Raw genomic sequence first — 58,446 nt, 5'->3', positions numbered from 1 at the left:
GGTGACATGAGGCGGCTGTCATGCAGCACACACCTGCTGACTCAGGGGTACCTGTAGCACAAGCTCTGTCTCCACGAAGAGGAACAGACATGGAACCATTAGCCAGAGTGGGGTCAGAACTGTCCCATTGTCATATCACCGAGCACAGGACTTTGCAGATCCCACTGACTCCTCAAGTAGGCAGCATCAAGGAGGCAGATACGTGAGCAGGGCAATACCCAATTTTTATTAAGCCCATTGTTTTTCATTTCCACTGATGTCCCTTCCTTTCCTGGTCCATATGGTGGGTTAATCATATTCCTCAGTCGCGATTTTCCTCATTAGTCACTGGAAGGCTCATGGGCAGAGGATGGGCACACGGGAAGACAGACTTCCTAGCCTCCCTTGCAGTTGGTAGGGTATGTGGCTGAGCCTAGCCACTCGTCTTTCACCTGGACTATCTATTGTCCACTCACCTTTTCTTCCCTCTGGATCTTTCTAAAGGAAATTCTAGACATCTTATCATTTTACCCTAAGATGAGGACTTTTAAAAAAACATTACCACAATACCATTATCACACTCAATAAAATTATAAAATTATGCTAATTTCTTAAAATCACCTAATACTCAATCCATGTTCATGTTTCCCCAATTGTCTTAAAATGTCTTTTTGTATCAGTTTGTTGAAACCAGAATCCAATTATGTTCCTTTTGCACATGGCTTATCTATCTTAGTGTCTTCTAAGTTTATTTTAATCTATAATAATAGCCTCCTTCACTCTTTACCCCACATCATTTATTTATTGGGGAAACAGTCATTTATCCTGTAGAAGTTCCAACATTCTGGCCTTGGAGGATCGTATCCTCACAGTGTTTCTTAACATGTGCCTCTGTCCCTTGTATTTTCTGTAAAGTGCTGGGAGGCTCTATAGGCGTGGTTTGACTCAGGTTCAAATTTTTTTGGCAAGAATACCTCCCAGTGGTGCTGGGTGTTTCCTATAGTGTCACAGCTGGAGGTGCATCCCATCTGGGTGCTACACTTTGAGTGATGTTCAAACTGATCGGGGTTCAGGCGCCAACCTGAGCGTCCATCATACAGCACCTTCTTCTTTCCCCTCACGGTGTTAGCAGTGTTGATGATTGTGGCTTAGATCCAGCATTTCATTAGGGCTTACAAAACGGTGGTTTTCTGGATCAATCATGTTTCTTTCTTATTTTTAATTTATTTTATTTTTTTTGCTGAGGAAGATTAACCCTGAGCTAACATCTAGTTGCCAATCTTCCTCTTTTTTTTCCTTTTTATGTGGGTTGCTGCCACAGCATGGCCACTAACAGGTGAGCAGTGTGGGGAACCAAACCCAGGCCACCAAAGTGGAGTGTGCCGAACTTAGCCACTAGGCCACCGAGGATAGCCCCATGTTTCTTGCTTTTATTAGCCATGATTCTTCTATAAAGATAAACTTTTCCCTATCAACTATTTTTTGGAAGATTTATCCTGAGCTAACATCCATCCCAATCTTCCACCGCTTTTTGTATGTGGGTCACCACCACAGCATGGCTGACGAGTGGTGTAGGTCTGCACCCAGGATCTGAACCTGCAAACCCAGGCCACCAAAGCAGAGTGCGCCAAACTTAACTGCTACGCCATGGGGCTGGCCTCCCTATCAACTATTTGATTACTCTGAAATATAGCCCATCTAGTAAAGAAAGAATAAACGGTTATTTCTTTCCTTTTATTTACTTATTTTCAGAATAATGACTTATTCCCTACCAAACTTAAACAAAAAACCCCAATAACTTTTTAAATGGATGTCATTTAAAGTGGATTTAAAGTATATGTGATATTTCAATAAATTGTAATCATTATTCTTTTATTTACTTATTTATTTTTTGCTGAGGAAGATTAGCCCTGAGCTAACATCTGTGCCAGTCTTCCTCTGTTGTATATGTGGGATGCCTCCACAACATGGCTAGTGAGTAGAGTAGGTCTGCATTCAGGATCCTAACCTGTGAACCAGGGCTGCTAAAGTGGAACAGGCCAAACTTAACCACCAGGCCATGGGGCCAGGCCTGTAATCACTACTCTTTTTGATTCTCAAACTGTCTTCCCTTTGGCCACCGAGAGCCCCTTCAAGTTGGACTCGACAGCCTTATATCCTTTCCGCAGGATCCAGGAGTCCTGATAGCTTCCGTGCTTTCTGGCACGAGATGTCCAAGGCTTATCTTGTCCATATCCTGCCCAGCCCTGAAGTCAGTCCTTTCTCCAAGGAGCCCTGACTCCTTTCGGTAGTAAATGGTGCTTAAAATAACACCATCATTTTAAAAGCCCTTCCCCTGTGGAAGTGAAGCAGACAAGCAGTTCCCGCCGCCACTGGTCAGATCTTGTCTGGTGCAGCCACGGAAGACAGATGCTGCAAAGCAACCTCACTGCATTCGAGATTCTGGCCTCTGGCTGGCCCTGCCGGAAAGGACCATGGAGAAAAGCCCAGAAAAACCAAGCCCAGCTGTCTTTGCATCCTTTCCGCAGAGCAACTGGCCAAGAGCTGACAGGTGTGAGGCGGTGTTTTCCTGGAGACCTGCTTCCTCTGTTCACCAAGCTGATATCTGAAACAGAGTGTGCCAGGCTTCCTCAGAGGACCCAGGGGTGCTGCTGCTGAGGCTGTAATTGTGTATGTTTCGGGGGGGTGGAGAGTGAGTGTTCCTAAGGGCTTTTGGTAAAAACTTTATAAACAATTTGTACCTCACAACCACCCTGGGGCTAAGTACCATTTCTATCCCCGTTGTAGAGATCCGGAAAATGAGGCTTCAAGAGGTTAAGTCACACAGTTAAGGTCACCACATAATGAGTAAGTGCATGCAGTACAGTGTGACCAGGGTCCCTCGGAACTCCACAGTAATGAAGCTCCCTAAGCTGGGGGAGGGAGGTCCTTCTCCAACATCAAAAACACTAGCAGCAGCAACAGCAACTGAAATTGCTAAATGCCACCCCAATATCCGTTCTCCCTTTCTTTCTTGTGATCAGAATTCTGCTTTTATTCTGGAGAACAATGTGCACAGCTGAAAAACTACATTTCCCAGCCTCCCTTGCAGTTCAGGGCAGCCAATGAGATGTAAGCAGAAGTTGTTGGATGGGACTTCTGGGTAAGATCCTTATAAGGCGACAGACAGCTGCAGGGTACCCCATTGCCCTCTTTTCATTCCTAGCTTCCTGCTTACATTGTGACCAAGATGACTGGAGCTCCAGTGTCATCTTGGATCATAAAACAGCTTTGAAAATGGAAGCGTGGCACCAAAGATAAGGGAACAGAAAGCTAGAAGGAGCCTGGGTCCCTGATGACCAAGGAATTGCCGTGCCAGCTGGACTGCCTTGTTCAAACTCTCAGCAGGCTCCCTGAACTCTCTTTTCAATTAGGCTCTGACTCGAGCTTCTGTGGTCATCTCCGCACAGTCCAACTTTAGCAAGAATCCTACTAAGTCAGTTTAGCCAGAAGCACCTCATTCTCAATATCTGATCACCTTTGATATCTGAGCAGCTTCCCCGACCTCCCCATCCTCTAGGTGGTGTCTGATCACCCTGGCCTGCCTTCAGCAAGAATCTTGTTGGGTCAGTTTAGCCAGAATCCTCCTCACCTGTGATGTTTGCTCTTAGTGATTTTCCATCCACTGAATCCCACCCTGCTCCTTGGCTGTACGTCCCCACTTGGCCGAGTTGTACTGGGAGTTGGGCCTGATCTCTGTCCCTACTCCAAAACCCCATTCTACTAGGCCCCCTCGAATAGAGTCTTCCTTACCGTCTTTAACAAGCGTCATGCATAGTTTTTTCTTTGACACCCATCTTTGGACTTCATTTATGGGAGAGAGAAACAGACCTCTGTCTTTTTAAGCCATTTACTTGGGTATTTGGTTCAGGGTAGATGAGCTTAATCCAAATAGATATAAACAACAACATCAAAAGTGGAAGCAGTGCAGAATTCTGGATCTTCAGCGATGCCCTAGTTCAGAGGCTATCAGCCTTCCTGATAAAACTTATCAAATGTCAAATATTTTGCAGGGACCCCTTCATCATCTTGAAATAAAATTTACACGTAATATACCCAAGTCAATGTAATGTCCCAATTCTAATATAAAGGCGAAATAAAAAGAAAGTAATTTGTAAAAATAGGTATTTCAGTATATAAATGCCTGGGCACAATTACCCCAGCAGACACACTGAAGCAGTCAATGCTAATACCTATGAAACCACTGTGTGGGCGGCAGCTTCCGATGCAGCCTGACAGGTACGTTTTATCAGTGACTCAAATACAGCAGGCTATTGTCCTTGGTGTTGTGATTTTCTGAAACGGCAAACAACTCTTGGGGAAGTTTCAATCATAATGAAACAAAACATAATCTTACCTTGATTTACAGAGTTAGATGCATTTCTAGGAAACACATTATTAAAACTACACACAAATACTTTGTGTTTATATATAAAACTGAGAGTTGTAGGATGAGCTAATTATGACCAGGTTTCTCATCTACATGAATTTCTGGTAGGACACTGAGAATTCACGTGGGGCGCAGGACAGTTTTGTAGTTGGGACTGTCTTACACAGGGCAGGGGACACACCTGCCTGGACGCTCTCCTCTCCAGTCAACCTGAGCCCCAAGGGCACCGCTCAAACTTCCTAAGCGCCCCCTAGCGTGTGGTCCTGCCCTCTCTGAAAGCAGCCGGCAGAGTGCGGCTCTCTGAAACGCACGCGTCAGCTCTGCAGCTTCAGAATGACAGCAAAGTCGCCACAATGAGAGTAGGCTTCTACTTCCATGCTCCTCCTTGCCCCCAAGGGCGTCTCGGGGCATGGGTATCATTGTCCCCATGTGCCAGATGAAGAAGCAGAAGACGCTGGGAAATTACTGATGCTAAAAGCGCTGTGCCTTGAGCCCCTCAATGACTTAAATTCCAAATCTCTAAGAGCCCTAACAAAGAATAAGGAAAGATAACAGTCAACACGACTCTCTCTGTTTTACAGACTAACACCTAGCCAAGGCTGCACATTTTCTCATAAGACATTTGCTGATTAACTTGGGTTGGCTAATCAACCCTCGGATGATATGAAATTATAATCTAAGGATGCTTTGCTTGCATGGAAAGAAGAGAGAGGAAATGGCTTTGTGGCAGATTTCTGCTAACGACCACTCGGCCTGAAATGCAGCGTGGATGAGCAGGAACCCTCTGTCAACTCCCAGGCCCACAGCCAGCCCTTGGCTGCTATTCAGCTGCAAGAAGGACCTTATTATAGGAGCTCCCAAGAACAGTGACATGAGAGGACTCAAAGCGAAATACACAAAAATTTGTATTTTTTCTACGAAAGTGCTCACCAACCTTTTCATAGCCCGGCCCCAGCTTGGTCCGGCAGCGATGTGGGCACGGCGCACGTCTGTGCTGGTCTCTCCTTCTCCCTGAGGCCCTGGGGGAACACCCAACTGACTGACATGTCCCTCTCATTTTCAGATATATTTTTCCTTTTAAAATAAAGAAAAATGCTTTCTTCACTGAATTCTTCCCTTTCCAACAAGTTTTTGCCTTTTTTTTCTTGAAACAACAAAGATGGAGGCAGGCAGGAGTTTCTCAAAGTCTGGGTCAGGCAGATACCAGGTTTCCTGAAGGCGCAGTTCACTGGGTGGAAGGGAGGCCCTGAAGGACAGTGCAGGGGTTGGCCTTCTGCTGTGTGACAGGACGTCTCACACGTGTTTGTGACATTAGTGCTTAAAGCAGCCCTGTGCAGTAGCTCTCAGGGTCTTCTTTTTGTGTGTGTGAGGAAGATCATCACTGAGCTAACATCTCTCCAGTCTTCCTCTATTTTGTATGTGGGATGCCCCCACAGCGTGGCTGGACAAGCAATGAGCAGGTCCGCCCCAGGATTCAACCTGGGAACCCGGCAGAGCACAGGAACTTAACCACTACACCACCAGGTGGCCCCCAGACCCTCCTTTTACAGTTGGGAAAAATAGAAGACTTGCTCACGTTCCCAGAGCGGAGATGCCCGACGCAGGATTTGAACTAAGATCTGTCTGGACTAGGAACCCACGGTGATGCCATCACATCCTTTGATAACTACCTGTCTGAACAACCCTGCCCTCCCCCACCGCCTCTCCCGGAGCTCGACGTTCACTGCCCAGCGCGAGATTCCTTGCTGGGCGCATGGCGCTGGACACCCTGCCCTTGGAATCCGCCTCAGTCCCCAAGTCTGAAACTCCAGGAGCCCGACTGTAAATGCAAATTCTATCTAGACAGTCCTTTGGAGAGTGGTTCTGGCTCCCAGTTCTGTCTCTCTCACAAATGTCACAGAGTACAGTTGTATTGGTCTTTCACGATAAACAATGAAGAACTGTTGCACGATGTTCCAAATTCTAGCGAGCTCCGCCAGGATTTCTCTCTATTTCCATAAACATTTGCTGAGTATTAATAAACGAGTAAACAAGAAAACTGATGAATGTGCTCTGTGCTTCCGTACACTGGGAGTCCTTCTCAGCGATGGGGACTGAGGGAGCGGCTGTGCCGGCCTCCTGCAGTCATTGGCTCTTCTCCGCATCCCACCTGCTTTAAAAAGTGAGACCCTCCAGGAACGAAGAGGAAATTGCACCAATAAACACAATCTGACTCTAAATCCTTGATTTCCTGTATGACGTGGCCGTGTATTTAATGCCCACTCAAGTCACGTGAAATCCCAGAGGAGAAGGGCCAGAGGGAGAGAAACAGGGCGTTCATCACAACTGCAGCTAGAATCAGGACCACAGCGTTTTAAAGATACAGCGTCAATATTTTGCAGACTATTCCCTTTGAGTTGGAGAATCTGATCCCCAGCTGCCGTTTTCAACTTCATAATCTCATTCTGCCTAAATTATACCATTAAATCATAAAATTACTAATATGCAGCCCACATTTGGACATATACAACGGTACCAAATAGTATCTTAGAGGACAAGTATATTTATTCAAATATATTTATACAAATATATGTATTCAAAGTACACTTAATTTGCCCTCTATCATCGCAGAAGACTATAAAACCATTCTTTATGTCTCTTCGTGTTTCAATGTTGGTAATTTATCAGGCCCTTAGGCATCTCCCAGATTTTCCTAAAATGTTAATGTAAGGACTTTTGGGGGTGCTCCTCTGTGAGTGGCTGCTGTTTCCAGGTTCTGAGGGTTCTGAGTCCCAGCTCCTGGACTCAGAGCCGAAGAAGCTACTGCGGAACCAGGAGAAAGCTGAGCTCTACAGCGGCTGCTGGGCGCCCCCTAGGGCTTTGGAAGGGGCAGGATGCCTTATTTCTGTTTAAAACATACTAATTCTGTTCCTAAAGTCTTTTCAATTAGGAACATGTTTAGATTGAGAGAAACGTTGGGGTGGTTTTTTTTTCTATTTTTCACATAAATTAAGAACTGGGTTGCATGGTAATCATTTTCTAGTTGTTTCAGGAATAGAACTATCAGCTCGTTAAACGCCGGGCAACAATACAGTATCCTTTCCATGGTGTTCCTTCCCAAAGTGCATAACCTCGATTGAATGACATGGAGAAAATAAGGCAAACTCAAATGATGGGTCATTCCGCAAAAGAATTGGTCTGTACTTTGAAAAATATTGGTTTCTTGAGAGTGAAAAACTGAGAATTGCTCCAGAGCGAATGAGACTAAAGAGACACAACCACCAAATGCAGTGTGTGATTCTCAACTGGATCTTTTTGCCATAAAGGGCAGCATTGGCATAACCGGCAATATCTGAATATGTGCCATACGTTAGACAACAGTATTGTGCAAATGTTACTTTTCCTGACTTTGGTAATTGCACCATCGTTATATAAGAGAATGTCTTTGATGTAGGAAACTTACTCTTAACTGAAAAACCTAAACTGAAAAAAGATTTTTGAATGAGAATGTGTATATAATATACACGCTGTATTAATTTCCTATTGTTACTTTAACAAATTACCACAAACTTCGTGGCTTTAAATAACACGGATTTGTTATCTTACAGTTCTGGACCCCAGAAGTCTGCCGTGTGTCTTACGGGGCTAAAATCAAGGTGTCTGCAGGACGGCGTTCCTTTCTGGGGGGTGTAGGGGAGAATGCGTTTTCTTGCCTTTTCCAGCTCCCAGAAGTTGCCTGCATTTCTCGGCTCATGGCCCCTTCCATCTTCAAAGCCTGCTGTGGCGGATCACGTCTTGTCACGAGGCCAGCTCTTTGGTTCTGACTCTTACCTCCCTTTTCCCCATTTATAAGGCTTCTTGTGACTACATTGGACCAACCTGGCTAATCCAGGAGAATCTCTTTATCTCTAAGTTGGCTAATTTGCAACCCTAACTTCATCTGCAACCTTAATTGCCCCTTGCCATGTAACATAAGACATTCACAGACCCCAGGGATTGGGATGTGACATCTTTGGGGGCCATTATTCTGCCTAACACACACACACACACACACACACACACATACATAAGAGAAACAGACAGACAGAGCAAATGTGTTAAGATCTTACCAAGTTAACAATAAATGAAGAGTATACAGAAATGAATTGTAATATTCTTGTGACTTTTTGTGGGTTTGGAATTTTTTCAAAATAAAAAATTTAATTTAAAAAACCCCTCCCTTACAACAGTACTGGATATTTAAAGCAACACAAACGCACAACCCCTTATGTGAAATTTAAAACTCTGAAAACTGACCATTTTGTCCTAACTCCTTTGGCTTCAAAGCTGCCCCGGACTTCACAGGGCTCTTCACCGCCTCCGTTGACTCCTTGTCCATTGACTGTTCCTCAGCATCCGTTCCCCGCCTCTGCACTGTTGCATCTGGGGTGGCTCATGGGTCGGGCTTTGGGCGAGGTCCTGGGAGGCAAACAGGGGGTAGGGCCCCCCAACTGCCCAGAGTTGACAAGGCCCAAGCTACCGTGAGATCAGCAGAACCCAAGCTGGGCGTGCAGCGGGGAGCAGAGGAGGGGGAACAGAGATCGCTTTTGGGGGAGGTGATGCATGTTAGTAAAAGAGTGGAGAAGATCAGTGGGGAGCAGACACCCTCCACGGGGAACAGTGCGGGAACATGCTTGGAGACTGGAGGGCACGCGGCCTGTTTAGAAAATCAAGTCAATGAGTCTGATGGGAGAGACAGTGGAGGTTGGAGCGCACACAAGTCCAGGCCATGGAGGAGGGCTTCTTAGCATCGGATTACCACGGTAAGGAAATTATTTTGACCCTGAAGTTCCTGGGGAGCTGCCATAGGGATTTTTATTATGGAATATTTAATAAAGGACACACGCATACTCAAACACATGTGGTAGGCAGCTTTTTAAATGGCTGTCAGTGGTTCCCGCCTCCTCGTGTTCACACTCTCGTGTAATTCCTCTCCTTGAGTGTGGGCTGCACCTGTGACTTGCTTCTAATGAATAGAATGTGGCAAAAGCGATGGGCCATCGCTTCTGACATTAGTTTATAAAGACCCTGAGTTCCCTCTCACTCACCTCTTTCACTGCCTTTCACTCTGATGAAGCCAGCTGCCATGCTTGAACTGCTCTATGGAGGGGTCCACGTGGCAAGGAACTAAGGGCGACCTTTGGCCATGAGCTATCGAGGATCTGAGGCCCTCAGTCCAACAGCTCGTGAGGAACTGAATCCTGCCGACAACCACACGAGTGAGCTTGGAAGCAGACCGTTCCCCAGTGAAGCCTTGAGTTAACCGCAGCCCCAGCTGACACCTTGCGGCCTCTGAGAGTCCCTGAGATGGAGGACTCAGATCCACGGAAACTGCGAGGCAGTTAGTATTTGTGGCTTTATTAAGTTTTGGGGTTATTTGTTATGCAGGGATAGATAAGAAACAGTTTAGGAATCACCTGACCCACCAGCTGCTCGAAGAACCAGAGTATCCTTTCCTTCGAAGCCTCCTGCGTGCCATTCCTCCATCCCACCCTACCCCACTTCTCCTGCCAGAGGGAGGGAACCACCATCCAGAATTGTTGTTCATCGTTCTCTTGCTTTTGTCATTTTAACACATTCATATTTGCTTAAACAAATTTGAGTTTTGCAGGTTTTTGAACTTTATATAAATGGAACCTTGCTACACATACGCTTCTGTGATTTGTTTTTCTTATTTAAAATTAAGTCCCTAAGATTGAGCCACGTTGATCTTCTGGTTCATTCATTTCCAGTGATGTGCGTTTCTCCATTCTCCTGTCTTTGGACACTTATTTTCAGTATTTTTCTTTTGCAACCAGGCTGCTATGAACATTCTTGTGCATGACTCCTGGATCATATGAGCCAGGATTTCTCTGGGGTGTAGACCTAGGAGCGCAAGCGCCAGTTTATATGGTATAAGCATCTTCAACTTTCGCATATAATGCAAAATTTTTCCAAAGTGATGGATACTGCTTTACACTCTAACTGGAGTGCATAGGAATTCCTTTGTTCTGCATGCATTTGGGATTGTCTGATTTATTCAATTTTGCCTTTTTGAGGTTGTAAAGTGACATCTCATGATGTTCATTTGCAGCTTCCTGATTACTACTGAGATGCACTTTTTTTCACACGCTTACTGCACATTAGGTTTTATTCTCCTGTGAAATGCTTCTTTATGACCTTTGTCCAGGTTTTATTGGGTCTTTGATTGATTCGCAGGTGTTCTTCATATATTTTGATTCTATACCTTGTCAGTTATATGTGTTGCAAATATATCCTTCTAGTTTTCGGATGATCTTTTCATTCTTTTTGAAGTATTTTTGAGGAAAGGAAGTTATAAGTTTAATGTAGTCTAATTTATTCATCATTTCCTGTATGATGTGCACTTTTCATATCTTGCTTAAGAAAGCCTTTTTCTCCCACTAGTTTATAAAGACTTTCTCTTACATTTTCCTCTTAAAGTTGTGAAAGTTTGCCCTCTCACATTTGAGTCTAATCCATTTGAAATGGTATGATGTATGGTGTATGGCATGGTGTAAGGTATCCACCTTATATGACTATTCAGTTTCATACTTTTTCACATGGATAACCTTGAACCAGCACCATGTTGAATGGTCCATCCAGCCCTCGCTGGTTTGCGGTGCTATCTCGACTACAGTCAAGCGTCTGTGTCCGTGTGTGTCAGTGTCTGGTCTCTGTCTTCTGTTCCATTGTTCTAATTGTAGATCCCTGTACCAATACCATATGTCGTAATGACTCCAACTTTATAATAATAGTGTCACCTTATGCTCCTTCTTTAGGAATATCTGTGTTATTCTGGCCCTTTGTTTTACTATGTACATTTTGCAATAATTTTAATTAAATTCTAAGAAAAATGCTGTTGAGATTAAATTGTGTAGATTGCCACAGGTCTAGTAGAGGCAACTGGTGTTGTTCTAACACTAAGTTTTCCTGCTCAGGACGTGTTGAATCTCTCCAATTATTTGGGACTTCTTTAATAGGTTTCCAAAAGAGCTTTATCATTTTCTCCATATTTGCTTCATATATTTTCTGAGCTTTATGTCCAGGTAGGTTACTTTTCACTGTTGCTATTGTAAATGTATTATTTTAAATTTACATTTTGTTTGTTACTGCTATAAAACACAATTATTTCTATATATCCAGCAACACTGTTCAATATACATCTTAGCTCTGATAATTTATCTATAGATGCTCTCGAGTTTTCCATGTGGATAATCCTAACAGCTTAGTTCTTTCCTTTCTAATCATTTCAGGCTAGGCTCTTAAGCACAGTGTTGAATAAAAGAGGTAATAGCAGGCATTCTTGACTTGTTCTTGATTTTAAAGGAACTACTTTAATGTTTCACTTATAAGTATGATGTTCACTGTAGGTTTATTGGCGATATTTTTTTATCAAGTTAAAAAATCTATATCCTGGGGCTGGCCCCGTGGCCGAGTGGTTAAGTTCACACGCTCCGCTTCAGCGGCCCAGGGTTTTGCTGGTTCAGATCCTGGGCACGGACATGGCACCGCTCATCAGGCCACGCTGAGGCAGTGTCCTGCATACCACAACTGGAAGGACCCACAACTGAAAATACACAACTATGTACCGGGGGGCCTTGGGGAGAAAAAGGAAAAATAAAAAATCTTTTTTAAAAAAATCTATACCCTATTTCGAGCTTGTGATGAGTTTTATCATGACTGAATATTCAATTTCCCTGGATGTTTTTCCATATCTGTGACGATCATATGGTTTTTCTTCGCTAATTTGCTGATGTGAATACGTTTACATTAATAAATTAGTTAATATTGAACTAACCTTGTATTGTTGGGATTAACCCAATTTGGTTATAGTCTACTATCTTTTAGGAAAAAATACTTTCAATTAATTTACTTTGAGTTTAAGTCTGAGTGAGATTGGCCTGCAATTTTTCTTACTATACTCTTGTTGCCAGCTTTTGCAAACAAGATATACTGACTCAAAAAATGAATTAGAGAGTATACCCTCATTTCCTTTTCTCTGAAAAAATACAAGTAAATTTGAAGTTATCTGCTCCATAAGTGGTTGGTAAGAGTTGAGATTAAAACCTTCCAGGATTTGTGTGTCTGCTATGAAAAATTTTTAACTACAGATTAAATTTTGTTTCAAAGTCAGTTTGGAAAGTTTTGGTAAGTGATTTTTATTACAAATTTGTTAATTTCATTTAATTTACAAATTTATTAGCATAACATTTTCATAATCATACAGTTAAGAATTGCATTTATCTGTGTCGATGCAGATAATCCATAACCAATCTATAAATCAAAATTGGGTGAGTTTATTCTGAACCAGATCTGAGGACCACATAGCTTGGGGCCTTCCTTCCCAGAGGAAGGAAAGGAACCAAAAACTGGGGTGAACAGAGTAGTTTTACACTGTCTTGGAACAAAGAGCATACCTCACATATGACAGGAATGTCCCTTTTACAATTGTCCCAAGATGCTTAGCTGGCACAGCAGGTCGGTGGTCAGCAGGTCAGTGGTCACAAGGTGAGCTCAGCAGGTCAGTAATCAATCCTTAGTTTCCAGGAAAAGATGCTTATCCTTAAAGAAATGCTGATACGTGGGGAAGCCACATCCCTATCTTTAAAGGCATCATTCTTGTCTTTGGGTCATAGTAACTGTTTCAAGCAGATGTACAATGCATGCTGGACAGGCCGCGTCAGGCCCTTTTGGAAAAACAAGGTCAGGCTGAATTAGTTTTACACCAAATGGCTTCCTCATACACTGCAGTATATCCTATTGCTTGTCATTTATTTATCATCTGTAACAGAAATGCAATATCTAGTGGTTTAATCAGGTTTTATTTTTCTCATGTAATGGGAAGATCACAGGTTGGTGGTCCAGAGTGGGATGACAGCTCCACAGTGCCATCTGGGACCCAGATTCCTTTGTGTTTCTGCTGTCACATTCTGTATGCTTCTAACTGCCTTGTCACAAGCTGGTTGGCCTCAAGGATGATGACTGCATTCCAGGCAGGATGAAGTGAAAAGGTAGCAGGAATAAGACATGGGCTGCATGGAGATAGACGCCTGGCACAAGGTTTCTAGCCATTGTTAAAACCATAGAAGCGAATGCACTAAGTGGTGTAATATATCATGTATTTGAAAACTACGAGTGGGGGAGGGACTAGTGACCACAAGGAAATGGAATTGAGTGGCTATTGCTAAGCTCTATTGCAGCTCTAGAAAAAAAAAGTCAATAAAAGGCCAAGAGTGATTAACATGCAATTGAAAGCCACTGTGAAAGCGAGAGGACTTCCTCGGCAGCACAAAGAAGGACTCCTCTCTGGGGGAAGGCAGAGAGAGCTGAGGCCCAGGCCCAGGCCCGAAGCATCAGAGTAGTCAAGCTCCATAGAAGGGTGAACTCTCAACCAAGGCAGGTCTGCTATGCCCAGGGCAGGGCTGTGGTTGGGAAAGAACGGGACATTGACACAGGTGATAGAGTGGTCACTCTAGTGCTGACAAAGGGCACAAGAGCAAAGTAACCAGAGCACTAGAGAGGGAGGCTCTGACTGGACCCAGCAACATGGGCTCCCTCTTAGTAAGGCCGACCCAGCTAACGCTGCTGCCAAGGGTCCTGCCTGCCAGTAACAGACACCAAGACTCAGCACCCAACATGGCAGCATTGCTTGAGAGGACCAAGCAACCACTGAGAAGGAAGTTGAATATAATTGGCCTCTTGCATTTGAGAAGGGCCAGTAATTTGTTCTGACAGGACTAGACACATATTTCAGGTGTGGGTTTGCCTTTCCTGTCTACAGAGCCTCACCATCTGAGAACTCAGAGTCTGATCCACTGGCACATCACGTCAGATCAGGGGGCCCACTTTCCAGTGAAGGAGGTGAGGGAGTGGGCCTGCAATCATGGGATTTACTGGTTGTACCATATGCTGCACCATCCAGAAGCTTCTGACCTAATAGAGCATTGCAATGGCCTGCTGAAGGCACAGCGCCTGCTCCAGTTCACGGGTGATACTCAATTAAGATGGGCTGCCATCCTCTAGGATGTTGTATATAAACCAAAGACCATTACAGGGTTCTGCATTCCCAATGGGAAGAATGTGTGGGTCCAAAGGGGAGACCCCACTTAACATCACTCCAGCTGGTGAGATTCATCTTCTCGCAACTTTGGGCTCTGCAGATTTAGAGGTCCTGGTCCCCAAAGGGAGGAAAACTTCCGTCAGCACATACAGCAAGACTCCATTTGAACTAGAAGCTGCATCTGCCATCTGAGCATTTCAAGATCTTTGTGTTCAGGGACCAGCAGGCAAAAAGAGGAGTCACCATTTTGTCAAGGGGAATTGACCTCAATCATTAGGAGAAAGTTAGGGTTTCTGTTGCACAATGAGGGCAGGGAGGAATATGAGTGGTACCCAGGAGATCCACTGGGGAATGCCTCTTGGTTCTCCCTTGTCCAGGTTCAATGGTAACTGGACAAGTCCAGCAACCTGTGCTGAAAAGGGCATGGGGACCAGAGACTCGGGCCCTGCAGAGATGAGCATCTGGGTCACGCCACCACATAAGCCACTGAGATCGACATAATTGTGACTTCAAACTGAGGGAAATCTAGAATGGACAGTGGAACAGGTGAACAATGAGTATTGGTTGCAGCTCCGAGACCAGCTACAGTGCTGGGGGTTCTGGTTCATCTCGCTAACCTTCCTCTTAAGTTTTCCCGAGGAAGAGGGGCCCACTGCTTTCAGCCTGGAGCTGCTTTCAGATCACTTGGGAAGAGGTGGGTCTGACTGGTGGGGGGGGGGTAGACTGTAATGTCTGGGGAGACGCATCACACAGGAAGCTCTGTACGCTGAAAATGACGACACTTTGATGAAAAAAAACTGAAGAAGACACAAACAAATGGAAAGATATCCTGTTTCATGGATCAGAAGAGCTAATATTATTAAAATGTCCATACTACCCAAAGCTATCTATAGATTCAATGCAATCCCAATCAAAATTCCAAAGGCATTTTTCATAGAAACAGAAAATCAATCCTAGAATTCATATGGAACTACAAAAATCCCTGGACAGCCACAGCAACTTTGAGAAAGAAGAACAAAGCTGGAGGAAGCACACTTCCTGATTTCAAACTATATTACAAAGCTGTAGTTATCAAAACAGTACAGTAGTGGCATAAAAACAGGTACATAGCCCAATGGAATAGAATAGAGAGCCCAGAAATAAACCCACACATATGCTGTCAACTAATACTTGTCAAGGGACCAAGAATACTCAATGGGGAAAAGATTGTCTCTTCAATAAACGGTGTTTGGAAAATTAGATATTTACATGCAAAAGAATGAAATTGGACCCCTATCTTACACAACTCATGAAGTCAAAATGGATTATAGACTTAAATGTAGGACCTGAAGTTGTAAAACTCCTAGAAGAAAACAGAGGGGAAAAGCTCCCGGACATTGGTCTTGGCAATGATCTTTTGGATATGACACCAAAAGCGAAAATTACTAAGTGGGACTACATCAAACCAAAAAAAGGTTCTGCAGCAAAAGAAAAAATCAACAAAATGAAAAGGCAACCTACTGAATGGGAGAAAACATTTGCAAACCATACATCTGATAAGGGGTTTAATATTGAAAAATATGTAATGAGGGACTGGCCCCAGGGCGGAGTGGTTAAGATCTTGCGCTCCGCTTCGGAAGCCCAGGGTTTCACCGGTTTGGATCTTGAGCACGAACATGGCACTGCTCGTTAGGCCAGGTTGAGGTGGTGTCCCACATGCCACAACTAGAAGGACCCACAACTAAAATATACAACTATGTACTTCGGCGACTTGGGGAGAAAAAGCAGGAAAAAAAGAAAAGAAGATTGGCAACAGTTGTTAGCTCAGGTGACAATCTTTAAAGAAAAAAAAATATATATATATACAATGAATTCAAACAGCTCAGTAACAACAAACAAATAATCCGATTAAAAAATCAGCAGAGGAGGGGGGGTGGGGGGTGGGCACAAAGGGTGAAGTGGTGCACCTACAACACGACTGACAAACGATAATGTACAACTGAAATTTCACAAGATTGTAAACCATCATAATCTCAAAAAAAGCTAAAAAACAATCAGCAGAGGAACTAGTTTTGTTGTGGTGGTTGTTTTAAAATCCAGTCTTTAAACTGGAGTATTTGGTCCATTTCCACTTAATGTAACTACTGATATATTTGGATTTAAACTGTATTATTTCATGCTGTTTGTCTCTCCTTTCTGGCCACCTTTTTAACAGATTTTTTAAAAGAATAATTTCATATTTTCTCCTTCTGCTAGGACGGAAGTGGTCCTCTTCCCATTCATTGGTTATCCTCCATGTTACAATTATCCTACATGTTACAGTGCTTACTTAAAGTGAATCAAAACCTTCCTCCTCCTCCGGGCTGACATACACTTCCTAGAACACTTTATCGGCTTGTCTCCTACCCTACTTTCATAAAAGTGTACTGCGCTGTATTTTCCTATCATGTTTTTTTTTAAATCCCATTATTATTACTCTTTTACATGGCAAATCACCTTTTGCATTTGCCCACCTAACTTATTGCTTTTTTGTTTACCATTTTTTCTTGCATCGTAGGCCTCCCGTCTGGAATCACATTCTTTCTGCCTAAAGTACAGCTTCTAGGCTCTCCTTTGGTGAGCTTCTGCTGACAGCAAACTCCCAGTTTTAATTCTGAAATTCGATTTCTGAAATTTCTTTATTCTATCTTCATTCCTGAAAGATTTTTACTGGGTGTAAAATTCTAGTTTGGCAGTAGCTGGAGGAAATTGCTTCATTGTTTCCTGTTATAAATGTTGTTAGTCATCAGGCTAAGCTGCCACTGTTCAAAGTTCCGTCAGAGGAGAAAGTCTGGATGCCTTTATGCCCAAATTTTCTCTTTGCCTTTGGTTATCTAGTTTCCCGATACTGTGTCCAGATGTGGATTCATTTTTATTTATTCTGTTTGGGATTATCTGTGGAGTAGTGTTCTTCACTAGTTTTGCAAAATTCTCAGCCTTTATAGCTTCAGATGCTCTCTGATCCCTTCTTTCCTTCTTCTCTGGGATGCCAGTCAAACCTGGATTGGACGTGCATATCCGCTCTGCTCTGCCCTTTCCTCTGTACTTTCTCTTTCCTCTTCGCTCCATTCTGCATTTCTTCTGCTCCATCATTCAGTTAAACAGTTCTCTTCAGCTTCATCCTACTGTGCTTTACATTTTTTCATTTCTACAAGTTATATTTGGCTTTCAAATCTGCTCTACCATTTTTTAGTGTCCCATGCTGCTATTTTCAAGCATGCCTTATATTTTGAAAAGGTACTAATTTGCATTTTACAATCTATATTTGACAACTCCAGAATCTGCTGTGTTTTGGGGAGAGTGGGCTGTCTTTGCTTCTATTTTGCAGTTGTCTCCAGGTGTGTGGTCTCCTTGTGTACTCACCGTTGTCTGTGTGCTGCTCAGTCCTTGAGAAAACCATCAATGTGGTTTCACCGTGACTGGGCCGAGGACTGATTTCCCAGCAGTGAATGGGAGCTGCTTCTACCATGCACTTGGGATTCTATGTCTGCAACCACTTAAATTCATGACCCGAGGCCCCTCCCCACTCCAGCGATGCAAATCTGGGCTTTGATTTTGCTCGAGGGCCGGTACTTGATCTACCGGCTCAGGGATGGGCTCTCTTCCTTTTATTTTTCTTCTCCTCTCTTGTGCTCAGCACCAAGGAAACTTTGTCCAGTCCCATGGAGGTGGAACAAAGAATCCAAACTTATTCCTGGGGTCTCAACTTAATGGGTAGGGTCTACCAGACTCCTCAGCTTAGGTGGGGCCTGACCTTCTACTTGTCTTCCTCATCCCGAAAGGTTAGCAAAATCATAGTTCAATCAGCGAATGCGTCTAGGTCTTAAGTGGCTTTCTAGGTTCTTATCATGTCAGATTTTGAGCTGCTCATCCCTCATTATGATGTTACTCCTGGATGTTAAGATTTTTAGACTATTTTATCGAGCATTTTAATTGCACTCTTTAGGAGCACTGATCTGAAAACCTAGCCCTCCACGCAGGTAGCAGAAATCAAGATCTTCACTTTGCTTTGATGTCGCTCAGTTCTACTACGTTCACAGGCATGTTTAATCCTACTTCGGATGCACTGTGGTTCACGGAGCTATGGATTCATGTTTATCAATCCTGGGAATCTTCCGGCGACCTTTTAAAATACTGCCTCTTCTCCATTCTCTTCATTTACTTAACGAAGTACAGTAGACATCCTCATTCCATCTTCCACGTCTCCTAACTTATCTTTAATACAGTGCTTCTCTTTCTCTCTGCTGTCTTCCAGGTAAATTATTTAGATATATCTTCAAGTGTAAACCACTTCAGTTATGTCTAGCCCATTTCTGACTTATCTATTGGGTTCTTGATTTCAGTCTATCACTTTTCATTTTTACTGTTAACTTTTAAAGTTTATTTCTGAGTTTCTTATTGTATGCTCATCTGTGTAATTATCACGACTCTGCATTTTATCTCTGACAACTGGAACACATTAAGTCCTTGCTGGCATAAATCTGTTGTTTCCATCTTTCTGTAATCACTCATAGTTGTTGGTGTGTTTGGGAACGATCCAGTAATGCTACGGGAGTTCTGTAGGCCTAATTGGAAAGTTTCCTTCCACAGATTTGATCCTGCTTCCACTGATATGCGGCGAGCATCCCCATGCCGGAAGCACCTCAGCCTGCTCTGACCGCCCTACTCTTCAGCCTCACCCCAGCCGTCTACACCTCAGCACCAGTCTCTGCCCGGATTAATTCAGATTCTGGTCTGTTTAGCTTTGGGCTTGGAGTGGGGAAGGAAAGAGGAAAAAGTCCTTGGGGAATCCTTCTACTTTTTGTGAGCAATGTCTTGAAAAGCATGTTCTGAGATTTAGTTGTCATGGAGCTGCTCAGAGGTCCTGCTGAGTTCATGATGTCAAAACCAGACATTCATTTTAAAACCCCCATGTTATTTCTTAAAATATATTAAGCGTGCCCATTTTATGAACAGTACTTTGGATAATTCCACAATCTCAAGTCTTCATGAATTTCATTCTACAGCTTTCACTTAAATTCATTCTATTTTTCAAGTATTTTGTATTTTGCATTATTAGAGTTTGAAAAAACATGTTTAAAGTGAACAAATCCTAAATGTACAAGCTCATGAATTTTCATATTATGTACACACCTGTTTAACCACTCCCCAGATAAACACGTGGGACATTTCCATTACTCCAGAAAGTTCCACCAGGACCCTTGTCGGTCCACTCTCCCTTCCCACCTCCAGGTAAACTCTAATTTGAGTTCTATCAGGTTGACTAGTTTGGCCTGTTCTGGACCCTCACATAATTGGAATAGAGTATATACCATTCTGTGCCAGGCTTCTTGCATCTAAGACGTTTTTGGTACTCATTCATGTTACTGCATGTTTCATTAATTCATATTTTGCTTTTTGTTATGCTGTGTAGTATTCCATTGTATGAATAGACTACAAGTGACCTTCTCTTGATGACCACCTTTAGTAACAAAGCTGCTATGAACATGTGGACACACTTTCACTTCTCTTGGGAAGCCCTTACTCTCTCTACCTGCTCTCCCCGGCTCCATCAAGTAATAATTCTGGGTTATGGAGTAGACGTGGTTTTTTCTTTTTAAATAAATGCTCTCCTTTTTTGTTCATGAAAGATTGGCACTCGAGCTAACAGCCGTTGCCAATCTTTTTTTTCTTTTCTCCCCAAAGCCCCTCAGCATAGTTGCGCTACGAGGGACGCCGCCTCAGCAGGGCCTGATGAGCATCAGCATGGCCTGATGAGTGGTGCCATGTCTGCAGCAAGAACCCGAACGGGCAAAACCCTGGGCCGCTGAAGTGGAGCACGTGGACTTAACCACTTGGCCACGGGGCCAGCCCCTGGAGTGGATACGGTTTTACCTTCCTTAGAAACCATAATTTCCAAAGTAGCCGTACCATTTCACACTCTCAACAGCAATGTGAGTCCCAGTTGTCTGTATGTGTCTACTGATCGTTACACTGTTGGCACTGCGGTGTTATCTTATTTTCAGTTCTAATTTGTATTACTAGTCATACTAAGCATCTTTTCATATGCTCACTCTTTTTGTAAAGTGACTGTTCAGGTCTTCGCCTCACATATATTGTGAATATCTTCTCCCAGTCTGTGGCTATTCTTAGTTTTTAGTGGTATCTTTTTAATTTTGATTTTTAAAAAATCCTTAGTGAATTCTAATCCTTGCCTACTCCAAGACTGCAAAGATTACTGTTTCCTTCTAGGTTTGCAATTTTAGTTTTTACCTTTAGACCTATCATCCATGTTCTGTGTCTGGCGAGGTAAATGGTTCATTTTTATTCATATTGATGTCTAGTCACTTTAGCACACTTACTGGGGGTAGGGGAGACAAAAAACAAAACCAAAAATCAGTACATGATTTAGTAGGGTATAGCTCAAGTAGCATAGGCCACTAAGACACTTCAGTTAAGCTCATAAAATTGAAATCAGTCCTACTGGGTAATCTTGAGCTCCAATTCAGAAGCAGCAGTTGAAAACGGGCTATTTACTCTCGACAACAGAAGAGTCAAGGAGGAATGATGAGGTGCTTTGGAAGAACAGGGGATGGGAAACAGCAAACAGGGGTCTCACACTTTATTTTGTTAGGCTGGATGTGAGGAGCTCCTTTGAGTTAGACTAGGTTTAGAATCCTGGGTCCAACACTAGTTTCAAAACCTCAAGGCAGTTACTTTTTTTTTTTTTCACTCAATTCCCAGGAGAGTAAAAGAAAATGGGTTATTTCTCCTAATGCACTGCTAAAACACTTGGATCTTTGTTTCAACAAGGAATGCCCCTCCCTGTATCAGCCTGTCAAATCTCTCCTTGTTTCAAAGCCTGGTTAAAACAGTTTTCTCCAGGCAACCTTTCCAGATCTTTCTAAAAGAATTAACCACCGTAACACTTCCAGAGACACAGGAAGTCCCTGAGGCTCAAAGGTAGTAATTGAGAGCAGCTTACATAGGACAGACTGAACCAGGGGCTGGCCCCGTGGCCAAGTGGTTGAGTTGGCGGGCTCCGCTTCGGCAGCCTGGGGTTTCACCAGTTCCGATCTGGGCGCAGAGTGGCACTGCTCATCAGGCCATGCTGAGGTGGTGTCCCACATAGCACAACCAGAAGGACCCACAACTAGAATATACAACTATGTACTGAGAGGCTTTGGAGAGAAGAAGGAGGAAAAAAAGATCTTAGGTCAGGTGACAATCTAAACAAAAAAAGACAAACTGAACCTACAGTTTGTTAAATCTGACTTTCTACATCACTATGATGCTTTGGAAAAAAAAATCCAGTGGTTCCCCAATAGCCTCAGGATATAATCTAAACTCTGTACAGCTCAGCTTCAAAGACAATTCATACTGTTCCAATTTTCATACTTAGCTCCATTTCTCATTACTCCCCAGTATGTTTCATTCTGAGCGCATCCTCATAGGTCTTTCCTTTAAATGAAGAGGCTTTTTTTTTTAACCATCTCAGTGTCATCCCAAGTGCTGATGAATAATGTAGTAAGTAAACACAAGACTAAGGTTCAGAACACTCAAGTCACAAAAGCCCAGTTGTGACTAATATCCTTCTAAATGTCACTCGTCTATTCCCGCAACCTATAAGCTATTGGGAAACACATAAAATCATATGAATTAATTACTGAATTGATTCCATATATACATCACGGTAGCCAGCCAGTCTGTGCAAAAATTAAAAAATAAAATCATTTATACTTTGCTCACTTGCCTGAGTTTCCTCAGTTGTGTAGAGGTCACACTTGAAACTTCAGAAATCATAAACTCACAAATTCCTCCATCACAGCTCCTGACATCCAGTCTGGAACACACACACACACAACCTAAACTGGGACACTTGAGTTGAGCCGGGCCAACCTCCACCATTATTTTGCCACTGTCTTCACTCTACCCACTATTTCAGTCTTCCGTGGAAAAAGGACTGTTAGTAGACCAAATGATTGAGGTTTACCTTAAACTTCAAGAAACGGAACACGACAAATTTCTCCTGGTTTCCTTACCTACAAAACCGGGTGATGCACAACCAGAGGCACTCACAACTAGAATATACAACTATATACTGGGGGGATTTGGGGGCGATAAAGCAGGAAAAAAACCAAAAACACAAAAACAGGGTGATGTTTGATAACAGGTACAATTTGAGAAAACTTAAGACAGGGGCCAGCCCCGTGGCTGGGTGGTTAAGTTCACACACTCAGCTTCAGTGGCCCAGGGTTTCACCAGTTTGGATCCTGGGCACAGACCCAGTACTGTTCACCAAGCCATGCTGAGGCAGTGTCCCACACAGAACTAGAACGACTTACAGTTAGAATACACAACTATGTACTGGGGGGTCCTTGGGGAGAAGGAGGAAAAAAAAGACAAAATGGGTAAAGTGGGTAGGCACTACCTAACACATCTGTTTCAACTTGTATTTCAACCCAGCATATGTGGATCCATTTGGTTATCCAAACAAGTTTCCAGCTCTTTACTAAATATTCTTAGCTTTCCTAAAGGCCAACATTAAAACAAAAAAAGCTCCTAATGTTAAAAAACCATTACAACCTTAGGAGGTATCAATCAAATAACCTATTCAGGCTAAAAATTTCTCAGATGTCCTTTCCCAGGTGGATGTTTTGATACATGAAAAGTACTGGACATAAGGTTCAACCAGCCTGTGGAGAACAGAGAAGAGGAGAAATTTCTCAGCGAACTAGGAGGGAGTTAGGTTATTTGACCTTCTGCGTCCTAGAGATATCTAGACCTGTCTGCTAGTACTTCTGTTCTACACATAATCCTAAGAGTGTGATTATATTCTCACCATATTAATATTAAAACACATTATAGGAAATATAGCAAAATATTAAAATACATTATAGGAAAAAAAATCCCATGTTTTCATAAGCGTATTTTATTTTTCTGAATTTTAACAATTCAAATAAAATTCAGCTAGTTAACATAAATACAGAGTAAATGCATATAATTTACAGCCATGTACATAAATGCAAGAATAGCAAACCTCACATAAATGGTCAAAAGATAATCAACTCTTTTGAAGTTGATTATTTAGTTATGACTGACAGGTCATAATTTAATTATTCACATATGCAGGGGTACACATTCACAACATTAACACAAAAACTGAGTGAAACTAGAATTTTCAGTTTCTAAAAGGAGTAGCATAAAAGCAGTGTATGGATTAACAAGAAATATAGGGGCATGATGGAGAAGAGATCTGAGTGGAGAGAAAATTAGTACATTAGATTAAACACTTTTATTTAATTAAAATTCCTTCCAATTTAAATCAGAAATGTTTGTATTCTTAGGAATGTTAAAGTCATGAACAATATTAAAGGAGAAAAAGGCTGAACTATTTATCAGCCCAAAGTACTAACCGTCTGGGCAGAAGAGCATGAAAGCAACAAAAGACGAGCACAAACAATGCTAGAGGAGGAAAAGGATAGACATCTGATTTCCAGCACTTACATTCTTCAAGTTCAAGTCAAAATTTTTTTGATTTAAAACAAATCTAAAAACACTGACATGTTTACACTCTAGAGAGTAAAAACATTCATTATCTCTAACCACCTGAACTCTGCTGGTCCTAATACAACAACGCTATTACACAATGGGCACGAGGCCTTAGGAGACAAAGCCTGGGTTAAATCATCTAATGATGTTCTCTATCTTGGTTTCAGGTACAAATCAATTACTCGTGGGCCCCATCTAGTAAGGTCAGGTCCACAAAGTTACAGACACAACGAAAATTAAGACAAAGCTTTGGTGATTGTTTCCTGGGTTTCAAAGCACTGTATGGTATCCCACAATCACAGGGTTGGTAATTCTTAGATTTGGACTTGAAATTTAGGAAACTGCTTCTATAAGCTACAGGTACTAGAACTCTATCTGCCACTCTAGGAGAGTATGCTCTTTCAGTATTTACTGCTTTTAAGTTCAGTTCAATTTTCTGAGAAGATTCTATCATAAAAGCACATACCAATCTGAAGAATGCTGACTACCTCTATACCAGAAAAAAAAGTTATCTGATAGAAAACAGATGAAAACAGTTAAAAAAAAAAAGTCCAATGCTTTCAGTATGTTTTTCTTTTTAATTATGTGTATCAATTAAAAAAAACTCCAAATAAATGTTTCAGAGATAAGCTTTATATACAATTTATACACATAGTTTTCTTTTTTAAATTATCTCTGTCACACACAAAGTAAACTACAGCAGATTGTGCTTTGGGGAAAACTTCAACTTCGTTTCCATTTGTGCACAAAGAAAGTCTAAGAGTCTAAGGTCTCTTCCTTCTACTACATACGTAATACTCACTTTTAAAAGTTGAATATAATGCACTAAAGGCCAACGTAAGTTTTACTTGCTAAATACAAACAGGAATAGAATACATCCTCATCCTTGAAGGACACTTGTTATAATTTGCTACAACTAAATAATAAAATGTTCCTTAGCTGCTGGTTTTCATATCATCTTTAGTCATTTGTGGAGTACTGAGATCGTTAAGATTAGGAGAGTCTGTCCTACATTCAACACAACTAATGTTTACGAGTCTTCACAAGGCAAATGGCACTGTATTAGGCAGTGTAAGTGGCAGGTGAAAAGGCAAACACTATAGATTGAGACTTTCTCTACAGATTTAAGTTAAAACCCCTGTTACTGTTTTTTTTTTTTGGCATGTTCCTCATAATAAATATCAAAGCTGAAATTCACCATAAAAGGTACGAATAATTCCAAAGGTAATGAAACTAAATTTGCCTTTGGTCTCCTAACAGATTGGAATATTTTTAATTCCAATCGAAGCACCTCAAAAACATCCAGTTCCTGCTGATTACAAGTTAAGAAGGTGGAGGAATTTAAGAGGGCACTATGTTTCATTGGTGACAGCAGAGAAAGCTTGCAATGACATGCTAAAATGTCTACGTTAGGGGCACTACAGTGTACACAGAATACTTAAAACATTTATATTAAAGATCTCCAAAATAACAACCCTAAAACCCAGAAAAATGTTACGAACACTATTTCTGCCTAATACATGACCAATGTTTAAAAAAAACAATCTTAACATGGAGTTCTCTCCACTCTCATCCACCAAAAAAAGGCCACAAAGTGCATCCACAGAGTCATTCTTAAGATACAGCCATTGCACAAAATGTACGGGTCACACATACTGAAATGAGTACCACACTGGAGCTTAACTAGAAATTTTATACATCAGTATAGCAACATCCATAAGCAAACGTCTCTTAACAGAGTTACAGCAAATATCTTTATAAGGGCCATACATATAATACATTTAAAGTATTAAATGGTGCAGTTTAACTCAATAGCAAAATGTAAAAGCTATATCCTGTTAGCACACTTACTCTGAATTAACGTGACTTTCTATGAGTTACCATTCAAGAAATTAGGACAGAATAAATTTCTTGTCAAAGCAGTCTGTTCATTTACAAAACTTTACGTCAATTACGATCTCTACCTGCTTACTCAGACAGGAGAGGGCCCTTGTTCTGTTTATATTGCCCCAGATATTTATGTTGCCTTAAAACAACAAAAAAACCACAAAAACTTGCAATGGCATAGCTGAAAATTACCATTTTCTCTACAAAATAAAGGCAATCTATACAGATCTTCTAGAAACAATTCAAAGATTCAAATTCTTAACGTGAAAGCAAATAGAGAAAGATTCGTTAAGTGGTAAATTTTTTCCACTTTAAGAAAATTCTACCTAGATGATAGGTGATAATTCGAGTTCGTAACTAATAAATCACTGAAGACAACTGCACTCATTCATGTATCATAACGTTAAACAAGATACGAGGACATGCTCAAGTTACTGAAAGGACTGCGAATCAACATTTTACTGGTTTATTTTGTCCCAAATGATTACAATTTGACTTTGATATGTTAACAAACAATCTAAGTGTCCACATTATGCTAAACATCAAGCATCTGTAAGCAGTGAAAACCAAAACATTTTAAAGCTAAAAACATACAAGATATTTATACACTATTTCATTGCTTGTCAAAAACATTGACTACTAATTAACTTTAAATAATTAACTTTAAAATATTGTGCCAGAGCCTCTGAAGGAAACATGAACGCCGAGGCTCTCACTATTATTGGTGTTATTTTACAATTTTACACGAATTAAACAGCAGCCTGAAGTTAGAAACTTATGACTGTCAATACTATCTTTGGATACTTACAGTATAGTATATAATTAGGGATGGCTTTGTTTAGAAGATCGGAAAAGCGCTCATGGAATAAACACTACTCTGACTGCCACAGATCAATAAAATGCAACTGTGTCCCACGGACATGGTAGAGAAAATGGCAATTTTGAGGAAGGAGTGCTTCTGAAGGCTCTTTCTTGGAGGCAGCTGAGATTTTTTTTACATTACTGAAAAGGCCAAGTAATGTGGTTGTGATCACTTTAATTCCTACAACCAAACTTCCACCTAGGCATAGTTACATGTTCCCAACTATTCTTCTGTCCACCACGCTGCTTCGATACTCCATGGTCCACTGTCATCTTTTGGTCTTCCCTTTTTATATCATGGCAGCCCGAGGCTGCTATCCATTGAGTAGGTAGACCACCAGTTCATAGGTGGCCATCATAATGGCTGTGTTTGGAATCTGTCTCACCAGATGAGTCGTTAGACCGCGGTAAAGAGACCCGTAACCTTCTTCTTGAACAAGCAAAGATAGTGTCTGAAAAAAAGATCTGTATTTTGTTCCCTCTTCACGTAGTCTCGTTCTTACAACTTCTGTTTAGGAAAAAAATAAAGTCATTTTATTTAAACATCAGTGATATCTTTATGCCTTCCCAATACTGAACACATCCCGTCTATCAGTCTGTAAGTGTATGCTTAGGATAAAAAAGGAGAGATTTTTAATGTGTAACTTATTGAAACCAGTCACCGTATAACATCAAATTTCTAAGATAGCTGGCTAAAATCATGTAAACTGATTATAAAATTCCATAGATCTCTGAATGGTAAAAGAGAATAAAACAGGAGTATAAGTTGCATACTCGATACAGATCCAAGGGAGAACAGATATAAGAAAAGGTGAAGAAGTAGGAAAGGGAACGGAGTTGGCATCAAAGATGAATACAGAAAGATGCAGCGAGAAACAAGTAGAAAAGATTAAAGAAAAGTGGACAGAACAATGAAAAAAGAGAATTATTAATCTATTCACAATGGTCCACATATACCAACATGAAATTTCACATGGATAAGGCTGAAAATGTTTAGTGCACCAGCTGTCAGGTAAAAGGCCCCATTTGGGAGGGAACTAAGCAAAAATCATAAAGTTTTAGAGCTGCAAGGAATCTTAAGGGTTACAGTTAGTCCATCTGTTCTTTATTTTAAAAGGTGAGGAAATCAGGGCACTGAGAGGTTTAGTCGGGGTAGAGGCCGGGACCAGAATTCAGAGCTTACTATTAAGAGTCTGTTCTTTTCGCACCCATTATTTCCAAAATTTCTCACCAGAGTACTTGGGATGGGCCTGAGGGAAATGCCCTAAAGCCATTTTCACTGCAAATGTTAATATATTTGAAATGTCTTGTGTCCTCTCTTGAAAAATTCATGCCATTTATACATTCCACTTCAAAACACTGCTTCTAAGCTCTAACTCTTCTCATAAGGACGTGATCTCACCGGAAGGAAGAGTGCTTAGACTCCACACTCTCACTCCCCTTAGCACCAGCCTCGTCCTCCCACAGGAGGTCGGAGCCTAAACAGTACGGCTGATCCTGTCCTCTTCTGCCTTGTCTTACACAAGTGCGCAAGTTCCCCCAGGAAACTGGTTAAAGAGCTGCTTTTACTCATAAATTCCATTTTAGAGCAAATACTCATTTCCCGGTCCTGTTTCATTTTTCCTGATACAGCTTTACCGGCAGAGCCTTAGCTTTCCAAGGTGAATGAAAATGGTAATCAGCGTAACAACCAGCCTCAAACATACCAAAATCAAAGGCTGCATTTAAAACAACAAAAGCTACAAAAAACCTTCCACATGCTATAGCCAAATTCTTAAGTGATTTCCTTAGCTATTAATGAAATAGGCCAATACTGTAAAACTTAAAGACAGAAATAAGAGAAATTACTCATATATGCTTACTTGCTAACGTGAAATAATATAGAATAGCTTGGTTTTGGGCTTACACACTTCAATCCAAATTTGGGCTCCACCACTGAGTAAGCTATGTGACCTTGAGCCAGTTATTTAATTTTCAGATTCCTTCTTTCCCATTTGAACATGAAAACAATTCGGTGATGTTCTAGCACATCTTGACTTAAAGAGAAGATGAGTACTTTGTAGGATTTTTATGTAGATTAGCAATAATGCATATAAAGTACCTAGTATAGCACCTACATCCATACCTTGTTTTTAAAAAAACAAAACTTGCCCAAAGGTCACATGGCCGGAACCTGACTGCTCCTGGGCTGAAATCTAACTGTCCAGAGCACACGCTAATCCACCACCATGCTCCTACAGCACATACTGAGTATTAAAACAGCCTTATGTTACTTATACAGATTGAATCCCATTGTGAGGAACTCCTAAGTAGCTGTATTTTGTTAGACTAGAATTCAGTAAAATTTCTAAATGCTCTAATAGGTGGGGAAAATATTCCTGAATTAACAGATTATTACTCGTATAAACTCAACTCCTCTTACCATGTGGATATGCTATAGTTGTGGCACAAGTTTTTGAGGTGGCAGCAGCTAGCATCATTCCCACAAAATCTGAAGCTTCTTTTACAGACTCTTCATCATTTTCCACCGTAGAAGGAGCCTTATAGTCCAGTAGTTTTTGCTTAATACTTTCATAAATAACAAAATGGATAACAGTCTCTGATATGCCAGCATATGAAGCAGACATGCCCCTATAAAATCCTCTAAGTCCATCTGTCTGATACACTTTACGAACACATTCAAAAGCCCCCATTCGCTTTTCCCCACGGTTCCTGAAAAGCAAAAAGGAAAAATCTTATTAATCTAAATAAAACAGTACAGGTTTTTAACTAAAGTAAATAAAATATAGTAGAAGTATGTCATTCCCCTCTCTAAATCATGAAGAAGTCAAAACAGAATTTTAAAATGCTCATTTTAGAAATCCTATTCTTTTGTACCAATTTGTCATATTAGATGGGTAACATTTAAGTAATTTATTTTACTAAATGCAAAATACACTGCATCAAATCTTCAATGTCACATCTGCACTGAAGCTTGCATTGCAGGATAAACAAAGGAATCCCTTAGGCCAAATACACTGCAACCGCGGTTCAAGACAAAAACAAAATAAACAAAAAACCCTCATTATATTAAATCTAGTTCTAACACAACAGAGAAGATTTTTTAAATTTAATAATGCATAAAAAAGAATAACAGACACAACAATGATAGCACATCACAAAGCAAGCAGTATGATTAGCCTAATTTCTGTGCACCTGAAGGAATCTTTCAACTCTACTCAATTTCTCCCAAAAAGTGACTGGGTGAATTTAAGTCAAACTTCCTATGATCCTTTAAAGTCAACAGCCATATCTTTCGTCTCCGCATCCTGCTGGACACTGAATGAGGCCTTCTACAGTTAGAAGCATTCATTAAGCACTGTGCTCAAGAACACTTCTTCAGTGCTCCCTAAGGGTGCAGCATCTACTTTTATACAAGTATATAATTTTGAGTTTGTAAAAATATTTATTACACCTCACACTATGATCCCCCCAATAGAACCTTATCCATAAGAACCGGGTTTAAATGCTACCCACAGGGGAAAAAAATAGAAAACTTACCTATTTATAAATTATACATAACCTATTTCTCACATAAGATAAAACCACAACTAAGACACCTACCCAATAACCTACGGATTCCTCTGGTTTTATGAACTAATGATTGTCTTGAAGTAATAACTGTCCTCAACTAATGATATTGAATAAATAAATAGCTTTTTAGTTGAATGATCCATGCAACCAACTGAAATTAGTTTCTGCCATCAGATCCTTCCTCACAAGAAAGTTAAAAGAACTACAAGTCCCAAAAGTAAGAGGCAAACATTTCACCCTGCTCTTGATCTCAGTGTCAGAAATTAGCATCCTCAAATCAACCTTTCACTATACTCCAACCCCATCCCATTCCCCATCTCCAAGCCTAAAAAACTGTGCTGGCTTGAGTTACAATGATAAGTGAAAAAATACCATTAAAGAGTTGCAAGCCACGCTTTTCCTGGATCCCTTATAGGTCCGTCCTGTAACATACTGAAACATGCCCCCATTGACAGTACACTAACTGGCACCTTGCATTTTTTTTAACCTTTGGGTGAAGTCTTACTTTTCAGATCTTTGACTTTAAAAAATAAACTCTGAGTTTTGCTAAAACACTTATGATTTCATTAAAAATTATTCCAGATCAAACAAGAATCAGACAGTTGAAGTCCCCAAATAGCGCACAGTTCAACATGATAGAATGTGGAAAACAGATATTTAAGCAGGCATAATTGTAATGATTTCTTAGGTCAGTTTTATCTCTAGTTTACAAGATATAACACTACTTCCCAAACTCTAAACTAAAAACCAGTGGAAATCTGTTATAGTCTACTCCACACTGAAAGGCTCAAACAGTTCCAAAACCAGCAACATTACTATTATTATCATACACCAGATAAAAGCATTACCTTCTCCCATCCTCCAGTTAAAGGCCAACAGGAGTTGAGACGGTCAGACTCTAAGCTGCACTACTCCTGGCCTTCTCTCAGCTCCCAGAACATGCCAAAGGCCCTAATCTTAGGACCTGTGAGGTTTGCACTGACTGTTGCCACTGCTTGAAATGGGCTCAAGAAACCACTCCCTGACTGTGCCATTTCAAGCTGGTCCCCACTGCTTCCTGGTGTATCTCTAGAGCCTAGCAGTACCTCCTCAATATAGAGTTATTGAGTCACTGAATTCTGCTGCTGTAAGGTGGTCAGTGCTAACAGATGAAGTCTACAACCACATGAGCTAAATCCCACGCCAGGACTCTCTGCAATGATCTGCAAAGATCCAGTCTAGACTAGTACATCATTGGGCTACTTTGCTATCGGGAGGCTGATTACAATCATCCATGCAGTCAGTATCACTTCTTGGGCTGGGTTAATACATCCTTTTTTTTTTAAAGAAACCCCCACAACACATAATACACCCTCTTTCCTGGAAAGTCTCATACTGCCAACTACTATATTACTTTTGCTTCTGACAGTGGACCCAAGTTTTGGGGAAAAAATTAAAAAACAAACTCAGCACCAAAAGAGGGGGAAAACACGGTTAGACACCTGGCACTGAATCTCAATGATATGAATATATAGAAAAAAACTAATTGAAACCAACTTTAATTCTGTTTTAATGAATTAACATACCTTGCATCAAGCTGTAAGCGGGTCTTTATAAGCCAAATGGGGTTGGTCGCTGTGATTGCAGTAAAACCTAAACAAACATGTTTAAAATGAACTCTGGTAAAAATGAAGAACACACTAGTAACTTTAAGGTTTTTAATATTATATAAATCTATATTAAAGAAAATGCATATAAATATTTAAACTATTAACTGATGTATGCTTTACATTTTTATTTTACAAATCCATACAGCCATGAACATTTGTACTTTGTTTCCAATCTACATTCTTGAATTCTGACCATAACTAAAAGATTCTTTTAAAAGCAAAATCTGAAACTCCTCTCCCAACATATTCAGAATATCCTCAGGGGCGCCCTCTACTCTCTAAGCTGAATTCTGAAACCCATTTCTACAAACATACAGAAATGTTGTGTATTCCAGGGCTTTTTAGCATGCAAACTCGTCTACAACAGCTACTGGGGTCCAAATAACACCACAAATCACTATGTACAAAACGGATTCAACAGAAACATCAGCATTTACTAAAATGTTATCTTAAGTTGACTATGTAACAGAAAGGATTGTTGTTTGGCCTTATGGATACTTTATATAAATATACACTCACTAACACTGTTAAAATAATGGTATCACAGAGGTAAGGTTTCTGTTAGGGTTGACAGGACAGATCTATTTTCATCCACTTAAACACACACGAAAATTCAAAAGTTCAAAAAGTTACAAATTGGAACTTCCCTCTCCCTTCTATAGACACTGAAGAGAGAGATTCAGGGTAGAAGGCAGCTCTAGTTTCCTTTAAACTGAAGTACTATGTACTAGCTGTCAGTACAGAAGGGTGGGCACCTAAGATGGCTCGCTCCAGGAGTCAGTTCAGATCTCTGGAACAGCGTGTGTCTGGGCCAGTGCATATCTTCTACTACTTGCTATCTTCCTAGTGTTGTGGAACCACAGCAGTATACGAAATGCAATCTCGATGATGGGAATTTATGAAGATTGCTTCAATTATACAAAACAGGGTTTTAATATATTGCTTGTGAACATTTAAGATCAGTTACACAACCTTCGCAGAACTACTTACATGAAGCTACATTTATTCAATTGGCCTTTAAATTCAGTGAAAAGTTACATGCAGAAATGTCTAAGGATCTTAACTGTTTTAATACTTTCTATCAAATACTAGCAGGTCAAGCACATTATTTTTAGAAAGGTAGAATATACAGCACATTTAATATGAGTAAAGTACTTCCAGGAACAAAAATGCCGTGGTGTACTTAGAAATAATTTGTTTTTCAAGTGAACAAATAGTGCAGCACCAATTATAAACCTTTCCTGGCTTTCAAAGTTAGTATGGGTATATCTACAAACAATTTTACTAAATTAATTACCAGGTGGAATTTAGTCTCATAGGTTCTTTTTCCTTCTATAATGTAAGATAATTAGCTGACTCAAATTTTACTCCCTTAATCTACTGTTTTAACACTGTAGAAATAAATAGCCAGATGTTTCACAAATGGATACTCAAATTGAATCTATCAAGCAAGATAACTGGAATAAAAGTTAGGTTTGATAACTCCTATAATTATTTTATAATGATTATATAGTCTCCATTTCTCTTATGTGCTTTTAATACCACATACATACATATAAAACTAGAATGGGACCAACAGTTTTGAAGCATCAGCCAGTACTAAAATAATAAAAATCTAAAGCGTGGGATGGGTTGTCAGGAAGATTTTTAGCAAAGAGGTTCTTTTCATGCATATATTCTTAGAAAAAGGAAAGAGAAGAACTATAAGAAACTGTCAGACCAGTTTAAATATTTCGTTTGGAAGAGATTTTTCTAGCATGGCCTGGCTTAAGTGAGAATAAAGTTAAAGAGTATTATTTTTTCTTCTCTTGAACCTCAATTTTTTTAGGGAAAAAGAAAACTAAAGATAAACAAACTATATTTTAAAGCAAATATGCATCAAATATCAGTATTCTGATCATTTAATGATTCTTTATCTTTAAACTTAAAAGTCTGTATTAAATACAAAATGTTTGTAACAGCATTAGGGGTTTATTAGCGAAAAGCTGCTAAGCAGCATAAACCAACAAAATACTCTGCATTACTCACAATGGTCTCTATTAATCATTCTGTGGAATTTTGAATTTAAGAAAAAATATTTGCTTTTTATTAAATTTTAAAAGCCTAAAACTGGGAATATCCTCATAGGAAACTTTTTTAAAAAATAGCCTGTCTGGGTGAAACTCTCATTCAATTTATTATACTTTATTTGAAAAGAAGATGAGCACTCAAGTTTTGTTTTAAATAAAAGTTCTCTTTCTAAAAATACTAACTTAGTACCAAGCTTAATACTCTTCTCCAAGTCACAAAATTCCTCCATTAGAGGCTGGAAAAAAACCCATATATAAACTTTAAAATATTACAATAAAGATTTATAAATGTTACTGGGAATAAATATTTTAAACACCCTTAAAACTATAGTTTTAACTATTCTCTGTTCATCTTAATAAAAAATGACAGGAAGCAAACAACAGGTATTTCTCACTTAACTAAAATTCATTTCCAGACACAAATTAACCTATGGAACAGGACACATTAAAACTGAGGTGAGAGAATGCTGTCATCTTAGGCCCATGGAACTGCTGCCATCAGTAACCCGTGCTGACAATAACTGTTTTGCTCCACTCTCCCAATAATAAGCCAGCTCTCTTCATAACAACACCAGCCTAACTGCCAGCAGACCATCAGGTTAGATAAACAATCTAGGCATAATCCACAGGTTTTTTAGCTATTGGTCCTTTACCAGTTAAAACTTTGGTCCTTGAGTTTTAGGCTATGAATTTCTCTTAACGAAAGAGACTCTAATAAACTAAGTAGACATTATTAGGGTAGTTAAATCTAGAAATATATAATCTATTAATTCAAGAAATAAAACAAGTAGGAAGAAACAAAAATGTATCACCAACTTAGAATTATATATCGTAAGGCAAAACAGCCAAAGCTAAACTTATCTTTCTATTTCTTCTAAGACAAATATACACAAAGATACTGGAAATGGCCCCACTGAAATTTAGAAATTTCCTGTAACTTTTTATTTTGGCATTTAAAACTGGTGACATTTTGACAATATGCTAATTCATATTAATATTCTGAGTACCGTGTTAAACACTAAAATTGACTCAGAGGTAAATGAAGGATCTAGCGCAGGTTAAGAAGAATTAATATTGCTCCAGTCAGTTAAAGCCCAGTGGCAGTATACTGGCCATACTGTTAGTGGTGTGGTTAGTATTTTATTAGCGAGTTTGAAAAAACTTTTAAAATGCAATTTTTAAAGTTTTGGTTAATCTAAGACTCCAGTGATAATGTAAACCAATTAAAAACCAGATTAAATAGAAATCCTGCTTATAGTAAACGTGCTGAAAATGTCTGTTTCATTAAGTGAGTGATACCTGTAGTATTGCATTTTTGGTACTTTTTTACTTCAATTAACTTCTGTAAGATCAAAGCCCACCTAACCGTCTAAGAGACATGTACTAAAACTAGTAAAAAAATTTAAAAAAACAAAAAACCTATAAAACTAAAACAGCTAAGATCCCATACATTCTTATCCTGCATTTATTTGGAAACTAAGGGTAGGTATTTAAGATCAACGTTTTTGCAAGAGAGTAGAAAGCCAAGTATCAACAGACAAGAGAACGGAAAGTACTGTATTAGACTTCCTAAATGTTATGCTAAGGAAAAGCAGCAACTACTTTTTCTAAAAGTTGTAGGACGGTATGATACCATTTACATGTATATCTTAAACACTGCTATCAAATTCTTTGGAGGTCAAGGCTATTACGGCCAAGCTGAAGACCCCAGGCTTTCATTACACGATGACTAAAAAATTACCCCATTCTTCCTTCTAGAAGGAATATTACAAAGGAATCAGACTTAAAGTTTTATAAAATAGTCAGATAATGCACACACAAACTCAAAAATAAAAGTTCATGTCCCGCCTTCTATTAATTCCACAGCTATTACAAATTCCCAGGGTGTGTTTCTTATACTAGAGGCTGCAAGAGATGCTCAGATCAGTACTCACGAGGTTTAAGTTAGTCCATATTTCTACAGGAAGTGACCTGCGGATGGGGAGCATGAGATGACACGATCTCACTCTTTTCTCGGGAGAAATGTACAGTAAATGCCTAAAATAGACACAGGCTTTTCTGTATCATAACAACAAGCAGTGACCTCATCAGAAACACGTGTACAAAATGAATCCCATTGGAAGGATCTGAGAAATATTTACTGTGAGACCTAACTTTTTTGAAAATTTTAAGTTAAAAAAGAAAAAGAAAGGAATATCAAAATGGGCCATAAATTAATAAAAAAAAAATGTACCGAGTACTGAAAATTCTGCCACCTGCAGCAGTTTGAGTCCAAATACTTACCTAAAAGAAGACCAATTCTGCCTTAAAGAAAAAATGCTAACCTTGTCAAAGGGGAATCTGAGAAAATATTTAGAGATTATCATATCCCATTTTCCTACTATTATCTACCATGATTAGAGTTGAAATCACAATTTTCTATTCTTTATCAGCCTACTTAGTAAATCTCAAAAAACAAAAACCAAAAAGCAAACAGAAAATTCAAGTAAATTCATTTTGTAACTATTCATAATTTTCTCTGATAAAATACATGTTGCTACAATAGTACCTTTCACCTTTTGCACTATGGCCAGTAATATTGCACATCCATTTTTATGGAATGTTTTGGATTATTTTGTATTTAATTTCTTGTGTTCTACAAAACAAAAAACAGGAAGAATGTTTACACACAAACACACAAAACACCTATCCAACCATCCATCTGGTTGAATGAACTGCCATGGGCAAAACAAAATTTCCATTTAATGAGTAAAAACTTAACCTTTAATAAACTTTAAGTCAAATAGAAAAATATAACTTGAAAAACAACAATGAATGCTATAAGCAAATAAAACCTACTAGGTATGTAGTAAATGTTAAGCAAATAATTATTGGTATTCAAAAAATTGAACAGTAATTGTTTGAATATAATAACCCCACCCAAAATCAGAATTCATTCCCTTTAAATCTGTAATATATATAAAAGCAAATATATTCCAGATAAAAACTTGTGAAAGTTGGGAATTACTATAAAGAAAGAAAAAACTTAATACTACTTTTTGAATACACACCTGTGTCTAGGTGTATACAGAAGGATACGCAAGTTCAATTAAACAAAACAACACAAACACCCTCAACAGAACAGCTTCAATAGCTAAGTTAAGTTCAGCCTGACAAAAGTCACGAAGAGGGAAAAAAGGCAGGTAAAACATAGAGGCAACATTATTTCACTTGATTAAACAAACTCGCAATTGGAAAAATTTTTCAATGCATGAAAATTTATAGCTCAAATTTAGAAATTTACAAATTCTTAGGGTAGTCCCTTGAAACTACCACAAATGAAAATAAGACCTACTTTAAATAAACTGTCTTTTTAATAGAAAACATTTAGTATCTAAACTTTTGAGTTCATACAGATAAAATGCAAAATTAAACTGAATTAAGGCTACTTGGAATTAAATTATGTACAAGGTATCTTACTAAATCCTTAAAGTGTGTGCTGTTTGATGTGGCAAAATCTTGCAGGCACTATCATTAATTGCATTTTTTGGATATCGAAGTGACAAGGTTAGCATTTTTCTTTGAATAGCTAGTTAAAAAATGATTTTTCACATGACTGCCTCCAACCACTTTGCACCCCCAATTCATATTTAGACAACCTCTAAAAATGATCCTGAAGAAAAACCAGAGCAATCTGGTCTAGATTATTTCAAGAATGAAGGGGGCAAAAGTCTACCTTAATGAGTCTGCATGGGACCGTTCAGTTTCACCGACACAGTTATGTATAAAAACCGTGAAGCTAAATGTTAATGCTCATGAATAGTGCAAGGAAGCTCTGAAAGCACAATTCTCAGAAAATGTAACTGCAAACAAACGGAAGAAGTATTTTCAAATTACATAATAAACGTATAGTGCAACAATCTCTAAACAAGTATAAGACTATCAATTTACCAAAATTCAAGGAGTTCAAGTTGGGAAATAGCATCAATGTATAGATAAAAACAGATAACTATGAGTTAACATTTGTCCACACTTGAGAAAAAAATGAAAAATGACAATTCCACTGAAATTCTTTGCAATGTCATACAAATATGGTAATAAATTCTGACGAGTTATTCTAATGAAAAAAATACGTTCCAGTGGGAATTAAGATATTCTGAAACTCTAAATTTGCAATACTGAATATATAACAACTATCCTCAAGTTAAAATGATTGCTCATCTACTCTCTTGACTTCAATTCTTTCAAAAACGAAAGATCAGTATTTTTAAAATAATTTTCTGGGGTTAAAAAACAAAAACATAAAACTGGTAATCCAAAAATATATTCTTAAAGATCCTAACACAGTAGTTATATAGTTTGAAATTGGCCACTAACTTTTACCTTATACCTACTCAAATTTGTAGAGGGAAAATCACATCTATTCGTATTGAACATCTGTAAAAAGTACATTAAAAATAATTCTATTTGTAACTAGATAATCTCTATGGTACTAAATAATTCTCAAACTCCAAATCTATGTAGACCAACCTACTCATTCCAAGGAGAAGGTAACAGAGGTTCAAGTAAATTATGTAACTTGCCCGAGGTCTCTCCTCATTGGCAAACAAGAGTATTTCACCACCTTGATCTTTAGGTTGTATCTTCTAACTATAAAACTTCAATGACTCGGTCCACAATTACTAAATATAAAAAACCCTGGAACAATTTGAAAGGTATATGCTAAATTTATTATATGGCTACTGACCTTTCAGAAATAAGTGTTTCAAACTTAACACTTAGTTCATTAAGTTATGTGGTTCAAACTGATCCAATTTATTTCTAAACAAAAAATGGTTAACAATTTAAGGCACTTATTATTAAGCACATAATTGACACTCAATTTATTGATCAACAGCTGATGAAAGTAGTTATAGTTCGCTTTATTAGTCATAGCATAATTTGGAAATGGGAGGTATGGTTAAATATGCAACAAAGTCTCAGAAAACTGCACAGAGAATTTTCTACCGAGAACCAAAGGCCATGGCTTTGTCCAACATGCATGGCAGCAAATGATTCCAGAACCAGACTAGTCAAACCAATCTCCCAATTTATCTTTAAGGCAGTGCAGAGGCCCAGGACTAGATGTTTTAATTCAGAGTCATATATACTCATCAATGATGACAGATAAGTTCCTGGAAACAATGCTACAGCAAGCATGTACACATAGCCAGTGCCTAAACTTCAAGTGCTGTCTACTGTGATTTACACGGATTGCTATAAACATATTTTTCAAAATACGTACATTAGAGTAACTCTGAGTTATCAATAATACATCACTCACAAAAATTTCAGCATTTGAGCACAGGACAAAATGAATACTTTACCAAGAACTGCCGGCACATTTCAGACAGAAGCCAAAACATGCAGCAAAAAGAGAAAAGGCACTAACAGAAATTGAGGAGAGAAGAGTAAATTATAGCTCCATAACTTATTTATAGTGTAATTATGGTTGGATTCTTAAACTGTTAAAAGCGATCACTAAATATTCAGTGAACTACACAAGACAATGTAAATACTATATTACCTGTATGTTATTACAAACTCCTAATTACAAAAATGCCAACTGACAATAGATTTTACATGCGCCTCCTGATCAAAATTTATTGTATACTAATAAATGTAAGAATCGTGTTTGCAGATGCTAATTAACGAAAAGTACATCGTCTTAACTTTACAATGTGAATTCAGCATAAATCAATATTAAGTCTCTAGTTTCAGAAAATTTTTTTGCTTTTTAATATTATATATTCATACCTGCCATTGCAGCTGAAATCATGTGTACCTGGGTAGAATCAGGATCAAATACACCATTCAACTTTTCCTTGCAGTTTGAATAAGCAGCAAAGTATATTGCTCTAAAATAAAGATTTAAATGTTATCAATAAATACGTTGCTTCACTCATAAGATTTAAATGACATGTAAATTGATCTTTATAATTTTCAAGTAGAGAAATCTAAAAACATAAGGTCCTAGCCACATTCTCGTTACGTCAGGTTAGTTTACACAATTTTTTCCATGAAGATCCTGAGTACTTTTTGTACCAACTCATTAAGAAACAAACTCAAAAGTAACGTTCCTCGAATGTAAAGCATCCTCAGACACCCCCACTTCCTCCACCCCAATATTTTAGTGGGAACTGACTAACAAACAGAAAGTGTTTGTATAAGATTTTAACATGAATAAGGCTCAAAGGCATATGTAATGCTAAGCCTAAACTAAATACACTTAACTGAGTTAAGTAAATGTAGTATGAGCACTTTTATATATATACACATATGGTTTGGTTTTTTTCGGCGGGGAGAGGGAGGTAGTACTGACCCAACCGATCAAAGTCTGTGTTGCCCAATTTTGAGACCCTGGGTACCTTCTCATCTATACTATAAACAGAGTCGGTCACAGGACTCTTCAACAGACAGAACAATCCCTAAAGAAATCAGCCCCACCAGGTCAGGCCGTTTTCTCCAACATTTGTAAACATTCCATTAAATTTGTAAATATTTGCCCTGTTAACTTGTTGACTATGACTTTATGGATCCCAACTACCTCCTCACTGTTTAGCTTTCCAGAAACTGAACTGCTTCCTTGCTGTATCAAACATCCTGTATTTCCCAACAATCCCGATTCTCTGTCCAACGATGGACAGTAGACAAGTACAAACGGGGAGACTCACTGTTGTGCCTTTTTAAAATATGCTTCAGGAAAAAGTGAAGTGAATATAATTGAAACGAAACATTCTACTTTATGAGAAAGAAAAAAGCAGGATACATTTAATGATGCCAAATTGCGAAGAAGAATAAACAATGCATTCCTAGAAATCAATAAGGAAAAAAAGATATCCTAAAGAGAAAACTGGCAAGGAATATACATATATGCAATCCACAGAAGAGATAGACAAATGACAAATATTACAAGGAGAGCATGCCTGTACCACAATTAAACAAATGTAAGATTAAAAGTGAAAAATCATGTTTTATTTATTTGGCAAGTATTAAAAGACATGGATAGTAGCCAACCTTGGTAATATGTGGATAAAGAGCAACTCATTCACTATTTGAGAATAAACATAGAGGATGCCTTTTCAGAAGGCAATTGAGCATTATTCATTACTTTTAAATGTGTACATGTTCTTTTATCCAGAAATTCTACTTTTAGGCAACTAGCATAAAGAAACATACTTGGGGGCCGGCCCAGTGACACAGTGGTTAAGTGTGCACATTCCGCTTCTCGGCAGCCCGGGGTTCGCCGGTTGGGATCCCGGGTGCGTACATGGCACTGCTTGGCACGCCATGCTGTGGTAGGTGTCCCACATATAAAGTAGAGGAAGATGGGCACAGATGTTAGCTCAGGGCCAGTCTTCCTCAGCAAAAAGAGGAGATTGGCAGCAGTTAGCTCAGGGCTAATCTTGCTCAAAAAAAAAAAAAGAAAAAAGGGAAAGCAACATATTTGCTTAAGTACTCAAAGGCACAGCTATGTTCATCAAACCATCGCTTTTAACAGCAAAAATCCGGAAATAAACTTAAATGTTTATCACAAAAGGAAAATTTATGAATGAGGGGATAGTCACACTATACAATTTTTAAAAACCTACATATTTTCATGAAAAAAGATTCAAGACAAATTTGCTGAAATATTTTTAATATGATTCAATTTATGTAAATGATAGCATATACATATTAAAAATCTTCTGTACATGATAAACCAAAAAAATTAATGGAATACTATATACCAGACTGTTTATTAATGATGGTTATCTAAGGGGAGAGGAGTTAAGTGTGTGTGAGAAGGGGGACAGGGTGAGAGGCGATGTGTTTAACGTGAAATGTCAAGCTTTATGCTACACATTTTTTTCAGTTTTTACAATAAGGATGGAATTTTGGATAATTTTCTAAAAAGAGAGAAAAGAGCCCATAAAAAGTTGAAACCCAATAAATAATGAGACATGGATCCAGTACACTGTTTGGATACAGAGAGCTGGGTATGCATTTTCACTGACTGTGAACTCTGTGCAGTGTTCTATCATGCAAGAAGTCAATCTAAGATAAAAAGATATCAGAGAAAAATAACAAACTAACGTGTTAAGGCCTTTTTGGATAGGAATGAAACCGTTCTGTTTGGCTTGTCCCCTAAGCCAAAAAATAGGGTTAGTTCTAGAGACGCAGGTCTTCTCCTTTCTTACTGCTGGTTCCTTTAGTTTGTCCTTTGCCTTTTCAACTTGGTGTAAAAGCTGCCTCGCAATGATCTCACTAAGAGGTCCTTTGCACTCCCACAGGGTGCAATCTGCCCATTCTTTTAGATGGTTACTGATGCCTGTTTGTTAACCACAGTGCTTTATCCTTACCACCTTGACTTCTGTTTAGCATCTCCCCTCTGAAGCTTGAAACAAGAAAGATTGACACAGTTTTACTTAGTTAAAAATTTTTATTTTTACCTGGAAGGGGCCACCCCTACTAAATTAGGGCCTAATCCTCTAAACAATGAACGAGGTCCTTCTTTTTCCAAGATCACCCTGAAAGAGAAAAATATTATTTAGAAAGGAATGTCCTTCAAAGTCTGGTTCTTTATTTGTATGGCAAGCTTAAGAGTCTAAATCCCATGTTTGTACTATAATATGTTATGCTGCTCTGGTCAATTTTCCTTGTTTTTCTTGACATAGCATAAATTACTGAAGACTGATAATAGATTTACTAGTGATGATAAAAAGAACTCCATTCAGATCCTTTCCTAAAACTTTTAAAGACGTAACAATATAGATTGCTGCATTTCTTTTTATATGATCATACGACTCTTATCTTCAACTTCCTCCAACATACTATCTTTATCAGCAAATTCAATTCCCAATTAGAAACGTATGTCCCCCCTAGTATTTGAGCTCCTTTCCTCGATACTGAACAATTCTCTCAGTACTGCAGTATTCCAGTGAAATGCTACCGCAAAAACCTATCACCCTAACATCCTTTAGGTACTATAATAATGGTTGGCCTGTTACCACTTCTCCCGCTACTCAGTTAACATTTACCACATTGAATACTTACTGTATAAAGACTAAGCAGAGAAAGGAGACAGAAAAGAAAGGGTGGGGCCCCTGCCACTGAGAAATTTGCTGTTCAGTTGTAGAAAAAAAGAATGATATTGAAACAAATAATTTAACAGGTCATATTAACAAGCAAATACTATAATTGGCAAAGCATAAAATTCACCTGTTTAAAGTGCCAATTATATCTCAATAAAGATGTTGGGAAAAAAGCAAAGGCAGCCATGAAACAGATTGATTAGGACAGAGCCTCTGAGTCGGGAACAATGGGAATGATATTACATCATGGGAGGTAGTGTTAAGGCAAGCGAATGCAGCCCTGGAATTCAGCTGCTACTGGTGACAGGTGTAACATGTTAACTTGACTCCTATAAGACAACCTGAAAAACTAAGAAATTAAAACAGAGCCCAGAGGAATTCCTAAAGTTCCTGTGAGGAAAGTCAGAGAAGGCAAAACCATCGAAAAATAGAATAAAAAATATATAGTACTGTCATAGAGGTCAAAGCAAGAATTTTAAGGAGAGGTAATCAGTGGTACTAAATGTCAAAATCATGATATTAAAGTACTCTATTAACCAAAAGAGGTATTTATCTATAATTATGGCATTTTAATCCAAAACTGTTAACAATTTTATGCTACCTATTCATATACTTAGGCAAGTCTGAAAAAAGAAAAGACTGATGAAATCTTTTGGTAGTGAAAGTAAACACAGAGTATGAGTTTATTTGCTACTACAAAATAAACACTATTGAACTAAGTTCAAATAGATTATGTCCCAAGTGAGCTGATAAGGCAGACACACAAGGCATTCAGTTACCTACTTAAGTTTAGACATGTAAAACCTAACTTCAATAGTTTTGAAATTTCAAATCCAATTTGTAACACAATGAAAACGTAAAAACAAATCTTTTTCAAACCATCAAGAAATGTCAAACACTGAATTCCATCCTGAAACAAGTACAACTCTGCTTTAAATCTCAGTTATGTTTAGGTTATATAAAAATCACACACTGCCAGTAATCGGCTGTACTCACTTGTGTTGAGTACTTGGAAAATTAGAAACACAAAAAGAGTTAGCATTTAACACTATTACATTTCAAAGCTAAACAAATTAATAATCCAAAATAAAACGCCTACAACAGCTTTAGAAAATAAAACTATTGGATAAATGTAGATTATCCAATATTCTAATAACTTCTAAAATTTCTAATAATTCCTAAAAAGTATCCCAAATACATATGATTCAGAAATAATATTACATTTTATATTATCCAACTAATTGTTTCTCTCCATTAAGGATTATCGTTTCTAATAAACATAATTCAGAGTAACTCTGTCATTAAGTTTGTAAAAAACCTTTTTAAATATGGCAGAATAGAATAGTGGGCCAGTGGCGCAATGGATAATTTGTCTGGCTACAGATCAGAAGATTCTAAGTATGGCAGAATATAAACAAACATATGGGCATCAGTAAGACAAACAGACTAAAAACAAATTCATGAATACTGTGCTCTCACTTTAGGCAATGGAGAGGTCCAGGAGACACTACTCGGTTGACACTGGCTCCAGCCATGGTGCTCAGCTGAACTTCAGAGATGTAAAGCGTCACAGACGACGACTGCAGTCGCGTTTTTACAACTTCCAGTGGACATGTCAGAATAGCTCCCACTGTACCTCCACATCTACAAAAAACCGACAAGAACAAAACGCATCTACACTTCATTCGTAAGTAAAACAACTGGGCAACTGGGGTTTTGCCAAGGTACTAAAATTTAAGATAAATTTTGATTTTAGAAGACTAAGAAATTTTTTTAATGTTTCATTCATTTGACTGCATACAAACACCTCCAGTAGCTAAAAAGAACTGAGCTTAATATCTACCTAGTGAGAATAATTAAGCTAAAGGACTCCCAACAGTAGGTGTTGTTACTAAAATTTACTGGTGAGTCACATCACAGCTTTAAATACTGTTCCAAGGGTTTATCTGGTGCTCCTTGTCCAGATGTTACTTGTGGCTCTATTGAAACCTTGACCATCATTTGAGGTATATCCTCTCTCTCAAACTCCTCTCTTATCTTTCAAAACTCAAGAAATGGTCTTCAGAGCAATACGATATAAACTACTGATGGATAATCATACGGCTCCTATTTTAAATATCCAAATACTCAGAAGTGTTTCACCTACAAAAAAATACGGCATTTGAGTCTCAAAATCAGTCTGTTGGACCGACGTGGAAATCTGTGCAAAGTAGAGAGGCTTAGCTCAAAGAATCCAATTTAAATACAAACACTGATCACCAAAACGACAACAGAATGAAAGCTGTAAACAAACGAATTATTTAAACTTTTTAAAGGTATATAAAAATAGGCTGAGTAATTATTCTTTTTAAACGCAAGAGTGGGAAATACTTTTCTCTTAAGGCACTAATATAGCTACCCAGCGGAGCCCTGAGAACCGCTTTCTAATCAGAGGAAAACCACTTGGAAGAGCTCTGACTACAGTGAAAGAGAAAAGCAAGGCTGAGTCAGAGGCAACCCGAACTCCAAAGCGGGCGTTAAAGGAAGAAAAAGAAACGCAGCTCACCACAGAAATACTAAACACTTCTACCTCCACAATCTTAAAAATGTATACATATAAAATATATAATAAAAGAAAAGCAGGCATGGCAGCAATATCACTCCAAATAAAATTTAAGACAAGAAATCATTAAATAAGCAAAAGTAATTCATAGTGATGTTAACAGTACATGCTATCAAAACAATAAAATTGAAACAAACTTTATGCAACTAATAAAAGTGAAAAATACAACAAATTAAAAAGAGAGAACATCCATATGTAAAACAAAACTTGACTCTTAGCTCATACCATATTTTAAAAATTAGCTCAAAATGGATCATAGACCTTAATGTAAAACATGAAACTATAAAACTTCTAGAAGAAAAACATTTAGAGAACAATCTTTTTGACAGGGTTTGGCACAGATTTCTTAGATGAACCAAAAAAAAAAGCATAAATCATAAAAGAAGAAAATTGATAAGCTAGATTTCACCAAAATTAAAGTCTGAAAACGGTTTCTTTGAAAGAAACTTAAGAAAATGAAAAGACAAGCCACAGCCTGAGAGAAAATAACACTTATCTGATAAAGTACTTATATTCAGAAACACAATGCAATAACAAAAACAACTCAAAGACTTGAACAAAAGATATATGGATGCAAATAAGCATGGAAAGATTTTTCAAAATCATTGATCACGGAAATGCAAATTAAAACCACAATGAGCTATCACTGCACATCTATTAATGGCAAAAATTTTAAAAACTGACAATAGCAAGTGCTGATAAAGAGCAAGCGGAAACTCATACGTTGCTGGCAGGAATGCAAAATGGTACAGTCATTTCAGAAAACAGTTTAGAAAAAGAAAACAGTCTGGTGGTTTCTTACAAAGTGAAATGTACAACCACCCTATAACCCTGCAACCCTCTCCTAGGTGTCCGCCCAGGAAAAATCCACAGATACAGTGTAAGTCCACACAAATACCTGTCCATGAATGTTACAGAAGCTTTACCCTAACAGCCCCAAACTGGAAACAATCGAAATGTCCATCAACTGATGCAGGATAAAGAAACTGTGCTACATCCATACAACAGATTACTTATCTGCAATAAACAGCAACAATCTGGATGAATTGCAAAAGCATTATACTAAAATTGACAAAAGCCAGGCACACAGGCTTTCATTTTATGACATTTTCATTTTTATTATATTCTGGAAAAGGCAAAACTAGAAAAACAGAGATGAGATCAATGGTTACCAAGAAGTAGCAGAGGCAGGAGGAATTGACTGCAAAAGCCAAGGAGGAATTCTTGGACTAAGAGCAATGTTCTTTATCCTGACTATAGTAGTGATTACAGTACCCTGTACATCTGCCAAAACTCACTGAAATGTACACTTAAGAAGGGTGAATTTTATTATATATAAATTATGCCTTGATAAATTTGACGGAAAAAACCAAATATGTGAAAACTAGTAGTAAATGCTAGTATGTGAACTACCTGGAGTTGATACAATTATATTAGGTGGAACTTTTAATCACAATAAACTTAATATTTCCCCAAAATTCTACTTACAGTTTTAAATGGAAATTTAAAAAATCTAAGCCCCCAAAAGATCAAAACTATAATTATATTGTCAAAACTCAACACATCAATTAGATAAACAGTAGCGCTATAACAGACTTGAAACAAAATTAACTAGATCCGAGAGAGACATCTATACTCAAACAAGGAACAGATATTATTTTCAAACAGCTACGAAACAGGCTTAAAACCTAACTAGACATAAGGCCTCAAGGAAAATCTTAAACAGAAGCCACAAGTTTATTTATGCTAATCGTCAAGGGCTAAGCGGTAAGACACGCACATCGTCACAGCACACGCTGTAGTAAACACAGTGCAGAACTCAAGAGAGCCTGTGTGGCAGACCACACTATTCACACTGCAGTAGTGATTTATTTACAGTAAATCATACCTGCTCTTAATTTGAATTTGCCTAGTTTTGTTTTCTTAGCTGATTAACGAACTTAATGAACATAAAACCCAAACGAGCCCAAAAATTGTAGTAAACATTCATATTTTTTTTTTGGTTTTATATTTTGTAAAACCTAAAAAAGGAATTCTTGATCTTCACAACCAACATGAATTACTTCTATAATGAAAATAAACAAAAACAAAAAGCAAAGTTAGCCTATAGGCCATGATTCCTACCCAGTCACTTCTGGTTCCACAAGAATAAACACATTACACAAAGAAAACAACTTTCTAAGAAAAAAACAATTATCTATGCCTTACAGACTAACAAGTCTGTAAAGATGATGTGTGATAGAACCCATGTAAAGTATTTTGTGATGTGGCACAGAAAGTACTCAATAAATATTGGCTACTGAAGTTTATCAGTGTCTGTTATTCATAATGACAATTAAAACTTTGCAATAGAACTACTACAAATACTTTATGGCCAGACCACAGACAAGATACATAGAGACATGCACTGCATAACGACGTTTCAGTCAACAACAGACCACATATATGACAGTGGTCCCATAAGATGAGCACCCTACAGCCTAGGTGTGTAGCGGGTATACCATCTAGGTTTGTCTAAGCACACGGTGTGATGTTTGCACAGTGAAGAAATTGCCTAACAACGCACTTCTCAGAATGTATCCCCATCGTTAAGTGACAGATGGCCGTACAATGATTTCTAAAAAAAAAATTCCACAAGTAAAATAGATAATGAGACTCTCAATTGTACAGAGCTGGGGCGTGCTGTAAGTGGATGTACACACAAGCGCTTCGGCTGTCCTGAAGCAGCTTTACATTATAAAACGCAATAGATACGCAGTAGAGGGGTGACACTCTGATATTTTTCATGCTGCTTTTATCTTAAATCATTTTAAAGAAATTATCATGCACATTGAAATCATTAGAGAACAAAACTACTGCTGTCAATAAACATTTAAAATCTATACTTAGGAAACAGGATTAACTACATTCGATTTATCTCCTCTCCTGTCAAAAATCTCACTGTGTAAAGGAATATGTGACAAAAACAGAGCCAGAGGAGAAATTAACAGACACAAGATTTCAAGCACTGAAACAAATGGGAAGGGTAAGTGATTGAGCAAAGAGGAAGAAAGGCTTGCAGAGGGAAACACCAAAGAGAAGCAAACAGTTTTGTCCTGTAGAATCCCTTAGGGTCCTAATGATTAAGGGCACCAGGTGCTCAAGATTGAAGTGAGGCAAAGGGCTGGCTGATATAGAAAAGCTATATAGCAAAGGTAGGATACCCAGGTGGTAACTACAACTCCCCATGCCTCCCCAACACACACAGTGGGTAAAACTATACTCCAGGGTAGAAGCCGAATTCTCTGAAGAACATGAACTCAATCTCCGAGTTTAGGTTTAACAGGCACAATAGAAGCAAAAAGCCCCACACCAAGTTGCACTTAACTGCAATCTTTTAAACTACTGAAGACAAAGATCTCATCAACTTCCAGAAAGAGCAACAGGTCACATACATAGGAAAAGTCCGAAAAGCCATCAGACTTAACGAGAGCAGAAAAGTTCTTATTCTAGAATTCTATACCAAACCAAACTATCAAGTAGATAAAATAAATATACTTGCAGACAGAGAGACAGTCCCAGAAATTTGCTACCTTGTACCCTTTCATACACAGCTACCAAAGGATGTGTTCTACAAATTAAGGGCGTAAACTAAAAAAGAGGAGGGAATAGATTAAATCATTACGCTATACACTTAAAACTAACACAATGCTAAATGTCAATTATATCTCAACAAAATGGGGTTGGGGTCAGGGGGAGGGAACTGAATGTAGGAGCAAAATAACCTAGGAGAGGGAGAAAGCAGTCTTACAATGATAGTGAAATGTCAGTATTAGAAAATAACTAGTCCTGACAGGATGAGGATGACACAGTTTAGAAGGATGAAGACTTCCAGGAAAAAAAGGCTCATAGATGAATGTATATGACCACATGAAAACAAATACTCAAGTACGGTGCTCTAGTAACTACGCCAATGTTTTAAAACTTGGGGCAATTATTAACTCCAGGTGGGAAAAATGAAGTTATTCAAGAAAGAAAAGGTCAACACAATATACAATTTAGCTTTGCTATGAACAATGTTTATATTGTTACAATAAGGTAAGCACTGACTACTGATTTAACAAAAAATTGTGCTATAATTAACTATATATTGAGAGGATGGAAAGGGGGAAACAGGGAGTGGTTTAACTAAATCTTCATCTACCAAAACAAAAAGGATGAAGGAAAATGCCAAAAGAAATAGCTAGGACTTACAGGAAGCTCCCACTAGGAAGGAGACATGGGGAGGGGTGCTGGTGAATACTGATTATCTTTCAGCAGCTTTTTTTTAATCACATGCATGAATTTTTTAATTTTCAAATTAATTTTAATCAAAATTTTAGAAGTATTTTGAAAAAACAGCAGGGTTTTGTTTTGAGGAAGATCAGCCCGGAGCTAACACCTGCTGCCAATCCTCCTCTTTTTGCTGAGGAAGACTGGCCCTGAGCTAACATCTATGCCCATCTTCCTCTACTTTTTACATGTGGGACGCCTGTCACAGCATGGCTTGACGCACGGTGCCATGTCCACACCTGGGATCTGAACCGGTGAACCCCAGGCCGCTTAAGTGGAATGTGCGAACTTAACTGCTGTGCCACTGGGCCGGGCCCCCACGAGGGTTTTTAACTGGAGAATGTAGTTGACCTTTCTGGGATCCACTGGACCCCATGAAAAAAATGACATGTATAGTGTGCAAGTGTCTTTGACTCAGAACTCCAAAATAGCCGTGACGACTCTCTAGAATCTTGACCACTTATCATCATCTCCACCCTGGTCTAGGCCACTATATCTTATTGAGGTTTCTGCAGTAACCTCCTAATTTGTGTCTCCTTGCTTCTACCCTTGCCCCACCTCCTCCAATCAATCTTCAATACAGTGGTTGTATTAAAAACTTAGATCAAGTCACTCCTCTGTTCAAAGCTTTCCAAAGGCTTCTATGTCATTCGCATAAAAGCCAAAGTCCTCACAATGTCCTACAAGATCTCACACAACCTGCTCTTCCCTGGTCCCTCCAACGTCATCTACTACCCACCTCACTCACTCTGCTCCAGCGACACTGGACTCTGCTGTAACTCTAATTATTAGAGTTTAATACACCAAGCACGCCCCTGCTTCAAGACCTTTGTTCTTGCTGTTCCCTCTATCTGCAACAGTCGTGACTCAAACATGGGAATAGGTTACTACCTCACCTCCTTATCTTTGCTCAGTTGCCACTTTTCAGTAACGTTCTCTCTGATCACCACATACAAAATTACACCCACCAACTCTTTATCCACCTTCCTTGCGTTATTCTTCTCTAAAACACATACTGTCACTTAACACGGTAAATATTTTATTATCTTGTGTCCCCTTATGCTGGAACATAAGCATCAGAAAGGCTGCAATTTCTATCCACTACTATATAACCCAAGCACCTTTGATAATGCCTGTGACACAGCAAGCACTCAGGTGTGGAATGAGTGGATTAACACTGTAGTATTTGGTATCTTAAGATTTAAGAGGTAGCAGACAGTGTATTATCTGGTCCAACGTCCTTATTTTGTACGTGAGGAAACAAAAGTTCTGCAAGGGAAAACTGTGTGCTCCAGGTTGACAGCCAGTTACTTAACGAACAGACCATATCTCCTGATTCTTAGTCCAACTCTTTCCCTCCTTTTCATCAGTGGCTTTTAAATGTTTGACTTCAACCCACTATAAATATTTTACATCAAGATGCAGTATGCCCACATGCAAAACATTTCACAGAACAATATTTACCCTTATTAGACGCAACACACTGCTGATTTTCTATTCTACTCTTTCGTTAAATGTTCTCAAACTTAGCATCTAAAATGCAACTACTGGTCTTCCCTTAGCCCAACCCGGTGCCATGTGCGAACCGCCTATCTCAGTTAACAGCAATTCCATCCCGCCAGGTTCCCAAACTAAAAATCCTGGAGTTATTCCTGACTCTTCTTCACACTCTACATCCAATACATCACAACCTGCTGTGAACTACTGTTACCTCCACTACTTCCAACCTGCTCTGAACGATCACTCTCTCATTTTGATTACTGCAATAGCTGAATCATCTCCCTACTTCTGCCCTTGCCCCATGTATAGTCTATTCTAATCATGGTGACCAGAGTTAGCCTTTAAAACTCCTGCAATGACTCCTCCCATTTCAGAAAAAGCCAAAGTCCTTTCATGGCCGAACAAGGCTCGACTACTGTGGCTATGCTTGCCTCATTCCTGTGCTACCCTCGGCTCTTTTCACCACATGCGCCTTCGGAACTCTCCCCCTCCAGGTCTCTGCTCAAACGTCACCTTCTCAATCAAACTCATCACCACCTTCTATTTAGAACTACAGTGCACTGCCACTATTTCCCTTTATCCTGCTCCACTCTTTCTCCATAGCACTGAACATCTTCTAATTAATGATATAATTTACTTTAGTATGACAATTCAATCCCCTTTTCCCAGATAATTGTGTATATTCTTCGATACTACATTAACACTGGAGAAGCGGTAAGTTTTTAAAGTCTAGTTGTAATATGGAGTCTGAATTACACCAATAAACTTTTCATATTGTTACATTAAAACCCACAGGTCTGGGGCTGGCTGGTGGTGCAGCGGTTAAGTTTGCACCCTCTTCCCCAGTGGCCCAGGGTTTGGCGGTTCAGATCCCGGGCATGGACCTACCTGCTGCTGGTCAAGCCATGCTGTGGCAGGCGTCCCACATATAAAGTAGAGGAAGATGGGCAGGGCCAGTCTTCCTCAGCAAAAAGAGGAGGACTGGTGGCGGATGTTAGCTCAGGGCTAATCTTCCTCTTACACACAAAAATCCACTGGTCTATCTTACATTCTGAATCTTTTACTCATGCATGACTCCATAACATCACGCGTTGCTCATCTGAAAAATACTGGATCACTGGGTTATACAAGTCTTCCTAATGTTGATACATTTTAAAGAAATTCCTGTCGATCCAAGATTTCAAAAATCCTAGTTTTTGCTTGAAAACCCGAATTTTATCACGGCAGCAAACGCTATCAGTGGTTTTCCTTGAACCAACAGTCTCACTTTATTCATTTTTTGAGGAAAAGTCTGCCAAATATTCAAGTCTGAAACGTCTGTCTATTAATCATTCTTTCAAGAAGGGTTCTCATGAAAAAACAGGCTGGTTCAGCTTGAGACTGAAACAACTGCAGAAGCACTTTGGTATGCAGAAGTACATTATGCTATTTCCCGTACTGTCACACAGAATATGAAGTAAAGATGTGTACTCAAGGGTCAAGATTTAATAAAATTACTAATTTTTACTTCCTCAAGAACATTTTTATTTATTTATTTTTTGTTTGTTTGTTTGAGGAAGATTAGCCCTGGGCTAACATCTGGTGCCAATCCTCCACGTTTTGCTGAGGAAGACTGGACCTGAGCTAACATCCATGCCCATCTTCCTCTGCTTTATATGTGGGACGCCTGGCACAGCATGGCTTGACAAACGGTGCCATGTCCCCACCTGGGATCCGAACCGGCAAACCCCGGGCTGCCGAGAAGCGGAATGTGTGCAATTAACCACTGAGCCACTGGGCTGGCCCCTCAAGAACATTTTTAAATTGCAAGTGCCAGTGACTACTAACTAGTACAGTCTGGTGACGTCGCCTTGATGCATGCTAAAACATCAGCAGTTTTACCCATCACTGCTTTTGCACCATTAGTACCAATGTCAACACGGTGAAAAGGTACATAATGTCTTCGTATTTTTATGAAAATCGCTTTAACCGCTACCATCACTGAAAGGGTCTTGGTAACTTCCAAGGGTCCCTGACCCACACTGCTGTACTACACTAATCCAGTTACACGAAAATAGTTTCTTTGAGAATATTCTACATTATGATAAGAAACTTCCTTTAGTCTTCCTTGTGTATTAGTAAGAATGAAAGAACACATTTTTACAAGGAAAAAAAGAAGGAAAAGAAAAGGCGGTGAAAATTATAGAAATAAGCCTAATAAAAAATACAGAGTAAAGTAGAAATAAACCACATTAATTATACTATTAAGTATTCTACTTCTACCCTGGTCTTATGAGGAAACAGGTGAAGTTATTTAACAAATATCATTACAATAAAATGTCTGCAGAATCAACACATCTGACACCCAAATGGGAGTTTCTTACTGAATAAATGAATAAATAGTTTAGGAAATGAATGAACTAATTAATTCCAGGATATCAAAATAAAGTTTCTTATATAATCTGAGATACTACTAGCTATACTATTAAGCTCTTACTGTCATAGGAGCCACACAGAAAAAAATTCATCCACTTGAAGGTTGAAGGTTTATTCCTCCCATTTAAGCCAATCTCTCTCTCAAATAGAAGAGAAAAAGCAAAGTGCCTCTTGGCGGGCATATGCAGCTAACACAAAACTAGACAACGTATAGTTCTATTAAAGAATTTAAAACTGTATTTCACATCGCTTATATCTTCATATACACACCTGTAGTGTTATCAAAAGTACAACTAAAATTAAATCTTCTTTAGATCCTTTTTACAGGCTGCCATGAGTGGCCTCCATAACTCAATTAACCTAACCAACAACCTTACAAACTCTGAATATTAACTGTGGCAAAAACACAACGGGATCAAAGGATGTCTTAAAGACGGCACAAGTTATGCATGTGAATATGTCACCCAGAACCAAGGTCCAGCAGCTGTATTATCAAAATGTTCCTGATTTAATAATACATCTACTACGCTATTAGAAATCTCTCTGAGATCCTGATAAACACAAACTTGACAATTATAATCATTAGGAAAAAAACCCCAAAAGCTCCATATTCAGCTAATTTTTTGCCTCAGATTAAATGCCACTGTGAAAGGTTACTCGGTTCTTTCAAAGTACATTGAGTTTTCATAACTTCCTCCAAATAATACCTGTGTGGCATAGCTCAGGCACAACAGCTAATAAAAGCATGTCGCTCCTTTTCTCTACCTAATTCATTAAAGTAAAACATAAATTTCCTAACTTCCAATTTACATAATTCTATCAGGATAAAAAATAATGGAATCTAGTTTTCTATGAAGAATGTCCTAAAAATGATTGCCTAAACAACTTTGAGACACAAAAAATTAGACATCTTCAATTTAGAACAATGTTACCAACATAGCCCACTTTCCATTTCCAAAATGCTCAGTACAGAGACTTCCAGAATATTCTACAGAACTGATTTTATATAATAAAGAGCTGGAAGAATCTGTAGAGATTATTTACCTCTCATTAAACATGTAAGAAAAACTGCCTGACCTTGGGTCAGTCAATTTTTTACACCTCAGTATTTTTCCATATTTTGAAGGGGTTGAATCAGATGATCTTTATCACCTTTCCTAGTGCTAATGTTTCTCTAAAAAAGATAAACGAGGTTTTATTGAAGTGACTTATGCAACCTCATATAAATGTAAAATCAAGACAAGATGCAAAGGAAGGAAATTTACAAGGGTTGAACAGCTATCTTGCGCCAAGCTCTACCTCCTAGCACCTCACTTAATACCCTAAACAACCTTCACGGGCTAGGTCCTTTTTTGGGGGGGGGTGGGGGAGGCCGGCATTTCTAAATCTATTTGTGTTTAGATGCTGCAAAAACTCTCCATTCTTGTTCTTAAAGAAAAAGCTAACCAGAAGGGCCTTTACAACAAAGTGAAAGATGATCCTAATCCTAACTGGGAAATTAGTGCAATCAAGGGAACATTTTAAATAAATCTGCCCTACTTTTAACAAAACTTGATACCATGTATGAATCTTGAATGCAGAATAACAGAAATGTTAGGACCTAGGGGTCGGCCCATGGCCGAGCGGTTAAGTTCCCACGCTCCGCTTTTGGGGGCCGAGGGTTTGGATCCTGGGTGCGGCCATGGCACCGCTCATCAGGCCATGTTGAGGCAGCGTCCCATGTGCCACAACTAGAAGGACCACAACTAAAATACACAACTATATACTGGGGGGATTTGGAGAGAAAAAACGGGGGGGGGGGGGAAGATTGGCAACAGTTGTTAGCTCAGGTGCCAATCTTTAAAAGAAAAAACAAACGTTAGGGCCTTAGAGATCACAGAGTACAACTTCCTCACTTTACAGACGACACAATTAAAATCAAAAGGTTTGTTCATTTTACACTAATCGAAACAGTGGCCAAAAGTAGATGTGTGGTTTCCTAACTTTCAGGCGTTACCTAACGATAAAATTACACGAGGGAATACAATTATTTGCATAACAGGACATCTTTACACGAATATCTATATGGGTAATGGTTTTTTAAAAATGAGTTAATTCGCCAAGATTATTGGTAAACGAACCAGAAATACTGAAAGCAAATTTTGCCTAAACTGAGTCTCACAGATTAGAAGAAAAATATTGCTTTTAGACCAGAACAGCGGCTGCCCATAACTGGCGTACAGTAAATGCTGAATGAATGCGCCAAACCAAGGCAAGTACTGCCATCGTTGGCAATAGAGTCCATATATCCAACTCAAACCAAGACATTATGAATAGACCGCGTATCTATCACTTTGAAATTCTTAAAGTGGTTCATTTAAAAAACAAACTGTACGGCTTACGGGATGTGACTTTATATGGTCATATAGGCAGAAAACAGCTTCAGCACAATTCATCGTAGCCATTTTTGATAACACTCTTTATATCCCAGATATAAGAAATAACTCAAAATTGCAATGGTTCTCCAAATAACTCAGAAGGAACAAGTTTAAAATGGTCTGAGCCCAAACGGGCTCAACAAAATATCTGTGGCACTCAGGTTGGCAACCAGCGAACGAGGACATTAGGCTTAGTCCTAACCTCGTACAAAGAGTAACTATTTCCAGAGCATTTGACCTCTCCCTACCCCCGACCTTCTCCTTTGAGAAGCAGCGGGTAAGAGGACTGGTTTTCAGGAAGAGAGTCTGAATCCGAAGGCACTGCTGCTTTGCACCACGTCTCCCAAGCTGGAAGGGTTGGGGCAGGAAACCTTCCGAGAGCTCGCCGGGCCCCCAATGACCGCGGGCGAGAGACCCCCGAACCCTCCCCGCCGGTGCCGGAAGGCCCACCGAGCCGAGCGGGACCCGGAAACCGGCCGCCCGCGGTGCGACGGGGCGGGAGCGACGTGCGGAGACCCCGGGCCCGCGCGGCCAGCAGGGGAGGCGGCGGCACGGCGCCCATTTTGTCCTCGGCCTCCGCGCTTCCCGCCCCGTGTCCCGGCCGAGGACCGGCGCGAGGCCCACAGCCACGCTCCGCACGCGGCCCGCGGCCCCCACCCCGCCAGGCCGAGGCGCGCGGCCCGGGCCCGCAGAGCCCCGGGGCCGCGCCGACCCCAGCCGGCCCGCCGCTCCCCAGGCCCGCGGGGCCGGCCCGAAGCCTCCCGCCCCGCCCCGGCTTCCTCCTCCCGATCCTCCTCGCCTGGCCTCAGCCCCGCCGCCTCCCCCGCGAGCCGAGGCCCTCCCCCTCCCGGCGCCCCGGGCGGAGCCGCCTCACCCCGCCGCCCGCCCGCCCGAGCTCCGGCTCCGGCCTCCGCCTCCGCACGCGCCGCCCGGAGCGTACCCCCCGGCAAACAGATGCACCAGCGTGTCCCTCTGGCTCATTCTCTCTCCCGCATGTCCTCCGGGCGCTGAGGCGGGACGCGGATCCGGCCGCCCGCGACGGCCGGCGGCTTCGGTCCCCGACGGGGGCCGCACAGCGCCCCAGGGACGGCGAGGGGAGCGGCGGACACGCGGCTGCAGACGCCACCGGCGCGGCCCTCCCCGCGGCGCTGCAGCCGCGCCGCCTGCCGCCCTCGCTCGGCGCTGTGACCGCAGCGGGAGCGGCGCGGCGGCGGAGGGAGGCGGCGCGGGGGCAGGAATATTCCGGTGACCCCCGACATAAACAGAGGCTCCCATTGGTCCGCGCGGCGTGACGTCACGAGGCTCGCATGCCTCTTTCACGTGATCGCTAAGGGGTTTCTCAATGAAAGGGGCTGGCGAGGCGCGGCCCGAGCGCGTGCCCGGACGGTAGTAGGTCGCCGTGCCCTCGCACCTCGCCCGCGCGCCGGCCCGGCTGCCTCGGCCTGCAGGGACCCGCGGGCGCCCGCCCGGAGCGCGCGTGCCCGGCCCCGACCACGTGAGAAACCGCCTGGATTCCGGGTACGCGAGCAAGGGGGCGCGAGCGTGCCCAGTCTCCCATGTACTTTTCTTAAAAAAAGACTATTCTTTTAGAGCAGTGTTAGGTTTACAACAAAATTGGGAGGGAGGTACAGAGATTTCCCATTTACCCCGTTGGATTCACTTTTTAAAAATTGAGTTTATGACCCAGCATTTCCGCTTCCTGCTATCTACCTCAGAGGAACGCTGGATGCTTGAAAAGCCTTGCGCAGCATGCTCGTACAGCATCGCCAACAACAGTGCAATGTTTACAAACAGTGCTTGTAATAGCGGAAAATAGGATCAGTCGGAGAATGGAGAAATAAATCATAGAACACTCCTACTATGGAATGTTATGCAAATACGACAAGGGGTGGGGTGGGGCCACGTGGAAGAAAATCTCCGAGGTGTAGTCACTAAAACAGGAAAATAAAGTTAAAACACTAAGGTGTATTTTAGAAAGAATAAAGAAAACTAGCATTTACTCGTTCTTCTAACCAGCAAATGTTTCTCATATGTA

At 39.7% G+C, this 58,446-nt stretch overlaps 1 protein-coding gene across 1 annotated transcript; it reads right to left on the bottom strand.

Moving 5' to 3' along the window:
- Positions 1-23,399: 23,399 nt before the first annotated feature.
- Positions 23,400-57,886, bottom strand: SLC25A36 (solute carrier family 25 member 36). Its single transcript, XM_023621019.2, has 7 exons — positions 57,352-57,886; positions 44,646-44,810; positions 42,525-42,602; positions 39,850-39,950; positions 31,922-31,988; positions 29,206-29,495; positions 23,400-27,291 (listed from the first exon to the last, which is right to left on the bottom strand). The coding sequence occupies exons 1-7, from the start codon at positions 57,684-57,686 to the stop codon at positions 27,098-27,100; spliced, it is 1,230 nt and encodes a 409-aa protein (XP_023476787.1). The 5' UTR covers positions 57,687-57,886; the 3' UTR covers positions 23,400-27,097.
- Between the last annotated feature and the right edge of the window lie 560 nt (positions 57,887-58,446).

Source organism: Equus caballus, chromosome 16 (genome assembly GCF_041296265.1).
Source record: "Equus caballus isolate H_3958 breed thoroughbred chromosome 16, TB-T2T, whole genome shotgun sequence".
Taxonomy (NCBI): domain Eukaryota; kingdom Metazoa; phylum Chordata; class Mammalia; order Perissodactyla; family Equidae; genus Equus; species Equus caballus.
The sequence above is the reverse complement of the archived record's forward strand: the minus strand, read 5'-3'. Positions and strand labels throughout refer to the sequence as shown.

Bases quoted from the DNA above. Each gene is read 5' to 3' on its own strand.
- SLC25A36 (XM_023621019.2), bottom strand. From the start codon at position 57,686: ATGGGAGCCTCTGTTTATGTCGGGGGTCACCGGAATATTCCTGCCCCC. The intron at 42,603-44,645 runs GTGAGAGCACAG...TTTCTCTTTCAG, and splicing joins GGACCTCTCCATTGCCTAAA to GGTGATCTTGGAAAAAGAAG. The intron at 31,989-39,849 runs GTATGAATATAT...ATGTTTGTTTAG, and splicing joins GATTTCAGCTGCAATGGCAG to GTTTTACTGCAATCACAGCG.